Here is a 72,089-nt window from a genome sequence, read left to right as displayed (position 1 = left end):
CAGCCGAGACGCAGCACCGACAAATGGATCCAGTAGCGTCACTCAGGCGAGCAGCGCTCCAGCAGCAACAGCAGCACCGGCGCCAGCTCCTGCGAGTGGTGGAGGTATCGGGAGGCGATTCTCCTTCTACCTGCCGTGGTTGCGGTCGTCTCCACACTCATCTGCCCCAGCGCCTGCACCAGGGTCGTCTGGGGCAGGGGACGATGGAGCTGGAAATCAGGGTTCCGGAAGCCGAAGGAGTGGGGGAGACGGACACCCGGAGCCGCACCCGGAGTTGGACTAGGGCACCGCAGTCGACGAGGGAACTTCTGAGATAAGTGGTGAGCACTTGGGACAGAAGGGTGTTATTCTTTCACGAAGACTGTGCTGTCTGCATCAGGAGATGCCGTGGCAGGTGAGGGTAGTAATGATGGTTGCTCCGGCTAGTGATGTTCTCGGATCTGATGGTCGAACTCTTTTATCCAGCTATGTTAAGACGGGAAATGGAGATGGAACTGGGTATTTTTAATTCTTTTAGGAGCGCGCTGGGTCGCCAGGATGCAAATAATTCTTAATGTCGTTGTAGTCTCAGGGACAGAGACCTACAGAAAGCTCTTCGTGGCTGGTTGATGGGCTTGTGTTGAGACTAGATTACGGCCCTGGTAGTAGGGAATGGGATCCCACAATGATCGGGAAGCACGTAAGTGTAGTGAGAATGTATTGATAGTCAAGGTGGCGCACACAGATCTTCGTTTGTTGAGGGAATGTACTCTAGTCTTTTCTATTCTTCTGTCTTGTTTTATTTCGTTCTTTGTTTTTTTTCGTCTTGTTTTGTTTTTTTGTCGTTGTGCAACATGGTGACCTTGGTGCTGGTTGTTGTCTGAAACTTGTACAATCTCGTGGTTCTACTTTGCATTTGTTATTGGTGGTTGCTGCATTTGTCAATCACAGTTGTATGTATCTTGTCACTGCTCGGATTTTTGGTTTTGTACCGGAGTGTTGGGTTCTTTTTGTGAGAGTACTTTTCATATATGTCGATTGTTTTAGTTTTGTGCTGGTGCCTGGTTTGTTTGTTTACTGTTATGATTGCTGGTCAGTTTTTTTAAAGTCATGGTGCGCTGTGTTTAGTCTTTCGTTCTTTTTCCTACATATCCAATGAACTCTTGATTAAAAGTATGGGAGTTCTGCAGGAGTGTAAACGTGCTTTATAAGAAAGTGAAATTCAATTGATGTTGTCGATACTAGTGATTGTTTGGGAGATTGTTTAACTTCCTCAAAGGTTACGTTGGGTGATCTACATTTGTTATTTATATTTTGTGATTTTTTTTTGTTTTTTTGTTTTTGTTTTGATTCACTGAGGACGTTTAGTCTCACTTAGTTAGTGTCTTTCTAAAGTAGAAGATTTGTTCAGGTTTTGTACAATTATTTATACCTGTCAACTAGGACCTCAATTTAAAGTAGTTATGGAGTAAGAAGATCGTGAGTTATCTTTAACCTTTTCTGGATTATCTCACCATTGACGTTGGTTTTCAGTTTAGATTATGGTGCTTTCTTAATAGATGCAGCATAGGTGCAAGTCCAGGATTAAAAATTACTCATTTATTAAGTAGGTTATAAGTGATATTGTGTAGATATATATATATTTTTTATCTTACTTCCAGTTTAGATATCTTCTAGCCTATCATTCATGGAAATTAAATCTAACTTAAACTACATGTCAAGTTACATGTTTCAAGAATCTCTTTTCTAAGTTGAACAAAATACCTCTAATTTGGTTCTAGTTCCCTAGTTTTTTTTTTTTATTATATATATATATATATATATATATATATATATATATATATATATATCTTAATGTATTTTGTATCTTCACACATGTATCTTGAAGGTTGTCTAGACTCTCTGATATTATCTTTAATGATACTTTTCGAGATTATTCTGTAACATGACTATTTTCACAAATAAACACTGCTTTTATTGTTATTATTGTTATTATTATTATTACTATTTTAAACCATGTGAATTGTGATATGCTCTTTGAAACTTAGAAGTGTTTTTGTTCCTTTTTCGTCCCTGCATTTCATATAATTTTATTCTATGAATGTGCAACGTGATGTAAGAAATCAATGGTTGCAATCGATACTTCCAAGCTCATGCATGAAGTAATGATGAGGCGAATATACTTCCTTACAGTCATCGCTTTTGACTACTGTAAACGCTGCTTACCAGAGTGCATAAGACTGTTGTATTTTAGAATAAGAGTATCCTCTTGTGCAGTAGAATTATCTTAGAATCTTGGACATGCATCAAATCTCACAGCTAACATTTGAGCAAGCAAATTCACACTCCGAAAATATTGAGTTTTACAATGTGCTAAAATTGAATTAAAGAAATTTAGATCTACTCTAGTTTGATTGGGGTTGTGATACTTGCCAGCTGCTCAACATCAATTGGAGAGCCGATTATAGTATGCATATTCTTTAATGATAATAACTTCAAATTATTTTATTATCAAATATCTACCCAATTCAATTAAATACTTAAAAAAAATTTACCCTGAAATCTCGCCCTCAAATTCCATGCAACACTGTATATGAGAAACCAAATTAATTACATATTGTGTATCAAATACTATAATATAGGTATATATATATATATATATATATATATATGCTGAGTAACTATGAAATTTAATAATTATAATTTAACATTTATGTCTTCATACTTTTTAATTTTTTATAATACTTCTAAAGGAGCATTGTTCTAATATTATTTAAACTTATAATAATAGAAGTCATATCTTATATGCTTCCTAATTTGTAGAATTCAATAACATTTGTATTCTTTATGATTTAAGTGTAATATTAGCTGCATTTTTGCATCATATAAATTTGTAGAATAGTTTTTCTTACTTTTAGTAGATATTATAGTCAAAATTAATATTTAGTCTTGTAAGGAGGTTAAGAGTGCTAATTTTTTTTTAATAAATTGAATTCCAAGAATTTTTAATAAATTGAATTCCAAAAAGTTAAATTGAATTCCAAGTCTTGGGGCGGTTATCTAAGTGGAGTCCACCATAGAACCTTCTAAAAAAGATTTAGGGCTGTTAATTAGGTGAGGCCCACCATAGAGCCTTCTATAAGGAATTTTAGGTGGTTATTATAGTGGGATCCATCATCTAGGAACATTCTAGAAAGTCTAAGGTGGTAGAATAAAGAATAAATAGGATTGACTATGGCCGTTTGGGACATTTGATCAAGTATGCCTTCAGACCTTTTTTCTTAATACGATTGGATTTTAAATCTTCCTGTTTTGTTTCGTTCCGTTCTAATTCTGATAATTGAGTTTTGTCTTCTGTATTCTATTTTGTTTAGTTTTGTTCTCGTCTAATTAGTCCTACCTTGTGATGAGGTTTTATATTGTTGTGGATTAAAAGGGTCTGAGATACTTGAGATAGATCGGTCCTGTTTCATTGGTATCAAAGCAAGTGTTAGACTGTTCTTTAGTAGTGTGTTGATAGTCATCATCTAGTCTAAGGTCAGTTGTTGTGGTCACACTAGATACCATCTTGAGGCTATCACGAGCTACTCTTAAAAAGTCAACTAGAAAGTGAAAAGACATTACAATAGTAGAATCTAATGGAGAAATTATTGTATTGAGATATGGCAAAGCAATATGAGATGGAGGCTCAAATATAACACCCATTAGGCTAGATAGCTACTTTGCAAGGATAAATAGAAGTCTTGAGGACAAGAGAGTCGACATCTGCTAGGCTGAAATTAAATAAGCCTAGTACATACTCTAGGACTTCAAGACAAGAAGATGTATGTGAATGGCTCTTTAACATGTGGCAATACCTCCAACTATCTAGGGCAAATACCATTGAAAGAATTATGTATGTAACCAACTATTTGAAAGATGCAGCAGCCATTTGGTGGCGACATTTAATTCAAAGTTATAGAATTCAAGGTGGATTTTGTGATTGAGAGGAGTTTGAGACCGAGTTTAGAAATCAATTTTGACTCATCAATGCAGAGAAGATAATATGTGATTAGTTGAAAAATCTTACACAATCTACATTGGTACAAGATTATGTCTCCTGATTCAAGTCCCTATGTATCCAAATTGATAATGTATTGGAGGTACAAATGATGGATCGATTCCTACAAGGTTTGAAATCTAGGTTCTAGCAAGAGGTGGATCTAAGGGATCGACAAACATTTGAAGAAATAATTCGGATTGCAAAGATGGTCGATAGTATAGATTTCAAAAATTTGTAGAACAAAATCTATAGCATAAAGTCCTATACATCTATCTAATATTATGGCACAACAATCAATGCCAATGGAGATTGATGTCCTACAAGGATCATTGACACCACAAAGATGACAAATATTGATGCAAAAGGGATTATGTTTTTATTCTTGGGAGCCAAGCCATCAGACTGAAGGTTATGCAAAATGTCAAAATTCAAGCACTAACAAAATAAGGCAGATTTATAGTCTCAAAATTCACCAAGTCGATAATGAGATAGAGCAAGAAAATAGAGCTCCCTAGTAAAAGCACTGAAGACTAGTATTGGAGATAGCTATTATCTCTCAAAGACAAATGGCATGGCATTAGATAACTATAAAAAGTGTTGGCTTGTGCATCTAACGAGACTACTAAGAGAACAATGATGTGGAGTGCTTGTAGATTGTGGCTCTAGAAAAAATTGTATCTTAATTGAAATTACCAATTGGCTTGGAATTAAAATTAAGGAAATCAAAGGAGGAAGTATTGAATGAAACACGTAAAAAGTATATATAGTTGTTCCAAATCTTACATCAATGGTAGGAAAGATAGCCAAAGGAATAGAATAAGCAGATTAATTCATACAAGAATATCAAGACATCTTTCCAACCGACCTACCTAGCGGTGTGCTTCGTAATTAAAGTGCCCTCTTTCAAATAAAACTATTGTTTGAAGCCAAACCAATAAGTTGTCCAATTTTATTGCCTAATACCAAAAGCACTTAAAAAGTTGTAAAAGACATTAAACAAACTCTTGGAGAAAGGCCTCATTCAAGAAAGCATATCACCATGGGGGGCACTTGTATTCTTTATACCTAAGAAAGATGGTGGACTTCGGCTTTGCATTGACTATTGAGGCTTCAATAAGCAGATTGTTAAGAATGCATATGCACTTTTATGCATGGATGATCTTCTTGATTAACTTCAAGGTGCCATCATCTTTAGTAAATTGGATCTTTGGAGTGGCTATTGGCAAATACCTATTGTAAGAGAGGATATAAAAAAGATAGCATTTTATACGTGCCATGGACATTTCAAATAGTTAATTTTATCTTTTGGCCTCACCAATGCTCCAATCTCTTTCATGAGTTATATAAATAGATTGTTTTGGGACCTTTTAGATAAGTATGTAGTTGTCTTCATTGATGATATCCTTGTATATAATAAAATCCCTGTAGATTGTAAACAATATCTATGAGAAGTACTATGCCAACTACAAGATAGTCGCTTCTATTGCAAGTAATCAAAATATAAATTTTGGAAGTCGAAAGTCACCTTTTTGGGGCATGTCGTGTCTTTTGAAGGTGTATGTATGGAGCAAGATAAGGTGAAAGTAAAAAAAGGATTGGCCAATTTCTAAGGATTCTTTTGAAGTCAACTCATTCTTAAGCCTTGTTGGATATTATTGCCGTTTTATTTGGTAATTTTCATAGATTACTACCTCATCGATAAACATATTAGAGAAAGGTGTTCCATTTGAATAGAAATTGGAGCAGCAAAGTATCTTTGATAGGTTGAAAGAGATACTCATTACTGCTCTAATATTGTAGCCATATGATCCCAACCTTCCTTGTATGCTTGACATTGATGCTTCTGACTTTGCTATTAGAGTGGTCCTTCAACAAGACTTTAGTAGGTACCTTCAACTTGTGGCCTATGAATCACGCAAGGTCAAAAGGGCAGAGCGCAATTATTCTGTACATAATTGAGAGCAATTAAAAATTGTATACTCCATAAAGGTGAAGCAATACTATTTGTTGGAGAAGCCAATGGTTGTACAAACTGACCATCGATCCTTGCTACATGATTTACATGTAGAAAATATGAAATCACAACATCTTTGTTGGAAAGAACACGCAATTTTTTTAATATCCAACTTCAGTATAAGTAAGGATGATAATATATTATAATAGATAACTTATCGCAGAGACCAGATTTGAAAGACAAATCACAAAATAAGGTAGAAGTCACTACCATTAGTAGTGTCATTTCAAATCTAACCAAAGATGTAGAATGGAAGGAAGCTACGAATTAGGATGCTTATTTAAAGATGGTTATCGATTGATTAAAGATAGGTAATATACAATATGAAGATTGTAATTTTAGTGATGGCTTATTATATTTCAAGAAGTTAATTTATATATTTGACAATGCTATACTCTGGACGTGCATACTTCAAGAGGGATATGACATCCCTATATCTAAACAACTAGGATAAGAAAAGACTCTAGAACGGATCTCAAGGACATGATTTTAGACAAGTTTGGATTGTGATGTTTGAGCCTTTGTATGCTCTTGCAAGTCATATTAATGTAATAAAGCATACAATGTAGCGTCTCTTGGACTATTGCAGTCGATTCTACTACCTATGGCATGTTGTCGAAATAGAGAGAGTTTGCCTCAAGAAAGCATTGGGCTCCTACTTGTCATTAATTGCTCAATCAAATCTTGAGATAAGAAAGATCAAGTTTATATATATATATAAATATATATATATATATCACTTTTAAAAGCAATTATATCAAATATATAAGTCTTAATTTCCAAAAATATCTAAAATATGATAAAAAAAAACTCTAAATCCTTATATATCCTTATGGGATATTATTTCCAAACTTCAACAACTCACATCTTCCAATAAGACTATTCAAACACAATCAAATTTTATATGAAGTATTGATGTATTTCTAACAACTACCACAACAAATTTCAACTACAAATTTGTTGCGGATCTTAGGATAACACCAAAACCTTTATAATAGCTTCAAATCCTAATTTTTATACACATGCATGCAATTTTCTTTATATCTCACAAACTAAGCACTCAAATACCAAAAAATTTATATATATATATATACATATATATATATATATATATTTTTAACATAATAATCTAACTTTTATAAAAGGTTTGATTCAAAAATTCTTCTAGAAACTCAAGCTATGGCTCCAATCATTACTATGAACAAAATCACTTACATGCTGGCTTAAATTTGGGTGATTTGACTTCAACTTTCTATAACTTTTTTTATTTAATTCCAAATTCATCAAATAGTACATAAAAAGTGTAGTAAAAAAAGTGATTTCTCCAATTCCAATTGCCGATCGTTTATTGCTCTTTGCAAATGTATGTTATGCTCCAAATAGTGACAATAGATACAAAATTGATACCTTAACTTTGAGCACCAATAATTCTTTCATAAAAACTCCAAATTACACAAAATTTGCACCAAATTCATATCCAAAAACCTTAACTTACTGATCCTAGCCTCCAAAGCTCAAATGACCTCAAAAAAGAAACCCTAATTCCTAATTAGGCCTCGGGAAGCCTCCTTAAAGTCCATTGGATATGGCCTTTGACCAATAGGAATGAAGATCACCATTCCTTGCCTTCATCTGACTATGCCTTGCTTTCATCCCTCCCAATAAGCCTCCTATTAATTAAGATTTTCATCTTTAGGCTCTAATCTCCTCTCAATGCTTCATACTAAATATTTTGATTCGATAATTTTTTAAATTTCATAATCAAAATAGATAAAACTCAAAATAAAGTTTCTTATATCCATTCTCTTTAAATTAATCTATTAACCATTCTAACACATATGAAGACTTATGAACATATTATATATTCTAACTAGTTTTTACATACTATAATCAATTACAATATGACAACATTCATAATATATGACTATTACGTATTTACTGTAGATGTCTCATAATCATATTGTTGTTGCTGTCTTTGTAGATCGATTCTTGAAACAACTTTACTTAGCTATGATGCATTCGAATATTGATGCCCTAGTGCTTGTACGAATTTTCTTTGATACTATCTTTTGTCACCATGGATTATTTCATATTATCATTTTAGATCAGGATCCTTGCTTCACGAAAAGTTCTTAATAAGTCTTGTTAAAACTACTAGGTGCATAACTTGCCATCTCTATAGCCTTCCATTTTTAAACAAATAGATAAAAAAAAGTGTATAAATCGAACCTTGGAAGATATGTTGCAGGTATTTGTGGTGGTTCATATTAATAATTGGGATGATTACTTGACGTCCTTGGAATTTGCTTACAATGATAGTATTCAAGAAAGTACTAGTCATTCACCATTTTTTCTTAACACTGGTCAGCATCCAATTGTGCCAACAACTCTCCATCATCTCATAGATATCAATAACTCGAAAATAGAAGAATTTAAACAATAGCTTTCAAGAGACATGACACTGCCTCTTTACTACACAGAATCAATAAAAGTAGTATGCGAACAACCACCAATAATATAAGTCCTTCTCAGAGGATAATCAAGTGTTATTTTCCAATGCCAACTTGCCACTTGCTACATCAACTTAAAATCGTAAAGTAACACCTTTGCAGCTTGAACTTTTCCATATTTCTATAGTGATTTCTAATATCACATACCACTTCGATCTTTTGTTATATATTTGTGTCTATCTAATCTTCCATATTTTACAAGTCAAAGAATTTCATATCGAGGCAAAGTGCTTTCCGGATTGATACCAACCACTACCACCACTAGTTGTAGTTAATGACCAACAAAAGTATAAAGTGGACAACATTTCGGAGCATTATTACCTTTTCCATGGTAGTAGATGTCCATAGCTTCAGTACAAAATTCTTTAGAAAGGTTATTCCATCCACGATACAACATGGAATCTTGCACAAAACCTCACCTATTGCCAAGAGACAATTTGGAGATACCATTGGGAGTGAAACAAAGACGTTTTGCATTAGTGGAGGAGGATTAATTATACTAGGATATAAATAAGATAGCTATATTATTAACACATAGAAATAGATAGTTAGAACCATGTTTGAAAATTTATAATTATTTTTAGAATTAAGATTAGCTTAATGGATGAGGTAGAATCTATCGTAGAACATTTTAGAAAGAGTTTGAGTCAGTTATTTAAGTGAGTTGTACTATGGAACCTTCTAGAAAAGATTTAGGAGGATTAATTAAGTAGGATCCACCATAGAACCTTCTGGAAGGAGTTGAAGGTGGTTATCTTAGTGGGATCTATCATCTAGGAACATTCTAGGAAGTCCATGGTGATTGAATAAAGTATAAATAGGATTAGCTAGGGCCTTTTGGGACATCTGGTCAAGTATGGCTTCAGACCTTTTTTCTTAATATAATTGGATTTTATATCTTCCTATTTTTTTCCATTCCATTCTAACTCTAGTAATTCAATTTTGTCTTTTGTGTCCCATTCTATTTAGTTCTGTTTAGTTGTGTACTAGTCCAATTAGTCCTACCTTGTGATGAGGTTTTATGTTGTTGTGGATTAGAAGGATCTTCGATACTTGAGATAGACCAATCTTGTTTCATTGAGGCATGTTCAAAACAATTGGTATATAGTATAAAACTAGTTGAGAATAATCAACAAAATAATACTACTTAATATCCTTCTTTGTTATTTAAGAAATTATTTGGCTTCTTGGTTTATATAGTATTTTATAAAGTTACTTCTAATTACATGCAATAGTCTTATACAACTACTAGACACAAAGAAGGATATAGACCAAACTTTTAAATTAATGATTAATACAATTAATATCAGTAGATTTATAATGATATAAAACTATAGAATATATTTAAGATAATAATAAATAAAAAGAAAAGATTAAGATAATAATAATTTTTTAATTAAAATATTTACATATATTAGTAATCAAATATAAAGTAACTTAAAGATATATATGAACTATAATATAACTAAGATAATAAGCCAAAATTGTAAGATTTTTAGCTTTCAATATATATATATATATATCTTATCAATACATGCTATATATAATCTTGTAGTTTTTTAAGTTTTTCTACCACTAATAGATAGAATATAAGAATATTACAAAATTAACATTGAAGATAAAAATTACATTATAATAAATCATAAAAATGAAGATTTTTATGTATGATGCAACGAAATCCATATAAGAGAAGTCATATAGATTGCAAATGACAAGATAATGAGTTTCCTATTATATATTGATTACTTGCAAAAAAAAAAAAAAAAAACCTTTTATATTGCCAAAAATATAATATTATTAATTAATACACCACTTTTGGCTAAAATGTAAAATAGCAAGTTTACAAAACAATTAAGTAAATCTAAAACACTCATGTATTATATGATTTAATAATAATAATCTATTTAGATACTTATAAAACTTCTATAAATTGAGTACTTTGACAATAAGCAAAATTAAAGTATTTAAATATTATTATGGTAATATGTATATATATATATATATATATATATATATATATATATAATTAATTAAAAGCTATATAAAAATAAATATGAAATTGCAATAGTCTCTTATTTGATTAGTGATTAGTATGTAAATTGAAAAAGATAGAAATTATTAAGAATATAATCAATTAGTGAATTGAATTTAATTTGAGACCAAGTTGATAATACTAACTTTACATTGTATATATAAACTTCAATAGTAACACATGCCAAAGATATAAATTCAAATATATATATATATATATATATATATATATATATATATATATATATATATATATATATATATTCACATCTGATTAAGTAGAAAAAAGAAAACATAGATAAGATAAATAGATAGAAAAAAGCTAGAATTATTATTATCAAATACAAAGAAACTTGAAAATCTTGAATTAAGATGAAAACATAAAAAGGTATTCATATGATTGAGAATAATCTCTATGTTGCCTCAATGTATAGAAGCTATATATGAAGTGTAGTAAAAACTTCTTAAAGACCATAAGGCTTGTAGTCTAAGCATCCAAGTTATAAATAGCTTTTAATGTGGCTTTTCAAAAGTAAGAAATTTATAGAATATATTTGAATAGTCATGTGGCATATGTAAAATAATATAAATGTTTAACTGGTTCATGAAAAACATCTTTAAGATTTCTTGAAAGAAGAGATTATCAACTTAACATCTTATTATCTACTACTACTTTTCTTTACTTCTTATAGTCTAATATATCTCTATATATAGTAAATTTTCTTTTTAAATATTAAAAAGGATCTAAATGACATAGGTTCATGGCATCTTTAAATTATTATTTTACCATATAAAAATTATATGGTTTCTAATATAAAGGCTTTTATGGATAAGCAAATACTATGGATGACTTTGAATAATATTCCAAGAAGATAATTTATACAAATTAATAATAATACCCTCCAAAAAATATATATATAATTTATCTTTAGATAGAATTTTTAAATATATAATATTAGTAATAATTTAATATATTTAATAAATAATAAAAATATTATAAAACATAATAGAGTTAGTTATGAATCAATCTTAAAATTATAAAAAAAAATTAAGAATTATTAAAGAAAATAATTTTTAAGAATAGATTATATTTTGAAGATTTTATTTTTAGTATAAAAAATATAAGTTTATTTAAGATCATTAAAAAAATAACATTGTAGCATTAGAAACATTTGAAAAGCTACACATAAATAATATGGCAACTTTTTAAAACAAAATTCTCTTATATTGTATTAGAAAAGATGTAGCTTCATCATATCTCTATCTTATAATATTTATTATCCAATTTCTTTCAGCTTCTTTTAGACAATCTTTAGAAAAAATAAATATCTATTATTTTAAAGATCTACAAGTTGTTAGTCAAATACATCTAATTTGGTCAACTACATGGTATAAAGTCTACTTTAATTTGTTTTTAAATTATATATTTTTTTAAATATAAAATCTAAAAATATTATTTAAAAAAATTAAGATGCCATCAAAAATTGAGGGAAAATTAGAAGTTGTTTATTAAAACCTTCAAAAGAACCTACATAACATACATATCTATAAGATATTTAAATATATATATATAACATTAAGACATAAAGATTAGAGAATCAAATCTAAAAGAAGATATAAGATACATGGAGACAAATCTTTTAATTTTTCTTTTCAAGTAATAAAAGAAATGCATCCTTGATCTTATATTTTTTAACTACTTATTATTGAAGAACTCTACAAATTTATTAGTAAAACGAAAAATTATAAGGCACTAAGGTTTGATAAAATAGATACATAGTTCTTCAAGTTTATACAAATTGAAGTAAAAATCTAAACATTATATTAGTATTAATGAAAGATCAAAAAATAATTTATCTTAGGTCTCAAAGAAGTCTAATTTTTTAAGAAAGGATGATTATATAAGAGTTTTTGTAAAATTGATTGCTTTTTAAATTACAAAAATATTATTTTCCTTGAATTTCAAAAAAAAAAGAAAAGAAAAAAAAAAAGACAAGAGTGCCATCTAGTTTTATACTTATTCATGATTGTAGGAGAAGTTTTAAGTAATATTAATCAACACGTGATCAAAGATAATTATACGAGTTACATTTTCTTTCTAAAAAAAGAAAGAGAGGGAAAAAAAAAAAAAAAAAAAAAAAAAAAAAAAATCATCTTTGACTATATTGAAGAAAGTTTAATTTTAATAATTGAAAGTGAAGAGACTAAAGTATATAATATGGTTGATATACTTTTTAGATTTAGTATAGTCTTAAAACTTAAATTCAACTAACCTAAAATCTAATAGATAAGCAAAGTCAAAACAATGTAAAGACCACTATAAACATTATAAAAATCTATGAATTCTTTTTGGATTATCTCTTAAAACCTAAAATGTCAATTTTTTCTTATAAATAAGGTACAACAAAATTTTAACTTAATAATTTGCTAAAATTATTGTGGCTTGAGGTATGATTATTATGAATTATATCTTTATACTTTATCATATTTTTGTATGGTCAAGGTAACAAAAAGTACTCAATATAAACTTCAATCATGCTAAAGAAATTTCTATGTCGCACCACCTAAATTTTACATTAGTCTAAAATGTTATAAATGTTTTATTCCAAATTACCTAAAGCTCAACATTTGGGCATCATAGATCTATAAAAGCCTCAATGGCACTATTCTTAAAATGGATAGATAAAGTATTATTACCAAGAGAGTCAAATATGATTATTTTCTTAAGATATAGATTATAATAATTTTATCCATGCTCTTAGAAATTAATAGTTTGATTTTACATGCTACTAAGTAATAATCATGAATAGAACAGAGATTCCAAAAATTATCTAGGAATAGCAAGATCATGAACTAAGATGCTTCTTAACTTCTTATATTTCAAATACATCTACATTTTTCTAACATATAAGAAAAGAAAAGAAGTTGAAGGAAAATTTGCATCTCTATTTAAATGACTATCAATTCTAGCATTAATTGATAAATTCTTATCCTAGGTAATAACAACATCCATTACATACTATCATGTTATCTTCTAAGATTTATAACTGGATTGATTTATATGCCACAAAAGATGGTTTCTTGCAAGAATTTGTTTTTCAAATAAGTAATTGCAATTTGCAATTATCCAAATACCATTGGTATATCATGCCTAGATTAACCAAGATAAAAAATAAAAATAAAAATAAAATATATATATATATATATATGTATATATATATAGTTGGAAGACAATCTTAGATTTTTTTTTCTATAATGGACATTCTATAACATTTGACTTTTAGATAGGCGTAAAAATTGAAAGATGAATACAATTGTATCCGAAGATTTATCAAAATAATTTAAATAGTTAGAAATAAAAAAATATAAAAACTATTAATACATGATATAGTGGCAAATCTACAATTTGATTCTAATCCACATTAGTAGTCAATTGATCTATTTCTAATAACTTATAATGCCAAACTTGGAAGAAAACTTTCACAAAGTATGAATAATCTAGAGAGAAACTAAAAATAATTTTCAACCTTAATTGAAAAAAATGCATAATTTAAAGTAAGAGCCAAAATAAATCAATTAAATATATGGCTTCATCAAATAATTGGAGCTTAGAATTTTACAAATTTGTGGGTTAAATAAAGACACAAATATACTTATGTTACAGAGTGCTCCAATCTAAGAATACATGAAGGTCCGGACTTTGAGATCAATAAATTTCTGGCAGCTGTTTTCTTTTTTATTATTCAAAGCATTACCAAAAGCAAAATAGTACAAGAACTCAGATTTCCCATCTAAGCTTATTCTCGAAAAAAAAAACACTCGCATTGAAAGTTCTAATGCGAGTCATGCATATTTTAGTGACTCTCTTAGTGTACACCATGCACGTATTCTACGTGCACTTCAACTCCGTGGCATGTTGGCCATATAATACAAGCGTTTGCAAATTTTGTATCTTACTCAAAACTATGTTCTATTTAATTAGGCTAAAATTAGGCCTAAATCCTATACTACAGAACCAGAGGGTTTCAAAGAAGCGATACCTTTACAGCCTCCAGTACAGACCCCTCCAACGTTTCGATCGACGTCCTCATGGAAGTCCCCGCCGGTGACATCCCGGTCTCTGTGAGAAGCTCCAGCGTCTCCACCACCTTGTGCATAGTGGGCCTGTCTTGAGGTTTCAAAGAAATGCAATGGCAAGCAATTTCCAGCAATAATTCAAGCTCTACACTCGGGACAGTATCCCTCAGATTCTTGTCGACCACTTCCATAGATTTACCGGTGCTGTTAAGCTCCCGGACCCAGCCAGCGAGATTCGTGTAGTCGTCCGACATGTCCTCGTCCACTGCCCTTCGCCCGCTTAGAAGCTCAAGCAGTATCACGCCGTAGCTGTAAACATCCACTTTCTCTGTGGCCCGACCTGATTTGGCGAACTCTGGCGCTACATAACCAAATGTCCCGCCCACGGTTACAGTAACGTGGGAATCGTTCATCGTCAACAACTTCGCCAAGCCGAAATCTGAAAGATAGGACTCGAAATCTGTGTCGAGAAGAATGTTGGTGGAGCTGACGTCACCGTGAATAATGCGAGGGTCACAGCCATGGTGGAGGTATGCAAGTCCCCGAGCCACTCCAAGTGCCACCCGGTAACGGATCGGCCAATCAATGATAACATTCTCCTCTTTGTCACCTAAATTATTGGAACAACACAATCACAAATCACCAGACGATGTCCGTGATCGTAAGCTCAATGAACATTTAAAGATTTGAAGAATTGTGAGAAAATTTCACAACTCGAAATGTATCCATGATTGATGGGAATCTTACCATAGAGGAGTTGATCAAGATTGCCGCCTGGCAAGTAGTCGTAAAATAAGAGCTTCACATTAGGTCCGGAGCAGAAGCCCTTGAGCTTCACCAAGTTCCTGTGCTTCAAGGTTCCAAGAGTATCTAGCTCGTTTTCGAAGCTTCGCTCAGACTCCAGGCAAATCTTAAGTTTTTTAACCGCCAAGGGCGGGTAGCCCGGAATCTCTAACTTGTAGACAATTCCGTAGCCACCCTCTCCAATGATATGGTTTTTGCGAATTTTTCTTAGGGCTTCTAGCATCTCCTTGGAAGAGGGAACACTCTGGACTCCTTGAAACATGACTATCTTGCCACCTGACACCCAAAGAAGTAATGATATATCAGAAAATGAATCATTTCGTGCTCAAAGTATCAAAAAATTAATGCCTGAAGAGCTTGTCAAATTTTAAAATAAAAATAATATCTGAATAGGCATTCGATTACAAGTTCGGTCTAACGGTGCAAACCCGTTCCAAGGTTGATTTCGATCTTATTATCTTTCTTCATCCAGCGCATGATGAAAATTGCGGCAATTATGAACTTAAATCCGAGAAACAACCCCACCGACAGGAGCACGATCTGTACCACGCTTAAGGAAGACGTGGCTCGAACTAGACACAGCAATGGAAGGTGACAATGGTGGGAGAGCCAACCAAAAATGTTAAGTAGGGCATGAAACTGAAAATTACACATCTTGATATAAACTTATACAGGACTAAAACCCAAGTCTAGAAATTGTGTTAAAGTTGAACGTACTACTAAAGTAAGTGTGAAATGCAAACATCCAACTCAAGAACATACCTGGAGATACCGACGGTGAAAGGACAGGGGACAGTGAGCAAGCGGGAAGTCCTACTCCATCGTCTACACATAAATTTGCATTCCCCGAGTAACTGTAGTGCAACCCCAACACCAAACATGCAAAAGCGATTCACATTAGAGTATTGAAAAAAATGTGTTTTATTTCATGTGTGAGAAACTAATGATTCAAAAATCTTCGACACTATCGATCAAGGAAAAGCTATACATGTTCCATTCTGCTGCTAGTCGTCAACCACAAAGCGTCGAGGTTAAGAAAAAGAATAATCTTTACAAAAGATGCAGCCATACATTATATGAGAAACGACTTACGAGGATAAATTGAAGTTCAATAGAGCTCCCTGTGGAACCCTTCCAATGAGTTGGTTGTTGGATAAGTTGCTGCAACAGGAATAGAATCATTTCAACGCATGGTCAACATGTTTTCTAACGTAATCTACCATAGTTAAGACCCTACAAACTGAGCAGAATGCGAAATATTAGTTTGTGTGGTAAGAAGCAGTAAAATATACTGACATGAGCGAGGATGAAGTTCCGGGTAAGTAGGACTTACAAGTAAGACAAACTTGTTAAATTACTGAAACTTTCTGGGATTGGACCTTCCAGCTTGTTCTCCGCCAAATCCAGCACTTGGAGATCTATCAGCGTGCCTAAAGCCAGTGGAATATCCCCAGAAAGAGAATTGTGACGCAAATTTCTGTGTTCGAACCCACACAACTGATCAGTAACAGAATTGGGACACATACTATCCTGACGCAGTAAAACTGCCAACTACGGCCGCAAACCCTATAAAAAACGATTTCACGTAGTTTTGATAATACAAGAAGAAGGCGTCACGTACAAGATCCGCAAGTTCGTAAGGTTGCTGAGAGACTTTGGAATTTTTCCCATGAAGTCGTTGTGATCGAGACTCCTGTAATAGTCGCCACAAATTTGAGCATGGTAGTATTAAAGACCAACCCACAACAAAGAGAGAACACGAACGAATAACGTAGTGTGAATTCGTGAGCTCAGGCGTAAGAAGGGAATTACTTACAATCGTTCTAAGTACTTCAATCCCCCCAACTGAGGAGCAATAGTCCCGCTTAGATTCAGAAACGGGAGGTCACTACAAACATACGAGAACAGTCAATACATCGTAATAAACTAGATGTAAGCGTCAATATCATGATAAGAAGATTCTGAATGAAGCAGCTAAAAGTGAGTTGGCTCGAGTTTCATTAGCGTACATGAAAGTGACGAAGTGTGTAACATTGCTGCAAACAATCCCATTCCAGTTGCAGGGAGTTGTATCTGAATCGTTCCAGTTACTGAAGACTCCCCTAGGGTCATCTACGCGTGCTTTGAAGGCTAGTAGCGCAGCTTTATCAACGTACAGTGCCCCGGAGACCCTAAAATGCACTGCGAGGAGGAGAAAGACAAATCGAAACAACTCAATCGGCGCACCATTCTTGAGCATTCTTGCCTTAATCGTCATCATCCGAACCCTAATTTTTACTACCAATTAACACTTTCAACTCTTACGCTTCTACTGGAATCTTGCATTCATACAAATAGAAGGCTGTCTCCAAGGGTCTTCGCTGAGAACCCTGCCAACCTTACGATTCCCTGAGACACTAACGGCAAAATCTTAACTCTGCCCGAAAAAAAAACACATAGTCAACTTTGTCTAGAATCAACTCCAAGTGCCAAAAATCCCCCATCAGAAATTCCCGCCTATATTCTGCTCTCCAATGTCCCACAGAATTCTCAATCCGAAGCTCCCAAAGAAGCTATAACCGCTGCAACGGAAATTCAAGCTGGAATTCGAACATCACCCTACCCGATTCCTGCTCAACTACCTCGACTAAGTGCAAAACCAATCTGCAATAACAGTTGCAAAAATAAATCCCACCAACACCGAAAAATTGTTAACCAAATCAGTGTCATTCTCAAGTGAGCTGGGTATCGTAATCCCAACACCGCGCGTTCGTGAGGCGGAAGAACAGAAACGAATGGGAGAATCGAGCTACCAGACAACAAACAGGCAGAAGATCGTCACCGAGTAAAGCTACCAAATCCACTTGGGCATGGATTTGGACGGCGAGTGGCTCTAACCAAACGATGAGGAATCGCAAAATCAGCAAAAGCGCAGCGATAATAATCTGTCTAGCCATCATCTCGCCTGTGGGCCTGGTCATTTGCAAAAGCCGAGGACCTCGCCCGCACGGAGTGCACACTTGGAAGGCCAAAAAGGCCTCTACATGTCATCGCCGCAGTGGGCGGCACACAGCCCTAGAACCACTCCACAATCCATTGCCGCCGCCGCCGCCGCCTCGCGTTCCTCAACGCCGGCGGTCGTCCACGGCCGTCAGCGGCTATCTGTGCCAGACGGCGGTACCCTGCCGTAGTCCCATCCGACATGCCTACCGCCTACACACGTCACTCTGCGTCTGCGTCAGTTGACGGCATCGTGGGGCTCGAGTTACACACTCGTGGCCATTACTAAGATTCTCTTCCTCAAAATTTGTGCTGCGATATGTGTATATTAATAATTTTTATATAACATCTCTTGGCTAAAGGATTCATTGCTTGGTGAAGGTGAGAGGATGGAAATGGATGGGGAGGTGATATGGAGGAAATTGTGGACCTAACATATAGAAGATTTCTTCGGGGAAATGGGAGGTGAAAACTATCCCATGTTAATAAAAAAAAAATCATGGATGAATGAGCTCATTGTGCCCCTTATGAAAGAAAAAAATTGTTGTCATGTCATGTTTAGCAGGTATCATGTAGTATGTTGCTCTGATTCATCAATGCACATCTCTGATCTATATTCTCTATAATCAAATTTTTTTTTTGAATACATTAAAAAAAAAAAAACAAAACAAAACAAAAACAAAAACGAGTTCAATATTTTGCTGGATTCACCTTTGAAATCCTATAGTTATGGTGTGATTTTTTTGGTGATTTTCCACCCCCCATTTTATGAGGCTAACACCTACAAAATAAAAATGAGAAAGTAGTCATTTAGAGAAATAAGACTGTTTAGAAACTAGAAAGAAATTACCTTAAAATATGATTTCTTTTAATATATTGTTTCTCTTGACAATCAAAGATTTCAGTAGTAGTTCATATTGTACAATGTATAATTTAATCGATTCACATATTAGTTTTCAAAGAGTAAATCAATAAACAAAAAAAACGTAATTAAGGAGTTATAAAGTGATTATTAAATAATAAAAAATAGTATACAGGATTATCAACTTTTTTATATATAGATTACTATGATTCAAATGACATCCTAGAATAAAAGGTATGAATTTTAATGACCTTCTCATCTAAAGAACTACATTCCATTTTTAGAAACATATATGCATATATATATTCTCTGAAAAAACACCCATTTATAATAAATAATAAATTCTAAATTGGTAACATCTTCTAAGAAAAATTAAGTTTATGTCAAAGTAATGCAATTTTAAAATCTTGGACATGGATAATAGTTTGTTCCTACCACATTACAAATTTGTCAATTAAGTTTAAATTATAATGATCCGTAATTTTAGAAATAACACTTTCTTACTTTTATTTACTTGTTTATATATATATATATATATATATATATATATTGAATATGCAAATGAGTTGTAGGTATAATCTTAACTGTAGCCCAATAAATTTGGTCAGCAAGACTTATGTTATGCCATTTATGAAATCAAAATTGTGTGACAATTGACTTATATTTTAAAAAATAAACAGAATGTTTGGAATATAACAATACATCAAGAAACTTGTTGTCATACAATCAAAGTTTCCATGTATGATCCGGTGATGAGGTATCCATTTCCAAGGACGGGGTGTTGGCAGCCAACACGTTTTGTTCGCCGCATTGGGGCCACACGATTGCTGCTGGTGCTGCCGTGGGCGAGTTCCTCTGTGGGCCATCAATGTCAATGGATTGCACTGTAGAGTGCAGACCCTACACCACGGAATTCTTCTGAGTCACACATGATTCAGAAAAAAGTTTCACTTTATTCTGCTGGGGATCAGATCCTGGGGCCCAGAAGGTTCTTGCGAAGCCTCCTCGTTAGAAAGTAGCAGTTTCTTCTTTGGGGCCGAAACTGACAACGCTCGAGATTCTTCTTGAAAGGCAGCCAACGCCGTCCAGCTCGCGCGCAGGCCGAGCCCCCCCTCAGACGATGTTCGTGGGTGTTTTTTCTATTCTAATTGGCTGGAACTGGCTGAAACTGGCTCTCGCCACCGTAGGCGCTTCCGTTTCGATTTCATTCGACTCTGCGTTTCTCATCCGCCCTCATTTCAGCGACACGTAGTGTCAGAAATGTTGAGTTGAAGTTTAATGAAGGCTCAATGGGGCTTATCTAATTCGGAGCCTGGGATGTGCTGGTCGCAGGATATGGGAATGGAAACATTGGCCAGCGACAGGCAACCGTGCGCTATGTGAACCACCAAAAGTTCAAAAAGATCCGTTTTGTCGAGCTCTTAAACTAGATCGACATCATGCCAAAAAGAATTTTATACTTTGCAAGGGTGCTTGTGGACTAGCTCTGCAGTTCTGCCAAGTTAAGGCTGCCTACTTTTCTGGGTGCATGTGTCTACTCCCTCGGCCACTCGTGATTCAGAACCTCCATCACCATGGACCCAATCTCAGCTGTTTCAGGACCTGAACTCGTCGAAAATCTTATAGAATTTGGGATTCCTTCAATCATATCACCTGGTTGATTACTTAGGTTCGCCCTTCGAAGGACTCGAGAAAGGTTGTATACTTTTAGTATACTAATAACGGCAGCTGTGCACCTAGGATACTTGTTCTACCCTTTGGTGAGATTTAATGAAGAACCTCTGGGTGCCTCTATTGAAGATTAAAAGGATGACATGGAGAATTGTGACGTAATGTTGTGGATTGAGCATAATCTAGGGTGAAAGTAAACAGGACGTATTTAGTTTGACATGTGAACACAAACTGGAAAGGAATCTGACTGTGCAAGTTGGCAAGCTTTTCAGATGGATTACCATGGAAGAGTTTGTCAATATTTTAGAGCTGTCTGAGTCGCTCACCCATTGAACTATGATGAAATTGTAGTCCCGGAAATCATCATCGTTGGGGCGCTTTCCAGTCAAAAGCTCAAGAAGCACTACAAAGCCGTACACATCGCCTTTTTCTGTGATTTTCCCAGTTTCCAAATACTCTTCAAGTCGAATTTTGACACCATCGACGACGGTAAGAGAGGAACATAACGCATAAAAATATAATGGCTAGACATATCTAAGTAGAAAAAGAAATCGAACCTGTTTCTTTCGATAAAGTCAAATGTGAGCATTTTCGACACCCTTAGTTGTTTCTTACCCTGGAGGCAAGTATCGGAAAGTTCCTGCAGCCATGGTGGTCACATGGGTTTTCTCAGGGCTTACGAATTTTGCAAGCCCGAAGTCCCCAACGTGGGCCTCCATATACTCATCCAGAAGAATGTTGCTACACTCGATGTCGCGATGGATAATGTGGGGAACGCAATCGTAGTGCAAGCAACTCAATCCTCTGGCAACACCTAACGCAATTCGAAGGCGCAATCCCCAGTTGATAGGATCCTCATTCCGGCTTGCGTGCTCTACGACACCAATAATATTCATTAATTTAACGTCAACCAACACGTAAATCTGTTCCCCTGAAAGGCCTCTAATACAGAAAAACTTGAGTTCTTCAAAATTAAGTCCCAACCAGCAAGTTATGAACACATTACAGGAGAAATAGCTGATGGTGTCTACCATGCAGCACGAAATCTAGATTGACATTCCGCATCAGGTCGTAGATAAATATGTTAATCTGGGGTGCGCTATAGTACCCTCGCAACGTCAATAGATTTCTATGACTTATGTCTATCAAGGTTTGCAGCTCTCGCTCAAACCCTTGGTCACGTTCCAGTACGCCCCTGGTGAGTTTCTTCACAGCGAACGCGGACAAGTCATCCAAGACTAACTTGTAAACTGTGCCATAGCCTCCACTACCAATGATGTCCTGCGGTTTGAGCTTCTCCACTTTTCGGAGAATAGCTTTCGCTAGAGGAGTCGCTTGCCCCGTTAGCTGGAACATTATCATTCTCCCGCCTGTGCAAATTAAAAAACTACGGGTCAGATCCCAGTAAGGCGAACGATCTCTGCAGCTGGTTCCATTGGCTTCCCATGTTACAGAAAAAGGACACAACGCCGTTCTTCAGTGAAAACAAACTGAACCATTCTCCTTACCTTATAATTTCACTTCGCAATAGCTCCTAATCTTCTTCCGCCGGCAGTACCAAATCGAGAAGAGAATACTTTTACTCACCACAAATGCAGCAACGCAGATAGCAGCGATCATCCCAGCGCTCAATTCGTTTCCTCTATCGTTGCTGGGATTGTCCGTTGAAATACCTCCACGTTTAATGTTATAAATTCGTCTTCAAACGATCTGCGCTTGCTCATCACATTGCTACATCTTTAACTTAGAAATTGAACAAAGCTGTGAAGGTGTTCTAAGAGTGATTTTATTTGATAGCGAATTCCGCTGTAATTGGCACTTAGTTATGTGCTTTTCTTGATTGTCGGAGTCGAAAATGTGGCATTTTGTAAGGAGGCATGCGATGCAAACCATTTGTGTCTGTTATGATCCACAACAATGTAGATTCATTTGTGAAAAATTCTTTTATGTTAGATCATGACTAACATGTTGTACGCAGTTCCTATGCTTGTCTGTTAGAAGTCTGAAAACAACTTGTCCATTTCAGTTTATGTACCTGGAGAAGCCTATGCAACCTCAAATGAAGATCGACAGTTTGTTGGATATCCACACAGTTTTTCGTTTCCCACCAACCTACACCAGAGCGTAGGTTCGAAATATAGCTTAACCCTTAAATCCTTGTCATGGGTCAGGATTAGACCCAAACCCCTCTATTTGATTCTTCCGCAACGGCAGAAAATGAAAAGAAGTTGGAACGCAGAGTTGTCCTTCAATTTCATAAACAACGGTGCACACTTACGAAACGTCATCGAACGAAGATAGTATTCTTTGGGGCAGAGCGCCATCCAGATCATTGTCCGATAATTTCCTGCACTGCTAAAAAAATTCATTAACCAAGACATGACCCTCGCTACAAGGATCTGATTCATGTCCACAAGACAATTTAGAATGCGGGTAAAGTTTTCAAGCCGGAAGCATAGCTTTCAAGGATATATTTTTCTTACAGGAAGGATAAGCTCAAAAGTCTATACAGCTCTTTAGGTGATTCACTACGAAACCCATTACTTGAACACAGTCTGGATCATGATCCAGACAATCGGGGGTCCCTGCGTCATGATCCAGACTGTGTTGCGACGTCGGGTGTGTAGGATTGCACATGCAGAATCGAGACGACGACGTAAGTGGAGCGGCATCCCTCCCTCCCTCGTTTGGAAATCCATGCATGTCGGCTCCGATTTGCTGCTCGCGTTGCTCGCGGCGATGGCTTTGCTTCCCACTTCCATGGCTTCACTGCTCTGCCACTCACCGCGGCGCTCCCACCGACGAACGCACGGACCGCACGACGATAAATTTGTCGTCGTCATACTCATCGTTGTTGTCTGATTTCTATGTCGATGCGTGTGAGCGAAAGCATTTGTTCGTATGTGGTTTTGAATATCGTCTTGTAAAATGTTTCTAGTAGCTATGTTGGAAAATTTATTGTATACTGCTTATATGCTGTTCATATTAATGAATATATAGGGGAATGTTATATAGACCCAGGTTTTTACTAAATGGACTTATCCATGATAAAAAAATATAATAATCATGATGAATGTGGTTGATTTTCAATGGTTTTGGATTTAGTAGTGGAAAAATGAATCTAGTGGTTAATTTTATTTTCATGATGGTTAGGATGGGTGGATAAATTTAGTAAATTTTTTGTTCTATTTAACATTCTTAAAATATATATATATATATATATATATCTTATAAATATATACAAAAATTAAATAACTTAAATTAATCTAAAAAATATAGTTTTTTACATCTTATTTAATTAAATCTTTACAATTCTTATATTTCACAATACCTTTTCTATTTTTTTTCCTTTACACTATTACAATTATGACATCAATTTCTATAAAATAGAGTTAATACCTCCATCATCCATTTATCTTGTGATTTTTTGACATTTACTTGTTTAATTGGTAAAATTTTGATAATGTTTTACTATTTTTGTAATTTATCTAATCTACCTAGTACTATTAGTTTGACCATTTAATTTTTTTGATTTTAGATGGTTTATATACAAGCCTTCAATAAATTATAAAATTATTATTTGAGCTTTTAATCAAATTATATATAGAAACTTAAGTTAGAAAAATTTAATCTTGTATTTTATTTGGTAAGTGAACATAAGAATAAAATATAAAACTTTAATTTTACAAGAGGTTTATGCTTTAAATTTATATATATATATATATATATATATATATATTATTGGGTGACATTCAAAACACTCTTCAATTTCATAAAAAATTTTAAACTCAGATATACATACTCACATCACAATTATATAAATGCATAAAATCACCTTTTTTTAAAAAATTCTTCTTCTATTCTTAATCTCTATTTTTAAAAATAAATAAATAGATAAATAAGAATTAGATATATCTACAATACAATGATACTCTTGTCATTATGAATGCACAAAAAAGAAAAAGATACACACACATAGTAACAATAACCTTATCCAACATATACTATAAAAACTAATAAACTTTATTATCACTAAGATTTTAAAAATAAAAATTATTTATAGTTAAATACATAAATAAAAATATATCATTAAAAACAGTAAGATATATACATATATACATATATATAGTTATTTATTGATGTTGATGTATATTCAAAGTACTATAATTTTTTGTGTAATTTAAAAATTTTAATAGTTAGATAATATTTTTTATACATCCTATTATAAAAAATTGAGATATATTATTTTTATTCAAAAAATTATTATAAATACCAAAAAAAACATATAAATTAAGATACTAAATGATAGAATAAAATTTATTTTTTAAAAAATTACAATTTTATAATTTTAAGAACAAATTTATGATAGGAGTAGATGAACATAAGATTTATTTATGTATTTTTATTATTAATTATTAATTATTTTTTAAATAAATATAATCATTTTTATTATATATTTTTAAAAATATATAAAAGTTACTCAGGCACTTAAAAGCATAATAAGAAGTATGCACATAAATTAAAAAATTATTAATAATATGTTTTAAAGAATATTTTTTCAATAAAAAATTTATTATTTATTTTTAATAAAAAAATATTTTTAATAAAAAAATATTATTAATATTTATTTTCAAATTTAATAACAAAAGTATCCGTATCATTTAAGATGGTCAAACCCTAAACTTATGTATTTTAATCTTAAAAGTTTTCTTGAGGATTTGAATCTAAATATTGTAATTGACGTTAGAATTTGATGTGGCACTATCATCTTAAGATAGATTATAAAAATATTTATATTTTTTTATAATAATTCTCATTCTATCTAAAAAGGACAATTTTAATCTATGCTAGAATTATGTTTTTTTGATGCATTGCAGAACATATTCACCATTTATTATTTTAAAAAAAACTAATTTAAAAAAAATTAATATATATATATATATATATATATATATATATATTTATAAAATATCTAAGTTTTATTAAATATTTAATTATAAATCTAACTATTACTAATATAATACGAAATAAAATTATTATTAGAATATATTCAAATTCATAAAGGCTTTGTGATTATAAAGTTATCATAGCAAAAATATATGACAAAAATGATAATATTTTTTATTTTAAAAATTAAAAATTAAAAATTAAAATTAAAATTTAAAAATTAAAATTAAAATTTAATTAGTTTTATATTTTAAATTTAATAATTTTTATATTAATTTTATATTTTAAATTAGTTTTAATTATTATTTATAAAATTACAGAATCTAGTTATATATTAATATTCTAAACAAATTATTTTTTTGATAAAACTTTGATGTATCACAAGATAATATAAGAAATGAAATAAATAAAATAATTGCTATGTAAGAGCTATACTATTTGCTTATGGTTAATAAAACATTAAACTTAAGATTTATTTCTAAATGTTTTACATTAAAATTTTAAAAAATACTTTGTATAAATATGTTTTTAATTATTACTATTGAGTCTATTATTATCACAAACATCTTTACTATTTAAATCTTATGATATTTTAAATAAAATAAATAAAATATGAAATAAAATTATTTTATAAATAATCCAAAATATTGGTATAATAAGAATTTAAAACTAGAACTTCATTAATAATGGAATATAAGTGTTACACAAGGCTATGGTTAGAAAAATGTTTAAACATAATTAGATCTAGTATGTTTGAAGTAGGTTTTATTATTATAATTGAAAAAAAAAAAGAATTAATAATAAGTAATAATAATATTGTATTAGCAAGGTTTGGATAATAAGTATATATATATATATATATATATATATATATATATATATATATATATATATATATATATATTTTAAGAATCAAAAGATTTAAATTAAATTGATACAATAGAACTAAGATATTTTGTATTATAAATTTGTATCTTAAAATTAAATACAACAAAATTATTAATAGCAAAGTATCAACATCAAAAATAAATAGAAATAATAACTCAAGTGATTATATTTAGATATTAAACAAAGACAATGCAAAAAACTTGTAAAACAAAACTGGAGCCTAATTTAATACAAGATGGCCATATTTAACAAAAAACTTTGTTTAATAAGTCTTTTCATCTTAGTTTTAATTAAAGCTATTTTAATTTATTAAATTGAATAATTCTTTAAAATATTTAAATTAATAAAAATATTATCTATATATAAGTATAATAGTTAATTAATATTTAATAAAAATTGAAGTATAAAAAAATAAATAAATATTTCTAATTTTTTTAATATTATTAATATAATATTAATAGATTAGAAAAAAATAGAATAAAGATATAATTATATTAGTTTTTTTATATATATATTTGTTTAAAATAATTTTTTTTCAAAGATATAAATTACAAAAAATTAAACCTCAATATTTTCTAAAATCACTCAAAAATAATAGATATTTACTTATAATTAATATAATACTCAAAATAGAATGACTATTGTCAAAGACAAGAAGATTAGAGATTCTTAAAATAAGACTAAAGTCTAGAAAGGCATTGGCAAGAATGAAGAAAGCTTCATATATATTAACTAACTAAGTGATATATGATAATATTCTATAGGACCTCTAACATGTGTCCAATTTGTAAGACATATATTTAAAGTGCAAGATAAGTTTCTTACACGTGCGCCACATGATTAGTTTGTATTACAAGCTATCAATACCTATGATACATCATTAATTTATTGGCTAAGTTTTTTATCTACCAATCAACTATAAACATGTCTAAAGTCAAATCTATATCTATGAAACTTTTAAAAAGCTTTGCAATAAGTCAAAAATGTGACAAATTGAATTTGCTACATATTTTATTCTTTGTTTTATTCAAAGGTGGTTAATAGGTCATCTTAACCATCAATAATATCCCATACCAAGGCAAGAAGACTACCCCAATATTTGATCATTATTGAGATCTTTGTAACTCCTTTCAAATACAACATTTAAAATACTATCAATGGTATCTCTTACCTCTCTTAATACCACCAAATATTGAAATTCTCTTTTAAGGTTGTTATTTCAAACATATTATATTTTACTATCTATTCAAGGAAAAATATGTCATTTTTAAGATTCTTTATTTCTATTATATCGTCCAGAAGGTTATTATAATCGTAATATTTCATTTAGTAATTTAGTAAATGATAGCTCTTTAGTTTAATTTGTTGGTTATTGATTCTTGATTTTATTAGCACTATAAATACATAAAAATTATAAATAAAAATAGAATATAGAATACAATCTTCATTAAATCTAGTTTCTTTTATACCAAAGATTTGTTATTCTACATCTTGGTTTTCATTGATATTATTAACAAAAAGCATCCATTTTCTTTATTGTATTTGCAAGATTCTTGATTGGCTGCTATGAATGTTTACTATTATCATATTTTTGTCAATGAATAAGATAATCTAATCTATTTTGATGCTTCCTTAATTTTAAGATTTCTTTTATCTCAAATTCTTGATTATTATCTGCTTATGTAAAAAAAAGTAGTATTTTATCTTCCTCTTGATATATCTATAGTCTTATATAGCTCAAAAAGAGATACATAGAATATAAGATGGATCTTTATAGACTTTGATGGATATAAATTATAAGCAATTAGATTGAATTATTTATAAATAAAAAATTATCCAAATCTACAATAATTCAATTTGTTATAAAGGCAAATAGTCTTGTTATTACAACAAAGTAATCATATCTTATTGTCTATGTAAAATTAAGTTTTGATATATTTTTATACTTATAATAGATTTTGTATATGATACAAAATATACTATTTAGGTGAAATAATCTATAATCACAAATATAAAATCTTGTAAACTTGAAATAAAAAAATTTGTGATAAAATCCATAAAAATAAAAGTCTATGGTTGTTTAGGTATTGGTAATAGGTGAAGAAGTCTATAAGGTCAATAACAAGAAGTTTTTGATATTGAATAATTATCACATGATTGTATAAAGTTTTTAACTGCCTTTCACATTTGATGCCACCAAAAATCTTTGGATATTAGCTCCAAAGTATTGTTCGAAAGTCATAACAAGCTTAAAAAATACATAATTCTACTTCATCTTTTAGAACATATAAGCAATCTTCAAGATAAAGTAAATTATTTTTAGATTCAAATTTAAAAGTATTATGAGATTTAAAAGAATTATTCTTAATGTCATGAATAAGAGGATTGAAAGACATACTTTATTGAACTTGCTCGAAAATGGTTGAATCAACAATCAACATTGATTTCATTACTTGAAGATGAAATTGATTTGCCTTCAAAAAGATTATTATTTGTTAATCTAAAGTAACATCACTTTATTTTGTTGTAAGATAAGAATACATAAAAAAAGAATTTGACAAAATTTATTATTTTATTGATCAATAAAAGATATTGAAATCAAATCTTCATAAAAATATTCTCCAATAGATTTGGTAATGATTCAAAATACATATTCATATGAAATACTCAAGGTTATTATGATTCATAAGCATAGTAACTAGACTGGAAGCATCTTTTAGGTAATGATGCCATTCTTAAAATGAATACACAATTATAAGAAGTTTTTTTATTTTAGATCTTATAATTGATTTTAATTATTGAAAATTTCTTGGAATAAAAAGCTATTGAATAGAAATTTTTATTTACTTCCATTTGTAATAATATTGCATCTAAAAAAAAGTCCTATATATCTATTTCTATAAAAAATATTTTAAAAATCTATAAATAGAAGATTAATATAGAAATAAATATTATCTTCAAAGTTTCAAATGGTACTTTAGCTTCTTTATTTTACTTGATTTTTTCTTTATAAGTCAAATGTGTAAGTAGAGCTACAACTTAAAAAAATTCTTAATGAAGATGTGATAATAATTAATAAATTTTAAAAAATATTGCATATTTTTAACTATTTTTTAGATCTTCTAATCCATGATAGTTTGGACTTTTTTAGAATGCATCATAAGGCTATTATTTGAAATGATATATCTTAAAAAATCAACTTAAGTAGTATAAAATAGGTATTTTTTTATTTATTTATTTATTTTATTTTTTATCTTAGCATATAAACTTGCATCTTTAAGTTTTTGTAATACATGACAAATATGAAGTTTATACTTTTTTATATTTTTAGAGTAGATTAAAATATTATCTAAATAATAGACGACAAAATCATCAAAAAATTCACAAAAATATTATTTAATAGATATTAAAAAATAATTCGTATATTTGTAATTTTCAAAGACATGACATTATATTCAAAATATTCATATCTAATTCCAAATATGATCTTTCATTCATCTTTTTTTGTGATACATAACAAATTATATATTTTTTGTATATCTATTTTTGTATAAATTTTTTCTTGATTGAATTGATTTAATAATCTTAAAATTAAAAATAAAATATACTTATTTTTTACAATGATCTTGTTGAATCCTTGATAGTCTGCACACATCCCTAGAGATCAATTTTTTTTTTTACAAATAAGATAGGAGTTCTTACTAGAGATTTAAAATGACATATGAAGTTTTTAGCTAAGTTCTTATCAATATGTTCTTTAATTGTAGCCAACTTATTTTAAGATAAAGTATAAATTGGTCCAAATAGAAATTGAGCTCTTTCTTGAAGATCAATTGAATAATCATAGAAATAATGTTTTGAAATAATATCTACACCTTTTTTTTCAAAAACATCCTGATAATCTTAGTATTGGTTTAGAATGCCACTTAAAGTCTTTTGACTATTAAAAATTATTATACCATATATAGTATTTTTTTTTTTTTTTTGGCATACATGAAAGTTCTTATATTTATCAAAAAATAATTGGTTGTATTAGTTTTATAGTTTTTTATATTGATTAACAAAATTTTGGATTAAATTCAAGGTTATAAAAAATCCAATCTATTTGAGACTTTTATTTCTTTGGCTATAGTAATCTTAGACTAATTAAGATGGAAAGAGATCTAATTATATTAAATATTTCTAAAATATTATGATTTTTAGTGCATACAATTAAAAGAATAATTTTATGGATAACATCTCTAAAAGAAAATAAATGATTATTTTTGACTTCTATATGCACATACTTAATATTCTTGAGTAAAGTTATTTTATATTTTTTAATAAAATCTATATGAATGAAATAAGTTAAGGCTTTTGAAACTAATGAGATAGAAGATTTGTACTTTTTTGGTCCCAAAAAAAAATCTATTGTAAAGCAATGCGATGGATTTGATAAGAAAATAAGACATTCACTAGGTGTTGCAAAAGATTCAAGTTGCATAGTTCCTATTATAATTGGAAATTTTTTTTTTCTAACACATTGTCTTCATTGGCAACTATGCTCTTTATTTTGTAATTATGTTGTTTTTTTGGATAACATTGAGTATTATATTTAGGTTTTTTATAATATCAGTATAAATATTCTTGATAATATCAAATATTTTTTTGTTTAATAAAAAATTAAAAATATATTGTATTAATTTGCATAGGTTTCAATTTTGATGCATAAGCTTTTGAAAACTTAGCAATTGTTGCCATGACTTGACTTATACCTCTCCAATCTAATCTTTGTTCTTGGTATTTTTTTTTTAAAAGAGTCAATTGTAGCATGCAATGGCTTGAGAAACAAAGTACTCTAATAAATTGGCTTTTGGCATTGTCAACAATAAATCTTTGAAATCGTCTTTCAATTAATATCAAAATTGATTGATAAGGGTTTTATTATTTTAATCCACATCACAAACAAATTTTTGAAATTCAATAGTATATATAGTGGCTAAATATGATTTCTGACATAAAAATAGGAATTTAATCTCTACTATCTTTTTTTTAATCATATTTTCTAAATATCACTATAAAGACTTCTAAAAAAGGATTCAAATCATAGAAGAATTATGAATCTTTTTCTATCAAAGATGCAAATTAAGAAAAAATACTTCTAGATAAAAATGCATTAAAAAATCCAACTAGAATAAATCTACCAAAATTTTGAGAAAGATGCAATCTTAGATAGAACTTCACTTATTGTAAAAATCTTTAAAACTTTGAACTTATTCCATTAAAATTTTTTGTCATATTTATCATTCCATCTCTTATGCTTGTAAAGGTAAGATTTTTTAAATTTAGTTACGAGCTTGATCTACTTGCTTCTTGTAGAATAGATATTAATTTATTTTTGAAAGATATTGATAAAATATATTAATAGTCCATATAATAGGAAATTCAGGAGGATGGATGAGTGATTTAGTTCTTAAAAGCGGTTAATTACAGAATTACGGTTAGAATCTAGAGAATCAAGAGAAAGTATATAGGAGTTGTAGAAGTTAATTAATGTGCCATTGCTGTGATAGTTATGAGCCGAGGTAAGCTTGGTGCTATCTCTTTTCTTTTGTTTGTTATTTTCTTTGAATAAGAGGATTGAGAGTTTTTGAATATTGTGAAGTAAATTATGGAATGGAAATGTGATTGGTATTATTTGAGAAGAAGAAAGATTGAATGCTGAAAGTTGATTGTAGTTCAGCAGAGAGAATGAGTCTATGTTTATGTGCAACACTGTAATGTGAATAGCAGTTCTGTGTGAAGAATTTGAGTGATTGGAATGAGGGTAATTGTGTGCTGAAAGTTGTGAGGGCGCAGTATTACAGTTGGAGATTATGAGGGTGAATATATTGGTGGAAATAGCAGTTATTGATATGACTGAATTACTGTAAGAAAGAGACCGATAAGGTGAAGGAAGAGATTATAGTTTCCTTGTGTGTTCAGATATTGGAAATAGAGACGATACATTTAGGAGGTAATTGATTGTGTGACCCTAACATGAACGCTTAAGTAACTAGTCATTCCCCGTGTTCGAATCTCCCTATACGGATTTATTCCCATTAGATTAATTTGGAATAAATAAAACGAGCAATCACATTTTGGCGCCGCTGTCGGGGAGTGATAATAGCTTTGAGTGTTAGGAATTAATTACCATACATGTGAGAAAATTGGCAATGGAAGACGATTTTAGTAGTGTTTGAAGCAAGATTATGGTTAATAAGAACGAGAGTATTGCATCGAGGAAAATAAATCAGTTGAGAAAAAGACAAGGAAGAGCGCAAGGAAGGAACTTGCTTAGAGAAGAGCAAGAATGCAATCTTAAAAGGAAGCATCGACAAAATTGGATTAAACCATGGTTGTAAGCTTGTCGGCGCATCCGAACATATCAAGAACCAAACAAACTGTTAATTCTGCAGTCATATGTACCATTAGAAAAACTACCAAGAATACTCGCAAAATTTTTTGTTAACATTCCAATGGAAATCTTGAGGCTGTTAACTGAAAGAGAAGGAGGCGTAGAAGAATTTGGTATTCCATTGGGTATTTTTTTAGTAGGGGGTACTATTAAAACGAGCAATAGTGGTTCTTCAGATTGGCACAAATTGGTCGCCAATAAAGATAACTATATTGTATTTCAAAATCCGACGTTTTTACCTGCAATTCAACCAATAAAAGTATTTGCAGAAAATAACAGTAAATCGAGGAGCACTAAAAGCTCGAAAATTAGAATAAGAGAAAGCAGAGATTATTTTAAAATGGAGTTTAGCGGAACAAGAAATTCAATGGCGTCAGGAGGACCAACCGTTCCGATTGCAGTTCAAATGGGTGCAGTGGGCAATCGAATGACTAGTGTCACGCCACTACCTACTTTTCGGGGATTTTTGGGTGCAGATCTCGATCAACATTTGTCTCAGTTTCTTACAGCATGCATAGCTAATAATGGCAGAACTGAAGATATTTGATTGTGATGGTTGCCAGCAACATTAAAAGACATAGCATTTGAGTGGTATAACCACCAACCTGTGGAACAATTTATCAATTGAGAGGCATTGAAAAATACATTTTTAGCCCATTTTTGACCAATTGGTTTTGAAGAACGTCTTAGAAAAAAATTAATGAACAGCAGAATAGTATTAGGGGAAGCGGTACAGTCATATTATGGTCACGTAGTAGATATACTTTGAAAATGGCTAAATATAAAAATGCCGAAATCGTTTGTGTTGTCTATATTGGTTAATGGACTACACCCACCAGAATTGAAGTTGTTTGTAAAGGAGGCCCAATCAGCCACCATTGCATCATTTCTTGAGCGAGCAAAAGTATGGAAGGAATGTCACTATGACCAGAACTTAATAGTTGGAGCCACGATGATTCCATCTCAAGGAGGTTATCAAATGACAAATTAGAATGACGCATCGGAAAGTTATCTGGGAAAGAATGATTATGGTACAATTCCACAGGGAATAGTGGATGCCGTTCCATTGCAAGCTATACCACCATCATCATCACAATCGTATGCGCTTTATTTTGCATATCAAAAACCAACACCTATGAAGGAATGCCAAATGTATTGGTATCAAGGGATCCCAATGAATCATTGCTGTTAATATTGACGAAAAAAATGGATGAATTGGCTGTGAATCTGGCGAAGGATAAAGAAAAAAAAGTATAAACCAACCAATATGCGTCCCAATGTCTGGTGCAGCAATTGTAAGAAGCAAGGTCATTTAATAACAGAATGTCCTTCACCACCCCAAATGACTGTACAATATACCTTTTGCGGGGGCAAGCATATTACCACCAATTGTTGGAATTTACGGAAGCAACAACAATTCAATAATCAGATAATGTTTCAACCAACTTCGTGAGATGTCAATCAAGTACAAACGAATAATAGGTTTGGTTGGAATGGAAATCGAGCGAATAAACAAAACATGAATTATTCTAATTTTCTAAACTCTGAATTTCACTAAGAAGGTGTATCCAATACTGACGGATTGGCAATGAATCAACCAGGATACTATCAATATCCACCCATGATGAAGCCAATGCCAGACTCTACAGTAACAATAGGTCAACCAGGATCCTTTATTCATTCGACATGGAACAGACTTAGCCATTATATACCAGTAGAGACACCCATTATCCCTAAAGGAGTTGATAGGAGACCACTTCATTGCTATCGTTGCAGACAAATCGAACATTATGCAAGTGAATGTCCTAATCCAAGGGCCAGTAATGACTATGCTCCAATATGTGGAAATTGTAAGTAGTCTGGTCACACTTATCAGTAGTGCAATACGCCCTTTAATTATAATAATTGGGACAAGCAAATGCAAACAAGCCAACCGACGGAGGACAAAGGCCCTGTTCAATGAGACTCACCAGTACATCATATCGAGTTGGTGAACACAGTACTTACCAGAGGCTAACAAAAAGACAAGAATCTAATTCAGGACTTGGATGAACCAATTGCAGGAGAGCAAGTAGCGTCGTCCATAGGGCTAAACGAACCAATATTAGTATTGGAACGTATCCCAATATTGAGACCTCAACAGACTGAGGAATCCAATTTGGTTCCATATGCCAATTTATCAGGACGATTAAGAACGATCCCAACTAACCAAGTATCAATACCTGTACAGCCTAATAAAAGATCTTACGTATTAAACGAACCTTTAGTGGTAGAAAAGTTGGCAAAGTTACCAGTGGCAATTCCAATCGCCAGGAAGGAATTGATGTCGATTGGAGTAAAATCGAAACGAATGAAATGCAAAAGAGCATTAGAAATTACTCTCAATATGGAAACCTACGACATTCTGAAGGATTTGGATGTTATTCAGCCTTCAATTACAATAAAGCAACTTTTAGCTATAACACTGGAATGTTAATCTACATTGAATTCAGCGTTAATACGACGAAGATCTCGCACTAAAGAAATTCATGAAGTTAGCTTAAACCCAGATCCGGGAGCACCAACAATCGATGTATCAATCGATGGCGTTTTAATTCCAAGGGTACAAGTCAATGGTGGCTCCAGTGTGAATTTAATGAACGCGGATATAATGGAGGGCTTAGATCTAAAACAATTGCTACCTACGACATTGGTCTTACGAATGGCAGATCATAGTCAAGTAAAGTCAATGGGAATCTTACGAAATATTGCCACTGAAATTACGAGATTGACATACAAAATTGATTATATTGTATTTTGATTATAAAGTTCTACGTTATCGTATCCCATTTTATTGGGCAGACCTTGGCTTTATCAAGCCAAAGCTAAGAACGATTGGAGTCGAGGCACATTGACAATTGGAAAAGGCCGGGACCAGATTGTTCTATAGATGTATCCGGTACAATATCATGGAGAATCTCAAGTGCTAGAATCAAAATTTACATCGGACAACGAGAGTCAATCAATTGAAGCAGATGACGATGTTATAGGTTCACCGCAATTTGGGGTAGGACAAAACACTTCAACAGCAAAGACAAGAGTCTACTAATGTGGAAGTCCCTATGAATATTTACTGCATCAGGAGGATGCGGCTAACTCGGATCATGCTATTGCCGAATGGATGAAAAATTCCGCAGTCAATAGAGTCAGTACATTGGAACCAGATTTGGGTGGTTGTCATATGTCAAATAATACAAGATATTTAGATTAAGAGAAGACAATTAAATCAGAGGTTATTGAAGACCCTGTGTGTCAATTCATTAATGTGAGCACCAATGAAACGCCATAGCTAATTAAAATATATGTCAATATTATTGATACAGAATTGGATGCTTTGAAATAATTTTTTGTCCATCACAAATCTGCCTTTGCGTGGTCGTATACGGATTTGAAAGGGATTCCAGTTGACATGTGTGAGCACCAGATTATTTTGGAGGAGGGTGTTACGCTAGTTTGTCAAAGACAACATCGGCTTAACCCAAAATATTCCCTTTTAGTAAAAGAGGAATTGGATAAACTTCTGGACGTGGATTTTATTTATCCTATTCCACATAGTGCATGGATGTTGCCAATCGTGATGGCACCAAAGAAGAATGAAAAAATCAAGATATATCAAGATTTTCGAAAGTTAAATGTGGCCACCAAGAAAGATTACTTCCCATTACCTTTCACAGACAGTAAGGGTAACCTATTGTCATTATCACCAAGTAGTAAAAGAATAGGAGTGGGGCACCAGTTAAAGTCATTCTGTGGTGTTGTTTTGGGTTGGATGGAGTGCCATTTTCTTGTATTTCTTGTATTTTTGAGAGTAGTAGTTCCAGTTAAGAGTTAACAGTGAGGAGTCGATCACAAGTGTTGATTGAAGATGTTCCAGAATAGATGAGTCAGTAGCAACAATTGGAACTTTGGGATGCTCAGATCTTGAAACTAGAGGCTCAAGTCTGTGTATTGGATGAATATAATGAAGATCTATCAAACTAGTTGAAGAAGGAGCCGATGGATGGACTGGAGGATGAAGAAGAAGATTTATAATTGGAATCAAATTTGGTCGAACCTACATTCGATACTGCGGAAATTGATTAATTAGATGGTGCAGAGGAACTAGTAATTTTGTAGAGTTTTGTTAGATAATTTTTAGATAGGTATCAATTGAGTGTTTGCGAGGACACTGCACAGATAAGAGTGAGACTATGTAGAATAGATATTAATTCATTTTTGAAAGATATTGATAAAATATATTAATAGTCCATATAATAAGAAATTCAGAAAGACGGATGAGTGATTTAGTTCTTAAAAGTGATTAATTATAGAATTACGATTAGAATCTGGAGAATCAGGAGAAAGTATATAAGAGTTGTAGAAGTTAATTAAGGTGCCATCGCTGTGATAGTTGTGAGCCGGGGGTAAGCTTGGTGCTACCTCTTTTCTTTTGTTTGTTATTTTCTTTGAATAAGAGGATTGAGAGTTTTTGAATATTGTGAAGTAAATTATGGAATGGAAATGTGATTGGTATTATTTGAGAAGAAGAAAGATTGAATGCTGAAAGCTGATTGTAGTTCAGCAGAGAGAATGAGTCTGTGTTTGTGTGAAACACCGTAATGTGAATGGCAGTTCTGTGTGAAGAATTCGAGTGATTGGAATGAGGGTAATTGTGTGCTGAAAGTTGTGAGGGCGCAGTATTACAATTGGAGATTATGAGGGTGAATATATTCGTAGAAATAGCAATTATTGATATGACTGAATTACTGTAAGGAAGAAACCGATAAGGTGAAGGAGGAGATTATAGTTTCCTTGTGTGTTCAGATATTGGAAATAGAGACGATACATTTAGGAGGTAATTGATTATGTGACCCTAACATGAATGCTTAAGCAACTAGTCATTTCCCATGTTTGAATCCCCCTATACGGATTTATTCCTATTAGATTAATTTGGAATAAGTAAAACGAGCAATCACACTTCTCTTTATTGCACAATTTTTTAGCACAGACTTTAAACTTCATTGTTGACTTCTTCTGTAGGTGTATAAATAATACTTCTGTAATTCATATTAAAAACATGTGAGATTTCTATCCTAAAAATGTTCACAAACTCAATAGTTATAAATCTATTATTATTTTTGCTAAAAGTAGCATCTATAATTTCTTTTATAAAAAATTCAAAAAAATTTATAAATCAAATTAAAAAAAGATAATCTTCAACCTCTAATACTAAATAAAAATATCCATAAAAAAAGATATTCTATTCACTTTAAGAAAAAATTTAATATTAAAAAAATAAAAAATAAATTTAAAGATAGATAATTTTCTACTTTTAATATATAAAAATAAAAGTAAAGTAATTTACTCACTTCTAAAATAATACAAGAACAATGAATTAATACTATTTTCAAATTATCAACAATACTAATCACAACAAATAAAATCTTAATATTCTTTGATGTCACTCAAAAAGAATAGATATCTATTCAAAATTAGTATAATATTAAAATTAGAATGGCTATTGCTAAAAAAAAGAAGACTAGAAACTCTTAAAACAAGACTAAAGACTATAGAGATATTAATAAGAATGAAGAAGGTTTTATTTTTGCCTCCATATATACTAACTAATTAAGAAATTCATGGCAACATTTTATAGGACTTCCAACATATGTCCAACTTGAAAGACATGTGTCTAACTTGCAAGATAAGTTTCTTATATGTATACCACATGGTTAGCTTGCACCATAAGCTATCAACATGTGCAATGCATGGCTAATTTATTGGTCAAGTTTCTAACCTACAAATCAACTATAAACACATATAAAGTCAAATCTATGTCTATAAAGCTTCTAAAAAGTTTTTCTATAAGATATTATCAAATCTATTTATATTTAGCTTCTATCTAAAACTTCTTATTTATATATATATATATATATATATATATATATATGACAAATATAGAATATATATGATATAAATATCTTTATTGTTAAAGATCTAAATATAATCTTATTAATAGATCATAAGATATCATAAGAAATATACTTATTGAAAAAAACTATTAACAAGGTATTTATGACAAAATGGAAATAAATGAATAAACAAATAAGACTTGTTGTTATATTGTAATATTATTTAATAATAAAAATATGAAAAAAATAAATTTTAAATTATTATCATATCATCTTAATTCAAAAATGATTCAAGACATTTAAATAAGGCATAATAAAAGCCTCTTAATTTATTTTGATTGTCTTATTGTCTATTAAGTTAAAGTTAGTTAGTAAATTTTCTTTCAAGTTTGCATTTATTATTAAAATCTTTCTATTACTTTAGAAAGATTATAAAATAATAAAAATAAAAAAGATTAGATTAATAGTTGATATAAATGACTCTTTTATAAAGCTAAGTATAGGATTGTGCTAAAAGAATCTAAGAATTGGTTGAATTGATACTTAAAAGATAATTGTTTGTGACTCATTGTTAAAATCAGAACCTCAAGTACTAAAAAGGTTGCTTAAGACAAAATATAGGGGCATTTGGAAATTGACATGTAGAATTAACAGGATAACTTTAAGCTTTTCTTAGATGCAAAATATTTTTTAAATTTGGTTTTAGAATGAATTTAATAGAACTATTGAAATTCTTGATTTATATTGGAAAATAGGAATTTATATAATAAAATTAAAACTATCTTTTTTAGCTTGCTTATGCATTTTTAGCAACATCTATGGATAAAATTTCTTAATTGTATGATTGATTGTTTGTAATAGATATGTGTAAAATTTCATACTACTATAATTAAATAATACAAAAGATATCTAATTATAAATTTGAAGTCATACTAGATTTAAAGTATTTTTGGATTTCTTAGGATTTTTGTGATATTTCAAGATTTTCTTGTTAGAATGACATAAAACTTAGTACATTGTTAAAAACCTTCATAAACAAGCTACAAATCAAATTTGAAAAAAAGTTAATAGTTGAAAAAAAAGAAAATGCTATTGGAATTCCTTCATAAACTTACAAGTTAGCAATTAAAGAATATCAATGTGATATTTGTTCTTTTTCACACAATTTATAAGACAAATTGAGCTAAATATTTGTAGACATATAAAAGGCTTATAGCAGTATTAATTTGCAAAATTTCATGCTATTTAAATGATCACATTGAGAGCTATGTCTTTCTAAAGTTTATTGATTAAGATTAGGCTTTGCAAGAAAAATTTGAAGTTGCAAAAAGATAAAAGCAACAAAGAAATTAGAGTTTTTACATGATTATAGTTATTAAAAATAATATTTTGAATAATTTGTATAATAATTAAAATATCTTGAGTTAGAATTAGAAAATATTATTCTTGATTAGCCAAAAACTTTTAAAATTTCTTAAGTAGTTGCAAAATTTAATTTTACTTTCTACAACTAAGTGCCTATTGTACTTCCAAATATGACAATACATAATATAACACTGCTTGCTTTGGATAGCATAATGATTTCAAAATTTATTACAAGAGATGAAAAAATTAATAGTAATATGTGTTAGATTGTTATTATCAAATGTGATATTTCTACTTTTATATAAAACACTTAAAACATCAAGCTTTAAAAAAACACTCTTGTAATTAGCCAAATCTACTATAAACTTATTAAAAATAGAAGACTAAATAGAAACAAGTTGCTTATTAAAGATATAGATCTTATCTCTATTTTGGCATTTTATATGTAATTATAGTGTGGACTTTAATAATTGGATCCATTAGCAAGTCATGTTCAAGTTCTTAATCTTAACACTCTTTTCACATTATCATCTGAAATATAACCATAATTTTTGTGATAAAAGAGTCTAAGATCTTTAAAATATTATTTGACTTGTATTTGGTTTTTATATAGTAAAAGTAACTCATGGGTATGTTAAAAACCTTGATGGTATGAAGACACAAGAGTTATGTATTTTAATCTTCTTTAATTGAATCATATAATAGAAAATATCAAATTACTTATAAAAAACTTTAAAAAGAATATTATTAAAAAAATAGAATAAATTTTTGTATATAATTAATATTTATCAAATAAAAATATAAAAAGATGAAAATTTTAAAGCAAGTTATTTGATTAATGGCACTAATTAGATTATTAAAGGTTATAAAAACATGACAAAGAAGTTACATGACAAAGAAGTTACAAGACAAATAAGTCAATTGTGATAGAATATAGGCTTACAAAAAAGGTAATTTTTGAAATTTTTTTAAATCTAAAAAAACAACTTAAAGACTTATTTTTTATTAATAGAAACATAAATTTTTGATGAGATAGTTAAAGATATGGAATTAGGATTTTGATCCAAATTGAAAAAAAGTAATATTAAAATTCTAAGGGCCAAAAATAAAAATATATTAGAATAAAAAATAAGAAGTGACATGGTTCTTTTAAATCATCTTTGAAAAGAACTTTTAATTCATATTACTCCTCTTTTTAGTTAAAAATCCTACTATAAATTTATTATATTTTATTTTAAAGATCTTATATTTTTAAAAATAATCTTTAATAACAAGAAAAATATTAAAATAGATATTTTTATAGAATAAAGAAGTTTGTACAATTTTACAACGTTTTTTTGTTAAAAACAAGAATATATTAGAGATAAAAAATAAAATAAAATCCAAGATAAAATTAGAGACTATCTGTGTCATTAAAAAATAAGAAAAAAAACATTTTCTATCACTTTCTAATATATATATATATATATATATATATATACAGATTTTATTCTAAAATATGTTAAAAACAATGTATCTCAACTTTATACTGCAAAGCAATAGAAAATGTATCATTCAAGGTTTTGTAAAAGATTTCAAAAGAGGTGTTAATAAATAAAGAGGTGTCAAAAGAGAAGGCCATAGATTTAGATGGTGAAGGAATGGAATTCTTTCAATATTATTAAAGCATCATTGATAAATACTAATTTACAATGTTAAACAATGCTATAGAAAAGGGAGAATTTCCAAGGGAGGTAGTTAGAGGCAGTATAGTCTTTTTACATATAAGAGGAGATAGGGCCATATTTAATGATTGGTGACCCATCACATTATTCAATACTTTATATAAGATTTTTGGAAAAATATTCTAAAAAAGCTTTAAAAAATCTGAATGGAATTTATTCATGTAAATCAAATTTTTGTTTCCTGTTAAAATATTTTTTAGAGAATACCATCACTATTCAAGAAAAAATCAGTTGAGATAACAACTTTAATTAACCTCTCTTGCTTAAAAAATTGGATTTTTTAAGCAGGCAATAAGAATGTATAGAAAATTTTGTTTAAGGCTATAAGAAAAATAGAACTTTATTTTAAATTTATATATATATATATATATATATATATATGTGTGTGTATATTACGACTTATTTATCAAAGTAGAAACATTGATAGGTATTGATGAAAAGAGAAAAATATTTTTAATTAATATACATTGATCTTGTTAATTAAAAGCATTGTTCTACTTGATCTATAATTATTTCTCATCAAAGATAAAATTCTCAAATTGATTTTTAAAAAAGAGATTATTTAAAATAATATTTATAATCTTAAATCATTAAAAAAAAAAAAATTCATCAAATTAAAAGCAATATGAAAAAAAACCAATTATTAATATTTAAGTGAAAGAATCATTGATGGCTAAAATAATTAAAATCTTTTAAGAATTTAAAATAGGATTTTGGTTTAAAAATCAATTGATAAAAATCTATTATAAATTATTAAAAAAATTAAGAATCAATTCTTACATTGACAAATTTTTATAGTTATCAAGGACAAGAAATCAAGGAAGGCAAATAAATAAGTAAACATTTTATTAAAAAAAGGTGAAAAAATAGAAATAAGAACATATATATATATATATTTATATATATATATATATTTATATTTATATTTATATATAAAATAAATTAGAATAGCTATTGCCAAAAGACAAGAAAACTAGTAACCCTTGAAATTAGAATAGAAGCAAGAAAAGAATTATTAAGAAAGAAGAAAGATTCAATCTTGCTTCTATACATACTATCTACCTAAGAGCTATGTGGAAACATTCTACAAGACCTCCAATATGTGTCCAATTTGTGAGACATATGTCTTAACTTACAAGATGAGTTTCTTATATGTGCGCTACATCGTTAGCTTGTATCACAAGCCAACAATATGTACAACATGTGGCTAACTTAATGGACAAGGATTCAAGCTATCAATCACTTTTAGACATGTATGAAGATGAAACCACATCTATCAAGCTTTTGAAAAGCTTATCTAAAAGATATTATGAAATCAATTTATTTTATTTACTTCTATTTATTCATATTACCTAAGTAACTATTAGAATAAATATGTATATCTATGACAATAGTTTGTTATAGGTGCAAAATTCTAAGAAAAAAACATATAAATCATTAAATATTTTTTTATGTATTAATATTATTTTTTAAAAAATATTTATAAATTTTTTTATAGATTGGATAAAAAAATATATTATTAATGTATTAAAAATTTTAATGTAATAAATTACATTATAATTATAAATAATAATTTATTATATTTTAATTTTATTATTATTATTATTTTTAATTAAAACACAAAAAATATTGAAGAAAATAAAAATATATGTAATAAATATTTTATATAATCTCTAATCTTTAATCCTTATAAGAGTAATTTAAAATATTTGTTATAAATTAGATATCAAGAACATAAACCTTAAAGAACCAAAAATTCAATATATTCTTATGTAACTCTAAAAGACTAGGTAATCATTCAAAAATGGTATAATATTAAATTAGAATGGCTTTTGCCAAAGATAAGAAAACTAGAGTCTCTTGAAACAAGATTGTAAACAAAGAAAGACATTGACAATAGTGAAGAAGGCTTCACTCTTACCTCTATATATACTATTTAATTAAGAGCTTTGTAGCAATATTTTATAAGACTATCAACATATGTCAAATTTGCAAAACATGTATCTAACTTCCAAGATAAGTTTCTTATAGGTACACCAGATGGTTAGCTTATATCACAAGCTATTAATATTTGCAACAAGTGACTAACTTTTTGGCAAAATTTCTAATCTACCAATCAACTATAAATATGTATAAAGTCAAAGACATGTCCATGAGGCTTCTAAAAAGCTTTGCCACAAGATATTATCAATTCTATCTACATTTATCTTCTATCTAATTCTCTTTATCTTGGTAGATATATATGTTTATGACATTAGGTAATAAAAGAGAATCATAATTGTATTAATTGCTTTAATATTTAAGTGGTTTATCAGAACCTTATATCTAGATGAGTCCAATCTATAAATTCTTTTGCATCACCATTTGATACAAACAATTTTTAGAGCATCATATATTTAAAATTAAAATTTTAAATAAATTTTTAATTCCAAATTATAAATAAAGAACAAATTCTAAGATATGGCTTAAGATAAGATGTGCATAGTCTACAATGGTCTTTAAAATCCAACTATCTATTTTTATAATAAAATATATAATTTATTTTTATTGACAATTATATCATCTTTAAAAGAGTAGCTTATATATATATATATATATATATATAGAAATAAAATTGATTGAAGATATGTAAAATATACAAATAAAACGATTTATAGTAAGATAAAAAATTAAATTTTTAATTGAAAAAAATAATTTTGGTATTACTTGTCAAATTAATATCTAAGATCGAGATGTTTCTTATTAGAAGAAAGACTATTATTCCTTCAATTTGATGATTATATTAGAATATATATATATATATATATATATATTAAATAAAGTTATATACTTCAAATATGTTTTTAATATAAAGGCATATTTACTCTCTATTAATGTGTAAATATGGTTTTTAATTTCTTAATCTAAGAATATTAAAATATATAGAGTAGGAGAAAAATTAGTATATTATATCTTAATAAGATTTTAAATAAACTACATTCAATAATTGCAAATAATTTTTATAACATAAGTATCATATAAGATTTTTTTGAGATTATTTGAGTAGTTACTAAAATAAAATCTTAAAAAGATACCATATTATTTTTTATAAAAATTAAAATTACTTTTTCAATAAAAATTGATTCTATAATTAAAAAAATATTATTTCTATTACTAGAAATAAAAACCTTTTTTGTTAAAAATATGAGTAGATTAAATAGAATAAGACCTTCCAATATATTATAAGTTTCATATACAAAGTAGTATCTAACTAATTAATTGAACTTATATTTGAGTATAATTATTAGATTTTTTTGTACCTCTCAGAGATTGACATTATGATTAAAATATTATTAAGTTTAAAAAATCAATTATTATTTAATCATTTCTTCTTTTAAATACTTTGCCTAGATATTTTTATGGAAGCCTTTATAAATATATTATAGCTTGTTTTATTATATTTTAATTATCCAATATAAATATTTTATTGAATTATTTTATAATTTTCTTATTTAAACTCGGTTTTTTGTATTATATAATAATTTTAGTATTGCTACTTTATTATATCGTCTTATTTTCTACAAATTATTTTAAATATATATATATATATATATATATATATAAATATAGTCACTTAAGTTCATCAATAAATTCTTTTATAGACTAGTAAGTATTAACATATGCATCACAATAAATTAAACTACTAATAAGTTTGTTGGTAGTGACAATATTTAAAGTTGGATCCACTTTACAAGTTTAGAACTTGACATTGCATCATGTAGGATCTTGCTTTATCCAAACTATTTATTTTAGAATAATATCCAATAATATCTAAACTAATAAAATTTATTATAAGTACTTTTTTTTAGTTTATTTTATTTTATTTCATTTATTATATAAAATTATTTTAATATTATTAATTTATTATTTTTTATATTTTTTATAAAATAAATTAAATTTTAAAATGTGTGCCTAAACATATTAATGATCATTACGAAGCACTTAATATCTATAACTATAAAAAATATTAAATCTAATCATTGAACTCTTTTAGAAGGTGAATAATATTAATAATCTTATCAATATGTGTCAATATTTGCTTCCAATAATAATAGTAATATTGTTATTAATTCTTAACTTTATACTTTATAATATTTAGAGATTGATTTTTATATATAGATTGAATCAACTGTATTAGAATTTAAAATTTTAATTTTTTGTCTTCAAGTTTTGGTCTTAATTTAATACTTCGAATTATATTTATATAAAGCTTATACTTAGTATTTTTGTCTATTTTCCAAGAAATTTGAAAATTAAAAGATAAAGGCTGCAAATTTTTTTAAGATCTTGTTTTAAATAAGTTGTTAGTGGTAGTAGTTAAATAATTTAGTAAACTAAAGGTGGTTTAGAAGAACAAATCAAACAAAGAGATTTACACTAATAAGATATGAATAATAGAAGACAAGTTGGAAATATCCAATCGTCATGGACATACATATTTACCTTGATAATTATCTAGATAATAAGAATAGGTAGAAGTAAGTCAAAGTAGATAAATATGATAATATCTTAAGGAAAGCTTCTTAGAAGCTTCATAGATGCTGTTTTGCCTTTATACATGTCTATAGGTGATTGGTAGGTTAAAAACTTGGCCAACAAGGAGGCCATGTGTCAACATGTTAACTACTTGTAGTAAAAGTTGGACACATGGCACACACCTAGGAAACTTGCCTTACAAATTAAACATGTGTCGTGCAAGTTGGACGTGCATTAGAGGTCCTATAGCATGTTGCCACGTATTTCTTAGTTAAGTAGTACATATAAAGGCAAGAGTGAGGCCTTCTTCACTCTTGCCAACTCCTTTCTTGTTTTTAGTCTAGTTTCAAGAGACTTATGTTTTTTAGTCTTTGACAGTAGTCATTCTAGTTCTTCCTTAAATATACATACTTTCTTCTATTTTTTCAGTTTTCTTTTGATACAGATTCCACGTGTTTATATATCTTCTTCTAGTTTATATCCTTGACACCAATCCATACAAGAACTAGATATTTTTGTATTATGTAAAATTTAACTTAAAAATGCATTAGAAATTTGGCTATAAAAAAAATTGATCTTACCTTGAATTAGAATTTATAATCTAAAATAATACATAAGAAGTTTTAAAATATATTTTTGGAAAACTTGAACAACTTAAATAAACTTCTAATTATCCTAAATATATCCAATCAATCTTAAAATAATCCTAAATATTTCCTATCACATACTAATCAACTCCAAATAAATCCCAAATAATTCTCAATAATCTTGATTAAATTTTTAATAAAATCCTAATTTATCTATAAAAATATATATATATATTAAAAAATTAATATTTTAAAAAAAATCATAGAAGAATCTTAAATAAATCCTAAAAAAGTATCAAAGTAATCATAAATAAATTCTAAAATAAATCTAACAAATTTCTAGCAACCTTAAGAAAAAATTTAAGTAAATCATAGTTGATTCCTAATCAAATTATATGGTAAGTTTTAAACCTCATTTTTCATTAAAACAACCATTGGTTTTAATTTTATATATATATACATATTTCTAATTGATAATAAGAACTTTTTTTGAAGAAAATAAAAATTATCAATTAGAAGAAAATGCACTTAATCTATTTAGATATTAATTGTCCACTTGGTTGAAATTAGATCCTAAGGCACAAAATTATGCATTTACAATAAGTATGGATTTTTTTTGTCAATTGAAGAGCAAAATTAAAGAGTGGATGTGATAGGTTTTTTTAAGGATTGATGAGGGTTTCTATAATTTTGAGCAATTTTCTAATTAGATAATTTTTTTGTTTTAAGTAATTTGCAAATGAAGTAAATTATAAGCTCAAATATTGTACCTTCCAAAAACTATTTACATCCAAAGTACCAGAATTAACTATATAATCAATTTAATATTTTTAGATAATACTAAAAATTATGGTTTATCTTGCTAAAATTCAAACTTTAAACAACAATGTTAAATTGATGCTTAAAGCTTTTGCTAACTTTTTTTGTTGAACAATTGACATTATTACGTCTATATCTATCATATACTTTTGGATAAAAATGCTTGTCTATATTTTTATCATTATTTCTTATGATATTCTTTTTACTAGTTAAAAATTCTTAAAACTATAGTGATTTTATCATAAGCTTGGTCTGATTTATTTACATGAAAGAAAATAAGCAATTTAAATTGTCAATGCTTTGTTTAACTAGACAAATCTTTAGACCTTCTTGTTTGCAAATAGATGGAGCTGCAATATATCTTTAATGTATTATACACGGCTATAGTCGTAAAAGTATTTTCTACAAAGCTTTTTTTGCTTCAAAATAATAATATTTATTTATTTATTTATTTATTATAATACAAAAAGTACTGAATTTATTTTTATTTTTATTTTCAATACTAAAAATTTTAAATATAAAACTATATATAATAAAAAATATGTATACTTATATATATAGATATATACTTATTTTTTTAAGTTTTGAATCAATTTTTAAATATCTTCTTATTATAGTATATTATATCAATTTTATTTTGGATTTTAGATACATTTTATCATTGATTTTTTTTAATATATTTTAATTATTATACACAGATTTTGAAAGTGCACACATACTTAAGGAATTTGACACTTTGTTTTTATTTTCTTACAATAAAAAAATCTCAAATCTCAAAAAATAAATAAATAATTTTTTTTCTTAAAAAATAATAATATGTGCTTGTATTCTTTCTTTTAAATTTAAGAGTATTAGTAATATTTGGATTTTATTGAGAGGCTCGTATATATGGATTATATAAATCTAAAAGAACATTTTTTTTTTCTTGAAAATGAAGAATGGAGTTACCTTTATATTATGAAATTGATTTGGATTGATTCAATTGGATATAATTATTTTTATAGGTCATATAAAAAATAATAATCATAATAATAAATTTATAAGACTTTTATCATGAAATAGAACAAATCATAGGATAACGAAAAAACATTCTATGTATTAGAATTGACATCACTATTAAGTAAAATTTAAGAATTCCACAAGATGGACTCATAACCTGCAAACACATAAAAAAAACCCAACTTAAATAATAACAATTTTTTTCCTATTTTGCACTCACATCTATATTATTGTGGGTGTAAGGACATAAACAACTTTACTTTATACAATCCATCACCTAATTGATGCAATAGATAAATCTTGTATAATATCAAAATAACAAAAAACAAAACAAAAAACCTTGAGTTGGTGGATATCAATCTTATACACACTTATATGAGGTGTACTTGTTGCATTAGGTTAAGTTAAGTTTAATTGTTACAACCCATCTTACGCCCTATTACTTGTTACAGAGCGGACAGTATTGGTGTACCTCTCTCTGTATGGGTCGCCGCAACCAGTGTGAGGTTGAAACTTGGGTATATTTACACACCTAACCATGCGGCAGGCTTCGTATGTACAGTGAAACCTGTCCGAGATCCTCTCTATAAGGACTTATTCTGGCTGTGTATCTGAACCAATCACTCAACCACTCCATGTCTAAACGACAGCATCTTCGTGTCAATGCTCTTTTCACTCGCTCAACGTGAGCTCATGGAATCGAAGTCTGAACACCAGAGAGTTACTGAGTCACGAGAGTGGTACATTGACATGTGAATGTGTAGACTGACGTTTCTGGGTGAAGCGAATGTGCGTAAGCCCATCACTTACATCCAATAAAGAGGGTCGTCGACGCAGCAACTGAGTCATTATAGATTCTATCGTATCTAAGTTGCTGACATGCGGATAGTGAAGCTGTAGACCGAGCTGGATCTTTCAACGGAAAGACGGGGTAGATCATGGACGGTTTCCATGGTTGCGTTGCAGTTGATGGTGGTGGACTTATGCAGATGATGGAGTTCGAGGTGTCATGCGATGTCAGATCAACTGCCATTAACTGATAGATATCCAGCTGTCTAGACTGGTGCCAATCAAGCTTCTTCACGAATAGTCTCGTTGGTATCTGGAATGTGGTGTTTTTTTTTGCTTCGTAGCATAAAGTAATAAAGTATTGAAAAGAAACTTTATATCTCGTTGGTCCTGATAGGACGAGACAATCCGTCTCATGCGGTACTAGAACTCGCATTCACTGTGCCTGAGTCTCAATCTATGCCAATTTTGTGAGACGGTAATCTCTGAGACACTGGAATCACTACCACAAACCGACTCATCCGGGCACATGCTCACCACATCTAATTCTGGACCTTGGAATACATGCATAGAGTTTCCCGTTTGTGTTTGATTCGGCATTCAAATTTAGAAACTATCTCACAAAATGCTTTTCACAATGCTATCAACCAGCTTAACTTGCACACTCCCCCCCCCCCCCCCCCTTATGCCTTGTCTTCATCATCATCTATTTTAAACCTCAGTCTGCACGATTTGGAATAACACATATATCTCATATAAAGTATTGCGCTCGTCGGAGTGAACTCTTATCTGAGAGAAATGAAGACCTTGAATAGCAACCGGGATGATTCAACTGAACTTGAGTTCATGAGAATATCTTCGAGCAAGTTGCCAACTGGTGGTGCATCGTTGCACCTTTTCTTAGAACCAGGAATTTGACCGCGGAGCTCTTCATGAAGATAAGATTCTGTAGAAGTGCATTCAGTCCCTTTGACTCTGAAAGCTGTTGTTTCTGCACACTGGCAGAATCCAATGGATGTTTCATTCTCCTTCTATTGTTCACATTTCGAATCATGGTTGTAACGAGGCAGCAGAGGAAGGAAGTAGCTTCCAATCTAGGTTATTAAGGTAAAGAAGATGAAGAATTTTCTAATCAAGGATATTCGGGGGCTTCAAAAGAGGAAGGAAAGAATTTTTGAAGAATCCAAGTGACCAAATGGTTGCAAGTCGATTTTCTCACTGGTGGTGTTTTCTTATCATTTGGCAGTCGAGAATCTCTGAGATGAAGTTTGGAGATTATGCTGTGGTTGTAACAAGGCTTTATTTTTGTCATTGGATAGCAAGTTTCCTTTCAACTTCCACCATGTTGCATTCTCTGGCTGAATTCTAAATATAAGGCTTCTATTCATTGCCACTGATAACTTCTATCATGAGATATTGCCAAATATTATTCTTCTTGCTGTTCGGGTTGAATTTAAGAAAAGGACAAAAAACAAAAAAGAACAAAATCAAAATCAAGATGAAAATCAACTTAACTTATACAAGGTTATATTTTGTATTCTAATTTAAGTTGCTTATTGTGCACATTAAGCAACTTAAATTAGAATACAAAATAAATAAATCATGTTATATGTGTAATGTTATATATATGTATATATATATATATATATCTAATTTAGAAGCATGAATTTTCAATAATTTTTTAAAGAAATTTCCAATAATTTTTCAACAAAATATAACCTTGTATAACAACCTTGTATATGAATTTGTTGAAAAAGAAAACTTCCAATAATTTTTTTCTAGAAAGAACTAATACTTAATTTTTTATTCATAAATAATCTTCTATTAAAATTATTATACTATATATATATTGACATATAATAAAGATCTTGAAGGATTGAAATATAATTGGAAAGCATAATAGGATTTCTGGAAAATTAATCATTATTGTTTTGACACAATTTTTTTATTTAGCAATAGAATTTATAACAATAGATTAATTATATCTATTCATTCTAAAATTATATAAATATACACATGCTATTATGTATATGTGTGTATATAGATATATATATATATATATATATATATATATAAATTTATTTTAAAAGTTGCTATTATATATATATATATATATATATATATATACACATACAGATATTCAATCATGTTGCATGTAATTTTTATTGTATTGTAATGCTATTTATCCCCGTCAAAAATAATTTATTTGTATTTTATATATATATATATATATATATATATATATATATATATATATAATACAAAAAAGTTATATATTTATTTACTTATTTATTGTGGATTTTCTTTTTGTGAAGTAGTCTTGTGTTCAAATATTTTATTGTATTTTTAAAAATTGGAGAATAAATTTATACTTTAAAAATAATTAAACCAAGTTTACATCTTTAATTTTTAAATTTATAGCATGTTTATATTTTGGATTCCTACTCAACTATTATATCACATTCTATTATATTAAAGCCTTTTTAATCTATATTTTTAAAAATTATCTAATTATTTATTTATCAACTTTTTTTAGATAACTTTATATATTAGACCATGATAATAAAATAATATATTATTAAATAAAACATACCAAATTTCCCATTTTTATTCAAAAAATTATTGCACAAGAAGAAAAAAAATAATTGCATAATTTTTTAAGTACATATATTTTAAATAATTAGAAAACTACATTTCAATATATTAATAGCCTTATAAGTGGCTTCTAAAGCCAAAAGAAAAAGAAAACTCAAAATTCATGCTTCTAAATTATATATATATATATATATATATATATAACATTACACATATAACATGATTTATTTATTTTGTATTCTAATTTTTTTTACTACATAGCTAGCATTTTTGTACAAAATCACTACCGTATACACCATAATAAAGACCTAATCATGCATATAAATCAACAACTAAAATCCAAATAAACAACACATAGAAAAACTGCAAAATTACTAAATACTCTTCCTTGGTGTTTTATTGCCATGCTCAACCAAACAACGCCTCATGAGACAAAAACCGTAATTCCATGGTATTTGTACAACATAAAAAGAGATACGTGATAGTCAATTCTCGCAACTCACTAGTTTATTATCCTCACTCCTCACAAGACCTGACGAAGACGACAATGTAACGAACGAAACCTGGTGATTGACGACGACTGGACGGAAAGTTCAGTCGGCGTGGTGGTTCGGCAAGCTGGCGTGCAGTTGGCGATGGAGCAGCAGCACGAGGCCGCGTTTGAGCAGCGCTCCGATCGAAGCCCCGCTCGCTCGCTCGCTCGGCGCCTCATTCCTCCAACTGCTGCTTAATTGCTTCTTTACCAGCACCAGCTCTAGCACTGGGCGTGGGTTTCCGTAGGCGCAATCTGTGTTCACCTGAATCTCTGAAACCAGAGATCCCCCCCCCCCGCGCGGGATGCCCCGTATTCCTCTACGCGTGCTCTAGAGCTCCCGTGCCGCAGCGTCACACGCCTCGTGTTGGGAGATCCTGTTGTGCGTTGGTTTGGCTCTTGGGGAAACTCCCTTCCTAAATTTCGAAATAATGTGATATGGGTTGGAACTCGGTAACGATCTCGTGTGACCATGCTCCTGCTCGGCATCCCCCGTGGGTCCAGATTACTTGGAGCCTCTTTATTTACTTTCTAAAACGGTGTCCAGTTCAGAATATCGTGGGACCTCTTTTGGAATGTTGTGGTTTATCGACATTTACTTTCTAATTAATATTTGCTTTCTAATTAATATTTCTTTTATAGAAAAGCGAGGGAGGAGGGGTGTTGTGGTGTTGTTTTTAGAGGAGCTCTCCGCTTACCGCTAAAGGATAAGTTTTGTCGTATTTCATCTCAGGACACATCTGGTGAAATGCGACTCCTACACATTCATGACGGGGTTATTGGTGAGGTGCAGTCTTGGTGGACTCAGGATGCTGGTCATATGATTGATTCGCCTGCTTTTGTCGTCGTTTGGGAGTCTTTAATTTTCCTTGTTGAGTCTTCAAACTTGCTGCATCTTCTTCCCTTCGCGCGGGACTTTCCTTGACGGGATTCGGGGTTCGTAGTTGAGGGGGAAGAAAGGGTATGAAATACTTCGGAAGTTTAGGCTTAAATTATAATGCTGGATGTTGCATTGAATTTGACCGGTTGTTAGAAGTTTGATAAGTCTATGTGAATTTAGAAGAGGTATCACTAGTGTCTCACACTTTGTTCATCGATCAAGAAGAGGGGTCCTCAAACTGTCTTGCGGTCGAGAGGTTTATCAGGAATCCGATGCGCAGCTTTTGCTCGTACTCTTCAGGCAATCGGCAGATGCTGAGATTTTCCTTAGAGCTTCTTGATTGTTACACCGCAGGAACAGGCAGGAACAATTGTGAACGTAATCTGACAACCATGCCAACTCCCTCCTCCATGGGGTGCGAGCTTTCCGAGAATGTGTAGAGTATCATGTTCGTAGTTGATCGACCAGTATAGGCTGTATAGTCGTTGCCATGGTGTAATGCTGAAGGAGACTAGAACACAGGGGTGAACAGAAATTCTATTTTCTGATCACACTTTTAGTTTTTTGAGGATTGGCACCTCAGCATGGCATCCCTGGAGAGTTTAATTCATTTGCAAAGCTTGGGGCTAAGGGTCATCGGCGAGCCCACAGCACCGAGGCCCAATGGGATTCAGCAGGGATCTGTCCTTGTCGTCCTGGATGCAAATAAGGCCATATCTCCTGCTGCTATTTACTGGGCGCTTGCGAATGTGGTTCGAAGAGGCGACAGCGTAAAAATTCTAGGAATCATCACTTACGTCGCGAACAACAGTAAGTTCTCGCACTACCTACATGGCTACACAGGATGCGATTCATTGTAGCCAAATTCTTTCTGAGGGTATAGCAAATAATTAAAACAACGGCAGTTGTTAGGTGGTATTAGCACTTGATGGACGTGGAACAGACTTGTCAATCAATAGAGCGCACGCTTGCAAACAGTGTTCATGGTTAAGTTCAGTCACGAACACTGAGCTTTTTAGATTTATGTTTGTGTCAATACCGAACTTTGATCACAACGCTGGCGGTGGCCTAAAACATAAACCTGTAATTCTGGAAATGTCTTCCGTTTGGAGGGATTTTTGGAAGCTTAATACAAGCAGAAGAAACCAGAATTAGGGACCCAGTCCCACTAAGATCTGTGTGAACTATTTGAGTCGACCCGTGACTACAGTGGCCTAGTGTTTGAACCAGCTGTATTCCCCGAGCACATATAACCCAGTCCACTAGTAGCATTCAAGCCACCAGCAGAACAATCTAGGACTAAAGGTCAAATGCAGCACACTTGTGAGGATGTATGTTAGCAACAGCACGAGCCTCGTATTTGAAATTGTCGCCTTTCATTAAAAAAATGTAAGAGTGAGTCTTTTGGCTATCCTCGAACTTAGCACAGGCCGGTATGTTCAGGATTTCAGCGCTTCAGGAATGTCATTAACCACATTTTTTTTGAAATGTGGCAGTGGGGTTCATGGTTCGCGTTGATCAATCGTCTAGAACTGCATTGAATGTCATGGGGCTCCAGTTCGAGATCGCCACCAAGAAGGAGCTCATCTGGAGGACCTCGCACATGAAAGATTGGTGCCTGAGATCAGGGGTATGAAGCCTGTTCATACTTATCTGATTAGTTTGGATTGAAGAGCCACGTTGTCCAGGACCTTTGACTGGGCTTTTTTTTCTACGATTGCAGTTCTTAATCTTATTCTTTTCGTATTCTAAGTTTGATAAAGTAACATGGGTAGCGTAAATGAATGCAGGTGAAGTTGGACATCGATGTGAAAGTCGGAAACAATCCTAAAGTGATTGCTGTCGATGAGGCCAAGTCTATAGGCGCCCTCCATGTCATACTGGAGAAGTGAGCGACGGTTTTGCTTCTATTGCTTGATGTTGAAATCTCCATTCTCCAAAACAACCCGGAGCTTTACCATAGCTGCGTTGTCCTGAATGAATTTTCTCAATCTGATTTCGTTTGTATAAAAAATAATCCCGTGCAGGCACATGAAGAAGGACAGGAAATACTTCATCGACAACCTGAGCTGTTTCGTCTCCCGGCTTTCTAGCAGCGGAGAGGTAGAAACCATTCGCTCCTTTGCAACGAGCAACATGCTTCCACCCATGGCACCTACTACACCAAAGGAATCGACACAAGCTGGTCACCAATCCAAAGCATCCATGGGCTCAAATGTTTCTCACCGTCTCGCGTCGTCCATGTCATCCTCATCGTTCGAACTCGGCGGAGAATCGAGTGACGGAGAATTTAGCTTCCACGAAAGTGATCACCTATCCTCACTTAGTACTTGTGACTCCATGGATCAGCCAATACAATTCCCCATTCGAACGTCTCCGCCGAAGCAATCCCCGAGCCTATGCAACCTGCGCGGGCTAGTTCTTGGGTCTGGTGACATTGGTTACGTTAACAATCCCTTACGCAAACCAACTGTTCACAAATGGCTGAACGAAGACAATCGAATCAACGTGTCTCAGCTACACCATCAAGGGTCCCTCACCCCGAGGACTGAGTTTCTTTATGACCAGCGGCCTCTTACGCCCAGAAGTGAGTTTCTGTCCTTATGGATCGTAGATCTTGCTTGATTCTTTGTTCAAGTTTTGCATCTTCCATCATGAGTTGTGGCATCATTTGTCATATTATGAAGGCAACAATCTGCCTTCAGTTTGTGACGATAGTTTCATGCAATTTCTTAATGGAGTACATTGCTATTAAAATTCATTCATCTCCACCCAGAAAGGAAGAATACAAATTGGATTATACTGCTGGGCAGTGTTTGCAGGTGGCCAACAAATGCATGATCATGTGGGAAACCATGGTTGGATGTTGAATGTAGCCCCCGAATTGAGGCAAAGCAAGATGGGTAGGCACTCACTAACCACAACGTTGCGAACTCAAGCGTCCTTCAACAATAGTTGGAAAAACTTCCGACCACACAAAATGAGCGTGGACCTGCTTTGGCCCCTCATGCATTGGGCCGAGAGTCGCGGATCTGCGGAATCGCGGCCTCAGCAGTATTTGAATACAACTATTTTGGCCTCAATATTGGCCTCAAACAACTCCAAGAACAACTCCCGAACCGCTGTGCGAAGGAGAGTTTCTGTTCAATCAGGTCTCAACTACAGTGACATGGTGGAATCCGATTAGCTGCTTAACTTCTCCAGTCTTTGTAGGTAAATACCAATCACAAACTGCTGCTTCTATTGGCCATTGTTGGATCATTCGTAAGTGTCAGCTTTGATTGATCCCCTAGTACGTCCACCAAAGGAAAGTTGATTTCAAAATGCAGGCTGGGATATGTCTCTTTTCCAGATGTTGACGTGTAAGATACTAATACTGCTGTTTAAATCGTCAGGTAATTGTTTCGATAAACAAGTTTACATTCTGACACCGAATGAAACATGGTTTTTTCTTGGAAAGAATTACTAAGAATGATTCTGCATCGGTTAAAGCAATTCTCGTTCGTTTCGAGGGCCTGCTTAACATCGCCTTCGGCCATTTCCAATGACCCGTGAACTTTTTCACAACATTTCCAGAATGTGTGGCCATCAGACTCCCCGACCACTGGTTGCAGCTACCTCCTTTGAAAGAGGATCTTCCGTCACATTCGAAAACCACAATATTTCGTGGTCGGACAGAAACGAATTTCTGTGGCGAGTTGATGTGTATGTCGGTTGAGCAATATTGTATGTAAATTATGTAACAAGAAGTGATTGTGGATACCTTCAACCACATTCTATATCCTGAAAAATTTCTTCCTATTGAAGTGGACAGAGTTCAACAACTCAAAACTTTCAAGCTTTTCAGTACCCACATCAGGTATTTAATTGTTATCCCACTTAGGTCCGCAACTTCTCTGATAACGTGAGCTAGCTGATTATTTTCGTGGACTCTGATATTAGTGTCAATTCATGTTTTATTGCAGTCTGAATTTTGGGGGCAGGAGCGGCCCTATCTGGTGTGAAGCGAGATGCACAGTTGGGCAAACTTTTGAAATAGTAAGCACTCTCCCTTGCACCGCATTAGAATCTAGAAGTCTCTTACTCAAATTCAAGATGAAGTTGTCAGAATTTTAAGTTCTGGAGAAACTTGGAGTTTACCACAATCTTACGGTTTTCACTTGGTTGTGTTTAGATCAAACGACCAAGCATGGATCAGCACAGCAGACAAGATCGAAGATGGGTTTCGCAACGCCTTCATCTGCGGGTTTGATATATGATGTGCTTATGGAGACTTGCTAATTTTCAGTGATCCATCCAATTCATTGGAGCAAGCCCTCTCTGAGCCTGTCGCTCTGTACAGGACACAATTGAAAGCAGCTCAAGGTAGTAGAATGCTCGGAGACTATGTTGCTGCAGGGGCTCGTAGCAACAACGCAACTTGGTCCCAGCACGATCGACTCACTGGAATAAGCTCAATACACTTCCACATATGGATTGAAGAATTATCTTAGAAGAAGTGCCCAAGTTATTCTGACAACAAGCTGGACTTTTTAAAATTCAATTCCCTACGTGTGAGATTACTAAACAGTTCTCATGGTCCCGCTGCATTGTCGTAGAACTTTTGTAGATAGTTTTGTTCACAATCATACTACTGGTTGGGTTTATTCTATTCACAGTTTGTGTAAAATTATGAAATGGTGTGTGTCCACCAAGGGGCATCATGGGTTCAATGTGTTATCTTATTTTGTAATTTTACTCTTTCATTCTCAAAATAACAACAGTTACGCACACTCTAACAGAATGGAGATTTGAAAGTTACAATGCTCGTTTTGAAAACGGTTAAATATAATGGTATATAAGAATCATAATTATACTTTGTACTTAATGCATAGTAGGTATGTCTCACTTTTGCATCTTGAAGTTTCAATTTATTTCACCTCTTTTATTTTGCATGATATTTGCATAAATGTGATTTTGGATTTAATTATTAAAATATATTTAGAGTGAATTTGAATGTTCTATTATGTTAGATAAGTCTATTATAGCAAAAGAGGACTTTTTTCATTCTTACATTTATGAATTAGATAATATAACCAAACTGTAAGATGCCATGTAATATCACTTTTAAAGACACAAGCTAAGTAATGTGAACAAGCTTCATAAAGTATGAGTCAATACTTAGAAAATGGTACAACTAATGGATAGCAACAAATATGATTGGATGAGAGATCTATTAAGCAATATAAGATATCACTAGACATTCTAATAAAAATATTTCTGTGAATGCAAAAAACACACAAAACAAAAGAAACAAACAAAACAAAAAAAATAAAAAAATAAAAAATAAAATTGTCAAGTAAAATACAACTTACATCTATGCTATAAATAAATAATTAGTCTATTCTTTTAAAAAATAAAAAACGAAAATTTTATTTTAATCAAAAAATTATAATTATTTATGAACTAAATAAACAAAAAGTACAGAAATTTAGACGTACATTATTTTTAAAAGATAAAAAAACTGGTTAATGAAGAAAATCTGAGAAAAAGTTTCAAATTTAAAAAATTTAACAGCTATAAGTAATTTATATCAAAATTAATTCAAAGTAATTATCCAATTTGAACATCTTGAGTTGTGTTTATTCAAATCCAATCAATATAATCCCATTATTTATTATTTATTATTTATTATTTCTTATCATGTAAAATGTTAATTTTTTTTTAAATACCAATTTTTTACAAAATTGAATTATATGGAGAAAAATAACTATAAATTTTCACAAATTAATAAAAAATAATAATAATAATTTTTTTCATGTATTTAAATTTAAAAAGTAAATTTTCAATCTATTCAAAGTTCCAAAATAAAGTGAATTTAATAGTTCTTTTAAAATATACAATGGAATAATTTTAAAAAAAAATTCAAAATACTAGCATATTTGCTATTTCAAGAATATAGAAGCAATCTCAAAAATCATCTAAGTTCTACAATTATCAATCAAAGTTATGAAGTAGATACAATTTAGTTACAAATATATGAGAGGTTTGACCATAGAGTCAATATTTATGTAAACATGTCATACACATATTAAATAATAATAATAATAAATACATCAAATAGAAATAATTGAATTGCAATATTATCTAAAGATTAATATTGGATTATATATCTTTGAAAATTTAAATAATATTGCAATATTTATGTAATAATTATACAAGCATTTTAAATAAAAATTAATATTGAATATTATTATTATTATTTTATTTTATTTTATTTTAATAAATTTATATTAGTTCTATTTTTTTTAAGTCTAAATTTAAATCCAAATTTAATGATTTAATAATTTGGTTCTTAGTTTTTTATTATAACTTATTTTTTGCAATAGTTTAGCCGTTAGAAAAAATAGAATTTTAGGATTGAAAATCTAAAATTTCAATTAAATAAATAATTCATAAAGAAAATTATTTCTTTACTAAACATTTTAAAATATTTTATTACTATTATAGATTTATTTAATAATTTTTTTTGAAAGGTAAAAAAATCTTAAGTATTCATTTACAAAAATTGTGAGAATCTTGTATATTTTACAGAACTCAAATTACCTTTAGTCTTTACATGAGAATATATGACATATGATTGAATAAATGTAATGATAGCTTCTTATATTTGAAGCCACTATATATTGCTTGAAATGAGCTCTAAATTTATATTCTATTCAAAATGTTATATTGTTTGAGAATCAATTGTATTTGAAGTATAAGTAATCATGCTTGATTCTCTAAAACATATGGCTTCAAATTTAGAAAAAAACATTCTTTAAGAATGATAAAATTTATTAAAATCATTCTGAATGTTATATCTAACATCTCAAAATAAAAAATAAAAAATAAATATTGATGTATTTGAATAAACAAGTATACCTATACTAAGAAAGTGCATCTATAATAAATAAGTATAGATTTAATAATTATTCTCATCTACTAAGAAAATTTATTGAAGAAAAAATAATATAATAATGTATATATTTTTTAAAATGTTTCTAATGATTCAAAATTAAGAAAAGCTTGACACACATAAGTCTGATATATGTACATATATATATATATATATATATCCACTAAAAAGAATACTTAAAAACATTTAAACCACACAAAACAAGAAATGTAGATTTTTTAAAAAAATACCTTAAATTTTTGCCTTTGCATCTATACTTTACTTTAATTGTAAACTTCAATTAGAAAAAAATAAGAATTTTTCGTATAAAATATTTTATTAAAAAAAGTTTGTAAATTCCAAAAAGCATTTGACATTACATATAGTGGATAAATTTTCAAATGCATAATAATTTATATCTTTTTAAAATTTATTTACAAACTATTATTTAAAATGGTCAATCCAAAAAAATCCATTTGAATTATATAAAATATACATTTTTCTATCTTAGCATGCAATCTAATATTTTTAATTTTTTATAATACAAAGAAAATATGTGGTTTATATTACCCTATGTTCTTTGATTGACAGATTTAGTATGTTTATAAAATAAAATTGTAAAAATAAATGAAATTTAGTATACATAGTTTAGAAGAAGACAAATTTAATCTTAAATTACAAATTTTATAACTCAATAGATCAATCGGGTATATATTTTTATATTTTTAGATTTGATAAATACAAAGTGAGTGAATTTTTTTAAAATAATAATGATTTTAATGAAAAATAGATAATTTTATTTCATATTAAAGTATAATAAATTTCTTGAGAAAAAACAACAATAGAAAAAAAATTGAAAATCAAAATAGAATGATAAGTATATACAAGACATTGAAATCAAATCTATCTAAGATCTTTTTAATAGCTAAAATACAAGATGTTTATTTCTATATTAGCACTATTAATACCTATTTTATGGAAAGATAATTATTTTCAATACTTTTTTAAACAGAAGACTGTAACTACATAATCTAAAACTAATGATAATATATAATTCTTAGCTAATATAAAAATTCTTAACCAAGAATGAAGTAGAAACATAAGATTTGGTATTGATGTCATGTAGTTTGAACACACTATTTTTTTTAAATAAAATAAAATACAACAAAAAAAGACACCAACTTATCCAAATCACTATGCAAGAAATTCTTACTCTTATTAGAATTGTAGAGGTTGGGATTAAATAGCACTATGATAGCTATTAGGCTCTAAGAATTAATTTGTGATGTTAATCCTTAAGCATAGATCCTCAGCATAACAATTAAAATTAAAGGTTGAAAATTCTATTGCTACTTCAATAAAAAAATAACACAAAAATGTTAATATAGAATAGATTATTAGTTGCAATTTAATAACCATACACCTACATATTTCTACAAATTAAATCATGGTTAATTTTTATATATATATATATATATATATATGTTATTTTAATAATAATAGTAATAGGAAATTATTAAATTGACCCAAAAATTTACCAAATCAACCTATCCATAATCATTGGTTGAAATCCAATCATTTTATTCATTAATATTTGACTAATCTAGATGCAAAAGTACAAAATTTTGTCATGATGGTTAGGATGAGTGGATTTATTTAGTAAATAAATGGGCATATTTTAAAAATCTCTAATATTAATAATAATAAAATATAAAACTTAGATAATAAATATTATATTTTTTAAATGCCAAGGGCTAAGTAAAAATAAATAAAAACAAAAATATTATGATTACAAGATAGATAATTTAATTTTTATAATCTTAAGATCTTAAAATATAGTTTTTATTACAAAACATTTTGAATATATCATGTTTTTTTAAACTATAAAATTTCTTGGAAGATATGAAGTATTATATTAAATAAATATGTTTTTAAAAATAGAAACCCATAAATTAATTTTCTAACTATTCTTGCAAGATATGTATGATAAAAAAGACTATTAAGAATATAAAAGATATATATTTTTTACAAAATATATAGTGCATAAGGACTTTTAAGTGTTTTTTGATAAATTGGATTAAAATATATATATATATATATATATATATATATATATATAAAATGGAAAGCAATTGATGAAGACATAGATAATTTTCATGAACAATGAAGAATTATCATTGACTTTTCTCTTAAATGTAGAAGAAAAAACATATAAAAAAAGCTTATAATTATCGATTTTTTGATTTAGATAATTATTGCATATTATATAAAAATAAAATAAAAAAATAATATTCTAACCAAAATATAATATTACAACATGGCACTTTTTGATAGTATCTAATTTTAAATAATATATTTGAATGGTAATCTAAAGTTTCATTAATAGAAAATCTCAATGAATAAAAGATATAAAATATTAGAATAAAAAACTTGTCTATATAAGCATTATTAATTGTGAAAAATTATAGAAAGAATTAAAAATGTGTTATAAATGTTTTATTAACTTAAAAGATTCCATTTTAAGATCTTGAACTTTTTTCTTTTCCAATTTTTTAATGTAATATTGAATATTATTTTTTATAATATATAGGGGTTAAAACAAATTGAAATAGAATTAAAATTTTAATTATATTCAGTAAGTTAGACTTTCATATAATAGATTATTTTTTAAAATAAAAATTAAATAATTTTAGATAATTAAGTGGTATAGATCTCTTTTTTTAGATGCTTTCTAATTTTTTTGAAATGGCATATTTTATTCTTCTAGTATATGCTAAGAGATATATTAATTATGAATTAACTTGAGAAACGTGCTTTCTAAAAGCTATTCTTATACTTTAAGAATTAGTTTAGAATATGTCAAAAATAATAAAAAAGAAATTTTTACATTATCAAAAAATATTAGCAAGAGCAATAATGAAATCTCTTTTGAATTCCAATTCTAATTAGATAGTTTTTAAAATAATATAAATTATGTTGGCAATAAATTTATATTTTTGTGAAATAATAATAATATTTTTTTTTAAATAAATTAAAAAAAAATTAAAAATCAAGAATAAGTTAGATTTTATATCAACATAAAATCTTTATTATAGAAAAATAATTGAAATATAAAATCAAAAGAATTTTTTAAGAAAAATTATATGTTATCATGATTATAAATGGCTTCTTAAAAGAATAATTTTTAAGAAATTTTACTCTAAGATAAAATTCTTTTATTTTAAATATTATTTTATTATTGAAAACCTGTCTTATATAAGTAATTATATTTTTATAGAATTTTTTCTTTTGTAGGATAATATATTTTTTATATTTTAAAACAAAATTGCCAAAAATTCATAATATCAAGTTGCGAACATGAAATTAGAATTGAAGTACATATAATTGAAGCTCATAAAAAATAGAAAAATAAAACAACATTAAAACTTATAAGATCTTAGTGCCTAAAAAATTCTTAAATAAATTTATTTTAAGTATGTTTAATTTAGTGTATAAAGACAAGAAAGGAAAATAAGTATAATATGCATTAGATAGAGGTGTCATATAAATTAGTATTTAAAATAATTCTTTTCAATTTTTAAAATAACATAAATTTTAATTCGTATTATTCATATTTAAAAATATATATATCATAAAATTAACACCATTATTTTTTAAAAAAACTAAAAAACTCAAGACTCCATAAAAAATATTTAAAATATTATAGAAGTAGTAGAAATAAATTCTATTTAGATATGTTTTAAACTTTATAAATAAATAAAACTAAATTGAAAGTTGTGTCAATATTACCTCTTTATTTACTAGCTACAAAGAAAATCTTGTAAATTTTTTAAAGTGACCACATGGCTTATGGCCAAAAAAGTAAATTGTGGATAGCTTACAATAATACTTTTAAAATATATATATATATATATATATATATATATAGATTAGATTCAATAGCCATGTAGCATATATATAAGAGTCTAAGTACTTAATATGTATCTAGGATAGTTCTTCAAAGTTTTTTCAAAGAAGACGTTATTTCTCTAATATATTCTTTATACTTCTATTTATTCTATTTACTATCAAGTATTATAGCCATCTATTAGAATGCCCCCTTCCTTTTCTAAATGATAAGTGTGATAAATAGTATTTAAGTTACTTCATAAATTAATAAAATCTAAGATTTATTAAAGAATATCAGCAATAACTTTTGATTTATGTAAGGTCTTTGCCACTATCTTTAAATAATAAAATTTATATGTCATTAATTACAATATCTACTTTTAGTACAATTATCAATCAAATAGAGTCTCTTCTAAGATTTTGTACTATAAATGTTATATCTTTCTATGCATTTTTAGAATGACATGTTGTTCTTTAGGATCTTGATCTTAATTCCTATGTTGTGAAGGTTCAAAAAATCCAAATGCTTTATTTGACAATTTTACAAATAAAAAACTATTGAGATAAATTTTTTGGTGTTTGGTTCTTTATTCTACAAAGAAATTTTGAGAATTGATCCTTAAAATTATTTCTTCTTAATTTATATTATTTTATTGTTAATGATTAATTATTGGCATGAATGGATTTTTTTAATAAAAAGAAAAAATAAATTATAAGGCATTTTCAAGATTCTTAAATGGCTTCTATGTCCATTTACTGATATTATATTTACAACAATGTACAATGTAGTTTAATTTATTTTGTTGATACCTTGAATACATGACTTCTTCTACTTCAAAAATTTATTATTATTATTTTTTTAAAAATATAGTAATAATTGGTTTCTTTTTTAGAATAAATACAATATAAGTCTTAATTATATATATATATATATATATATATATAGACATAATAAAAATATTTGATTTTTTAAAATAAAAAATAGATCAAATCTTTAATATTATAATTTATCACAAGGTCAATTATTTGTAATATTATAGTAGAATGATCACATCTTATCACTAACTTTAAAAAGAAGTTATTCTTTTGAAAGAACATCTTCATTAGCTTTTATTATTTTTAAGCATCTTTTAACTATATCTTCATTGTTATATAAAGCTATGATATTTTTAGTACCAAATATAATATCAAATACAAATTGTTACAAAGTCATGCTCAAAAATAATTTGACAATGATTTCAAATTTTTACTCACATTAAATAATTAGAATTCTTGTAATTATTATATATTATGATCATATGAAAATTATCCTGTATATAGTGATATCATTCTTAGAATAAATTTACAATAGAAGGAACTTGTATATTATAAATCTCCTAATTAATCTTTGTTGCAAAAAACACATTTTTTAAATGAGAAGTAATATGGTGGTCTATCATTTGAATTTATCTAAGATAGAATCGCACCTAGTACAAAGTTTATTGTATTTATTTATATAAAATTAATAAGCTTGAAAGTATCTAGGTGATACGAACTAAAAAGTGTAGAAAAAGTGAAGTGAAGCCTTAATATGATACTTATGGATATTTTTTATTATTCACATATTTCTATTAGAAATAAATGGTATAAATTTAAAAACAACCAAAAAAATAAAATATCATCAACTATTTCATATTATTTAAAAAAATTATAGATAAAAAATTTTAAAAATCATGTATAATTATTGAATTTGTCTAATCTATGATAGTTTGAAATATTTAAGAATTAATTTTTAAACTAATATTAGAAAAAACTATCAATTTAAAGATAAATATTCTACAACCTTTAAAATACAACAATATTTTTTAAGAAGTGAAAATTTTAAACTATAACAAAGTTAACAATCTTGTATCTCTAAAAGATAGAATTATATATATATATATATATATAAGAAACTATAATGAATATTGTTAGTTTTAAAGAAACTAGATGATCTTGAATCAAGACTAGGAAGGTGTTGAGAAGACTAGAGATAGTCTCAACCATGCTTTCATATATGTTAGCTACCAAAAAGGCATTAGAAAAGCTTTATAGGAACCATAAGGCTTTTGGCTCCAGTGTCAAATTAAAGGTTGCTTTCAACATGACTTCTTAAAAGTAAAAAACTTATAAAATAAGTTTTAATAGTTATGTGGCATATCCATTAGAGTCTAAATATATAATCTTTATTCAAGAAACTTCCTCAAAGTTTCTTATAGAAGAAATTATCAATCTTATATATTTTTACCTACTTCTATCTATCTCTACTTACTTCTATTTACGAAGTATTATAAGAATTTATTATACCTATTATTAAAACTTATATTAAAAAGTAATTTGGTGATTGAAGAAATAATTTATTAAACCAAAATCTTCAATTTAATTCTATTGCTTTTAAAATTAGACTTCTTCAAAGCTCATAATAAGATATCGTAGGAAATTTTGTTATTAACTTTAAAAAAATAAAAAAATAAAAAAAATCAATAGACAATACATTTACATGACGGAAATCTTATTAAAAAGAATGAAAACATCAATTGGAAAAAATAGTGATTGTATCATATATATGATGGATTTTTTTGTACCATACTTATCTATTGTTTTTTGAAAGCTTATAAACCTTATGAAAAATTTAAGATTCTATTAAAAAATATTGTAATCTAATTTTCTATTTAATTTTAAACCAAAAAATTATTAATTAAAATGCACACATTTCAATATTAAGAATAACAGTAAGAAAAATATAAATTATATCTTTGTTAATGTCTTAATTAGATTTTATATATATATAGGTTCAAGATTTATATTAATTGGACCAAATTAGCATCTCATTTGCATAAAATAAAATTACAAAGATCTAATTTATCAAATTGACATATATAGGCTTAGACATGTTCGTTGATATAAATAAAGTTATGAATATTATATTTTTTCATATATGTAATGTAATAAAAAATTATTATTATTTTAATAAAATCTATTTATGTATCAATATAGATTCTTTCTTTCTTTTTTTAAAAAATTTTTTGGACTAAATTATTAAATGGAACTTATGAAGTTAAATATATGATGAAGAATTTTATGTGCAAGAACACCTATGCCTTCATAGGCACAAAAAATCCTCAAAATATTTACTACAAATATTAAAAAGAAGAAAGTGTCAACATTATAGATATGGAGTAAGCAATAATGGCCATACTAAGATAATTAATAAACAAAGTTCTATATCTTGGTGACTTAAATGTACAATATTATATAAAAAAATTGATATCTAATGACAAGATCAATTTCTTTAGGATCATGGTTGAAAAAAATTAAATGGACATTGATAGCAAAAAATATAGAAAAAACTTGTTTCTAAGAATTATAATAGGATAGTCAAACGTAGACTAAAATGGTAATGTTTATGTATCCAGGATTTTTTTAAGGATTTTTGTAAGATATATAATTAATTATTACTGCAGAATTTATATTATATCTTTATTAAATGACATGTTAAGTTAGTAAGAATAAACATTCTACATAAACATGATATATTCTAGACCAGAGATATATTTATGGTTTTCAATCTTAACTTTAAAGCATTAAATATTGTTAGAAAATATTTTTATGTTTTTATAGAATAAATTTATTTTATGAAAAAATAACATTAATGTATCAAAGAGATTGACAAAAATGGTTGGATGAGTTATATATCCTAAAACTAATGATATTAAGCATATATAAGAAAATAAATGATTTTATTCCTGAGAACAAGTATATTTAAAAAATTAAAATAATTAAAATAATAATAGTTATACTTATTTTTACAAAAACCAAGTTTTAGTAAGTATTCAAACTCATTAGAATGCTTTAATATTACAATGTTTTATCCAAGGCCCAAGAAGGTCAAAACTGAAATAATGACATGAAAATACCATTTATTATCAAAGGTTTTCTGAACATTGTTAGAGGGGTTTTAAAATCCAAAATATTCGATAAAAATAAATTAATAAAATCGTGATTAATGAATTTTATGGCTTATCAAAAAATTAATTCTCTTCAAATGTGTCATTAGAATAAAAAATTAAAATTAATGACATACATATCTAAGTTAAGAGAAAATATGATCTCCAGTATTCCTCAATCTTGTAAGACTGTCAAAACCAAATAACAATTTGTGTTATCTCCTAATTCTGCTTTCAATTGAAAAGACATATGATTCAAATTCAGAGCAAAGAAAGTTTTTTGTTTATTTGGCTAATCTAGTGTGATTAATGCATCGAAAGCACAAGGCAACAATAAAACTTTTACAAACTACTACGTTTATATGTTTTATGAATAAACATTAAAAAAATCGCATAGGTTTTAAAATTGCTTGTAGTTTAGTTATGTTCTGAATTAGACAACATCTTTTTTATACAAATTAGTTTAAAGCGTGAAGTATTACAGTCCTTAGAAAAGTTGTTTATATAATAAATTGTTTTTTTTTTTTTTTTTTTTTTTTTGCAAATTCCTATTTAAATTCACTTCCTTTTAGACAAATTGGTCTCTCAATTGTAGCTTATGATTATGGATAATTTAGATTTCAAAAAATACATTTTTTATATATAATATTAAATATAATATATGACAAATTTAAAAGAGCTTTGTAGAATATAAAAAAAATTATTGATAATAATGATAATAACAACAACAACAACAACAACAACCAAATAATTGCAAAGACAAGATGAATCATAGATAGGAAATATTTTAAGAGTAAAAAAATGACTTAAAAATGAGAAAAAAACTTGAATTGCCATTGTACGATTTAATTTTCTGCAAAACAATTGCAATATAGAAACAAAAAACTAATCTTAAATGGATTTACTATATTTTTATAATATAATTTCTAGTTTGCGTTGCTCTTTATACCTTCTCATTTATAATGCATGGAATAAGAGATTAAAATACTTGGTATTCTTTTAACTAGTATTAATCTAAAGCACGTGAGATATCTTTTAGGTATTAAAAACTAATCAATAACATAATAATAAATAATAGTAACAGTATTGTAAGTGTGTGTAATTTTCACAATTTTTGAATGCCATTATCAACTTTTTGTTTACTTCTAGTTTATTTTTATTGTGATGTTTAGTTAAGTTCTATTCTATCAAATAATAAATAACTGCATATATAACACTGGTGTTACCATCATGTTTCCATGATCTCTAAACAATTCCCATTTGTGAGAAGACATATGTTCAAGCTCCACCTCAATCGGCACCCAGAGTCAAAGCCCCAAATGATTGATGGTGTTTGTGAATGAATGGTGTGGCTTGTTGTGTTTGGGACACATGGAAAAAAATGCCTTTGCTCTTTCTGACTTTATGTGTCATTAAGAAGCTCTTGGCTGAAAAACAGTACAAAAAATCTCATGAATTGATGACAATCATTGTTTGCAATATTTCTATTTACTTTTATTTATATTTATTTATATTTCCATATATTTGTACATCCAACAAGACCTCCACATCATCATCTTCACCTTTGTATTCATCTTTTCTTGTTCATTCCACTATTTGTCTCTGTTGGCATTTAAAAGCATTTAATATATATGTGAAAAAAAAATTATATATATATATATATATATGAATGAGAACACGCAACAAATGGAAACTTGTGTGCGAAGTGGCCTTTTTAAAGAGTCATTGTGGATAAAACCTTCTAGATTTTAGACACAAGGTATGTCACGCATCCATCAATGCCACTTGTATGGCGCTATAAATATGTGTATATACTGAGGACATTATTAAACAATTAGATAGCAACACCATGACATTTGGATTAACTTGACTACATTAACTCATTGCTTTCTGTGTCGTGTTTCTACACCACCATTATCCAAATCAAATGTTTGGTTGCTAATTCTATATTTCACAAGAGTTGGCACTCCAATGCTTTAAAAGGAAAAACTGATAAATAATAATATTAATATTAAAAGAGCTTGATTCTGTTAACGTTTTACTAATAAAAGGTGCTTTATTGGACAACGAGCTGAACCCTCAAAAGAGACAAGTCATATCTTTGTCTATTTCTTTTTTCCCTTCTAATTGTGAGGGACTGGTTGTCCCACGATAGACCATTCAAATGGGCAATGTGGATGGCTCCCAACCATAGATTATGATCATCTCTTTTTCCCTGCAAAGGATGTCTTAGGCGAAGTCTCAGTGAAAAGTAGCGTGAAAAAACAGAAAAAAAAATAAGATGAAAAGAAAGAAAGTCCTCGAGAAGATTTTTGAGAGCTGCCTGACATAGAAAAGTGCTGTTGTGCCCACTGCAGAAAATGGGGTCTTTTCCAATTTAATATTTAATATTTTAACTGTTATTGTTTCTTCTTCTTCTTCTTCTTTTTCCTGACAAGGAAGCTCATTTGACAGCAATTTCTGTGGGCATAACAAGCCAATCTGAAACTCACCTTTATTCAAACAGAAAATCCTTTCACCACTTTTTATAGAAAAAGCTGACGATGGGGCAAACCTATTGCAAAAGGCTTTTGAAGCACAACATTCTCAAGTGGATATCAAGACCTTCTTCATCAGACCCACACAGCCATTAATGAGTTTCCCTGCAGCAGTTACCAATCATCCAACAGCTTTTTAACACCCCCCTTTTGGTTATTGTTTTATTCCACATGTGTCTCTTTTTCTGCCACAGGTTTTGTTTCCACTTTGTTCCTGCCCCTCCCCCCCCCCTTTTTATTTCCATTCTTTGTTTTTCATTTTCTTTGTTTACTCATTTATTTATCACTCTTTTTCAAATTTTATAATACATGACGAGTGTGTGGCTCCCCTGTCCCTCGTTTCAGTATCTAACTTCTCATGACCAGAAGAACAAAAATTCCTCCTTTTCTCTGGCCATCGAGAATGTTGCATAAAAGTTAATCAGCTTGTAAAGTAAAGTGTATGCATGTGTATGAATATCTATGATAATATACACACACACTTAAGTCCATTTTCTTTGTTCATCAGATTTGACTAGGCAGGCATTTTTCTCTTATCCAAAGTAAAAAAATCCAACACAAACCCCATGCTTTGTTGTGTGGACCAGGACTCTAACTCTAAAGATAAGGATCCCATGTTCTACCACCAATGAGCCTTGTGGGTTTTGTTTAAGGTAGACAACCCATTTTCAATAACTTAAGCATTTCGGCATATATCCAGTAGAAAATTAAAAAATTAAAAAAATAACAAACAAACAAAAAACAAAACAAAAACAAAAATGTCCTGACCTATTTCAAACCACAAAAATGTCCAAATTGGTTGACAATA

At 29.3% G+C, this 72,089-nt stretch overlaps 4 protein-coding genes across 6 annotated transcripts in view; 2 read left to right on the top strand and 2 right to left on the bottom strand.

Annotated features, from left to right (window-relative positions):
- LOC112290670 (E3 ubiquitin-protein ligase RING1-like) overlaps positions 1 to 781 on the top strand; it is a 2,551-nt gene extending 1,770 nt beyond the window's left edge. The window contains exon 2 of the mRNA XM_024537217.3: positions 1 to 781. This exon is cut by the window's left edge and continues 1,073 nt beyond it. Within this exon, the coding sequence (XP_024392985.1) occupies positions 1 to 283 (283 nt within the window). The 3' untranslated portion in view covers positions 284 to 781.
- A 13,494-nt stretch (positions 782 to 14,275) lies between these two features.
- Positions 14,276 to 18,347, bottom strand: LOC112290696 (receptor-like serine/threonine-protein kinase At1g78530). Its single transcript, XM_024537286.3, has 9 exons — positions 17,467 to 18,347; positions 17,274 to 17,345; positions 17,079 to 17,150; positions 16,791 to 16,934; positions 16,550 to 16,618; positions 16,220 to 16,311; positions 15,886 to 16,029; positions 15,401 to 15,733; positions 14,276 to 15,263 (listed from the first exon to the last, which is right to left on the bottom strand). Exons 1-9 carry the CDS (start codon positions 17,715 to 17,717, stop codon positions 14,602 to 14,604), a joined length of 1,839 nt encoding a protein of 612 aa, XP_024393054.1. The 5' UTR covers positions 17,718 to 18,347; the 3' UTR covers positions 14,276 to 14,601.
- A 2,295-nt stretch (positions 18,348 to 20,642) lies between these two features.
- LOC112290740 (receptor-like serine/threonine-protein kinase At1g78530) lies at positions 20,643 to 23,671 on the bottom strand. Its single transcript, XM_090255402.1, has 2 exons — positions 22,478 to 23,671; positions 20,643 to 22,339 (listed from the first exon to the last, which is right to left on the bottom strand). Exon 2 carries the CDS (start codon positions 22,001 to 22,003, stop codon positions 21,581 to 21,583), a length of 423 nt encoding a protein of 140 aa, XP_090111528.1. The 5' UTR covers positions 22,004 to 22,339; positions 22,478 to 23,671; the 3' UTR covers positions 20,643 to 21,580.
- Positions 23,672 to 53,206: 29,535 nt separating this feature from the next.
- Positions 53,207 to 58,694, top strand: LOC112290173 (uncharacterized). Of its 3 annotated transcripts, none has more exons than XM_024536190.3 (8): positions 53,207 to 54,785; positions 55,472 to 55,605; positions 55,766 to 55,863; positions 56,003 to 56,562; positions 56,798 to 57,188; positions 57,371 to 57,834; positions 57,941 to 58,013; positions 58,150 to 58,694. In XM_024536190.3, exons 1-5 carry the CDS (start codon positions 54,560 to 54,562, stop codon positions 57,160 to 57,162), a joined length of 1,383 nt encoding a protein of 460 aa, XP_024391958.1. In that variant the 5' UTR covers positions 53,207 to 54,559; the 3' UTR covers positions 57,163 to 57,188; positions 57,371 to 57,834; positions 57,941 to 58,013; positions 58,150 to 58,694. The 3 variants fall into 3 exon arrangements, with proteins under 3 accessions (XP_024391958.1, XP_024391956.1, XP_024391959.1); XM_024536188.3 differs by having other exon boundaries at positions 53,327 to 54,785; positions 56,789 to 57,188; XM_024536191.3 differs by having other exon boundaries at positions 54,110 to 54,785; positions 56,852 to 57,188.
- Positions 58,695 to 72,089: the final 13,395 nt, after the last annotated feature.

Source organism: Physcomitrium patens, chromosome 13, assembly GCF_059467195.1.
Source record: "Physcomitrium patens ecotype Gransden chromosome 13, ASM5946719v1, whole genome shotgun sequence".
NCBI lineage: Eukaryota > Viridiplantae > Streptophyta > Bryopsida > Funariales > Funariaceae > Physcomitrium > Physcomitrium patens.
The sequence above is the reverse complement of the archived record's forward strand: the minus strand, read 5'-3'. Positions and strand labels throughout refer to the sequence as shown.

Excerpts from the sequence above, each read along its gene's own strand:
- LOC112290696 (XM_024537286.3), bottom strand. The coding sequence starts at position 17,717 with ATGATGACGATTAAGGCAAGAATGCTCAAGAATGGTGCGCCGATTGAG. Across the intron at positions 16,935-17,078 it reads CTTACGAACTTGCGGATCTT|AAATTTGCGTCACAATTCTC; the intron begins GTACGTGACGCC and ends GTTCGAACACAG. Across the intron at positions 16,030-16,219 it reads TTCACCGTCGGTATCTCCAG|TTCGAGCCACGTCTTCCTTA; the intron begins GTATGTTCTTGA and ends TGCTGTGTCTAG.
- LOC112290740 (XM_090255402.1), bottom strand. The coding sequence starts at position 22,003 with ATGGTAGACACCATCAGCTATTTCTCCTGTAATGTGTTCATAACTTGC.
- LOC112290173 (XM_024536188.3), top strand. The coding sequence starts at position 54,560 with ATGGCATCCCTGGAGAGTTTAATTCATTTGCAAAGCTTGGGGCTAAGG. Across the intron at positions 55,864-56,002 it reads CTCCATGTCATACTGGAGAA|GCACATGAAGAAGGACAGGA; the intron begins GTGAGCGACGGT and ends AATCCCGTGCAG. Across the intron at positions 56,563-56,788 it reads GCGGCCTCTTACGCCCAGAA|TGTTTGCAGGTGGCCAACAA; the intron begins GTGAGTTTCTGT and ends ACTGCTGGGCAG.